The sequence below is a fragment of the Macaca thibetana genome, chromosome X (assembly GCF_024542745.1).
Source record: "Macaca thibetana thibetana isolate TM-01 chromosome X, ASM2454274v1, whole genome shotgun sequence".
Taxonomy (NCBI): Eukaryota; Metazoa; Chordata; class Mammalia; order Primates; family Cercopithecidae; genus Macaca; species Macaca thibetana.
Window position 1 is genome coordinate 101,809,474 of NC_065598.1, and position 72,089 is coordinate 101,881,562.

Sequence of the window (72,089 nt, forward strand, 5' to 3'; positions counted from 1 at the left end):
CAAGGGGAGGGAGAGCATTAGGACAAATACCTAATGCATGTGGGGCTTAAAACCTAGATGACAGGTTGATAGGTTCAGCAAACCACCATGGCACATGTATACCTATGTAACAAACCTACACGTTCTGCACATGTATCCCATAGGTTAAAATAAAACAAACAAACAAACAATAGCAAGATGGTCGGTTTTACCCAATCACATCAACAACCATATCTAATATAAACAGTCTAAACAACCCAAATGTAAGGTTGGGTAAAAAAGCAAGACTAAACTATAGGCTGATCGAAAGAAACCCACTACGGTCATTAAGACACACCAAAAAGTAAAAGTGAAAGGATGGAAACAATATACCATGATAACAGTAATCAAAAGGAAGCTGGAATGACTATATTGATATACAACAATATAGATTTTAGAGACATAATTAGTGTTTAAGTATCAGGACACTCAATTTTTAAGGTCTCAATTCCACTTAAATTGATCACTAGACTGACAACAATTCCAATCAATATCCCAGCAGTCTCTCTGTAGAAATTAACTAGGAGATTCTAAAATTCACATGAAAATGCAAAGAAAGTTGAACAGCCAAAACAACTTTGATAAGAAACAAAGTTGGAGAACATACTTTCTGATGTCTTGCAAAGGTATATTAATCAAAATAGTGTAGTGCTATCGTAAAAATAAACAGTAGAGCAATGAAATAGAAGAGAGTTCAGAAATACATTACACATACATGAACAATTGATATGATATTTTACAAAGATGCAAAGGCAATCCAGAGGAAGAAACATTCTTTTCAACAAGTGACACAGGAACAATTGAATATACACATAAAAATCTCACATTGTGTTCAAAAAATTAAAATAAATCATAGAACTAAATGTGAAATATAAAACCACAAAACATTGAAAACAAAAAGAAGAAAACCTTGATGGCTTTCAGTTAGGCAGAGACTTCTTATATATGACGGCATAGCATAATCCTTAAGGGAATAAAATAATAAATCAGACTTCATCAAAATTTAAAAGTTGTGCTCTTTGAAGAGCTATACAATGATGAAAAGACTTCATAAACTGCAAGAAAAATTTTTAAAATAATATATCTGATAAAGGACTTCTATACAGAATGTATACAGAACTCTCAAAATTAAATAACAAGAAAACAAATGACCAAATAAAAATAGGGAAAATATCTGAATTGACACTTCACTCAGTAAGATAAATGAATAGCAAATAAGAACATGAAAGTTGTTTAACATCATAATAAGGAAGCAACTGCACACTTAATAGACCAGTTAAAAATTGTGTATACCTAGTGTTGGTGAAAATGTGGAGAACTGAACTCTCATATATTTTTGATGGGAATGTAAAATGATGCAGTCACTTTGGAACAGCTTGGCAGTTTCTTAAAATGTTAAGCATACATCTACTATATGATCCAGTCATTCCACCATTAGGTATTTATGCAAAAGAAAAAATATGACTGCACAAAGGCTGTTACATGAATTTTGTAGCAGCTTTATTTGTAACAGCCCCAAACTGGAAACAACCAAAATGCCCATTAATAGGTGAGTCGCTAAAAAAACTGTTGCGTGCAAATTCAATGGACTACTAATCAGCAATAATAAGGAATAAACTATTGACACATATAACAAGAAGAATGAATCTCAAAATAATTATTCTGAGTAAAAGAAGTTGATAAAGAACGTGGCTCACTGCACAAGTGTGTGTATATAAAATTCTAGAAAAACAAATCTATAGTGACAGAAAGCAGATTAGTGGTTGACTAGGGATAGGGACTGAGTGGGGGGGTGATTAAAAAGAGGTGCAAGGAAAAGGCGTTATGCTAATTGTGGTGACAGTTTAACAATTTGTACATATGTCAAAACATATTAAATTATGTAATTTAAATACAGGTGGTTTATTTTAGGTCAATTATACATCAGTAAAGCAGTTTAAAGAAAAAGCAGGTTATTAAACAGTAAGTAAGATATCTTAGTCCTTTCCTGCTGCTATAGCAGAAACTCCTTAGACTGGGTAATTGATAAATAATATAAATATTTCCCACAGTTCTGGAGGCTAGGAAGCCCAAGATCAAGGTGCCAGCAGACTCACTGTCTGATGAGGGCTTGCACCTTCTTGCTGCATCTTCACATGGCAGAAGGGGCAAAAGGGAGAAACACTGTGTCCTCACATGGCAGAAGATGTGGAAGGGCCAGGCAGTTTACTGAAGCCTCTTCTTTAAGGGCATCAATCCCATTCACAAGGGCAGAGAACTTCTGACTTAATCTCTTCCCTAAATGCCCCACCTCTTAATACCATCACCTTAGGGTTTAGGTTCCAACATATGAATTCTGGAGGAACATACTTTCAAACCATAGTAGACAGCCTATCCACAAGATTTTACGATATGTTGTTTCTAAAAACTATGAAGTTGCTATATATGTAGTGATATAGAAATGTCGTGTTATGTTTTTAAAAAGGCAAAATGCAGAATGGAATGTATCATCATATGGCCCCATTTTCAAAGCAGAATACTTGTTTTTGAACAATGTGTAAAAGAAATCTAGAAAATATATGCCAATAATTAATAGAACATATCTGGATAAGCAGGCAGAGACCAGGGGTGATGGAGATACAGGATTATATCAACATCTATATTATAACATTCTCCTGGTTCGATTTTTCTTAAAAAATTTACATTAGTTTTGCTACCAGAAAAATGAGATATTTTAGAAATATAAAGAATGTCTTGTTCAAAATAATCTTTACATGATGAAAATAATACTTTTGATACAAAAATATTTAAATAAATCATTGAACTTAAAAACCATAGTATCAAATAATATTCACATATATGTGTGAAAATTTATTAAGGATAAAAACCACAAATATTAGCAGTGGGCATCTCTGGTGTGTTATACTGTCTTCCTCATATATCTTGTATTTTTGCATTTTTATATTTTCTATGAGCATATATAATTATTTTACAGAGAAATATTGACAATAAAGACATTATAATCCTATTGTATCTGATTCTCTCACTTCTTTTTCCGTTCTTCTGTATTATGTGATGGAAGCTCATAGACTACTTCGCCCAGACTCCCTTGCTACCTTGATATCTGTTAGATTATGTAAATGGGAGAAACTGGTAAGAGATTGAGAAGGTGGAAGAAGGAGAGAAGCCATTGTTCTTTTTTCTCTCTCTTTTTTTTTTTTGGCAATATAAGTTTCCTATAACTGCAGTAGTAGGAGTGGGGAGGTAGACTCCTCAGCAGGATTGTGGGTTCCCCAGTAGAAATGTAGTCTCCTGGGTTCCTGCTCAGGCAGAATGGTCCTGGCTGTGGTGTCACAGATGGTCTGGCAGCCTACGCAGCAGTGTGCTCCTAGCTCTGGCTCTGAAAAAGGCAGTGGGAGTTCTAGCAGGCTTGGAAGCACAGCACTTGTTAACTTTGATCCCTATAGCTTCATGGCACTCATGGGCTTTGGCTCTGATGACAAAAGTGGCAGGTGACTTTGAGCTTGTGGGCTTCTGTAACATCAGTGTTGCTGTGACACACGAGTACAAATATACTCACAACTTAAAATAAATGAACAATAATAAGAATATATTGGTCTTAGGGTGTTATGATAGTACTCTTATAGTTCTTTTTTAACATATATTCCATGTATGAGATCTCCTCTGTATGATCCCCACTCTTTTTATTCTCATATCTCTACTACATCTTTATTGACAAGATTCTTTTTCTGATATAAAACTTTTTTTTTCTGATTCTCCTTTTCTGTCTTGGACTTAATCCAGTATCTTCAAGTATTGCCCACTCAAAACAAGTGTTTAAACCTCTTTGGAGTTTTAGGAGGAAAAGATGAGGGTACCAAAGTTGATATCAGTAATCCTAAAACAAAGGAGCCATATTAAAAGCCTCATGTTAGTAGAGAACCAGGAATTTAAAACATGTCAATATCCCAAGGATTTTCCAAGGATATTAATAATTTATGATAGATTTCTACTGTATATTTATGTAAAGTCATGCACTGAATAACGATGGTTTGGTCGACGACAAACAACATATGCAACAGTGGTCCCATAGATTATAATGGAGCTAAAAAGTTCCCATGGCTGAGTGAAGTCCACAGTAGCTGTAGTAGCATTATTCATCTGCTTGTGGTGATGCTGGTGAAAACAAACCTACTGCACTGCCAGTTGTATAAAAGCACAATTTAACACATAAAATTATGTGCAGTACATAATATTTGATAATAATAATTATGACTATGCTATTCATTTATGCATTTACTATACATTTTATTGTTATTTTAGAGTGTATTTCTTCAACTTATTAAAAAAGTTAACTGTAAAACAGCCTCAGGCAGTTCCTACAGGAGGTATTCCAGAAGAAGGCTTGTTATCATAGGAGATGACAGCTCCATGCCTGTTATTGCCCTGAAGACCTTCCAGTGAAACAAGTTGTGGAGCTAGATGACAGTGAAATTGATGATCTTGACCCTGTATAGGCCTAGGCTAATGTGCGTGTGTTTTAGTTATTTTTAAAAGGTTTTAAAAGTAAAAAAAAAAAAAAAAAAAAAAAAAAAAAAAGTTGTAAAAATAGGAAAGAGCTTATAGAATCAGGATATAAAAGAAGAAAGTACTTTTATACAACTATACAATGTGTTTGTGTTTTAAGCTAAATGTTATTACAAAATAATCAGAAGTTAAAAAATTAAAAAGTTTATAAAGTAAAACAGTTACAGTAAGCTAAGTTTAATTTATTACTGAAGAAAAATAATTTTAGTTTAGTTTAAGTTTCCAGTGTTTATAAAATCTACAGTAGTGTACAGTAATGTCCTAGGCCTTCACAGTCACTCACCACTCACTCACTGACTCGCCAAGAGCAACTTCCAGTCCTGAAAGCACCATTCATGGTATATGCCCTATATAGGTATACCACATTTTGTCTTTTATACTTTATTTAAAAGTACTTTTTATATGTTTAGTTATGTTTACATACACAAATACTTACCATTGTGTTACAACTGCCTATAGGATACAGTAACATGTTGTACAGGTTTATAGCATAGGAGTATGTTAGGCTATACCATCTAGGTTTGTGTAAGTACACTTTATAATGTTCACACAACTAAGAAATTGCCTAATGATGCATTTCTCAGGATGTATTCCTGTCACTGAGCAATGCATGACTGTACATCAACAAACCATGTATATCTTCAGATGCTCCACGATTCATTTGAATTTCTTTTTCCCTTTCTCCCATTCTTGCTGTGTCTTCATTAGTTGCTTGCTCCATGCCTAGGTAGGGTTAGTAGTACTAAAGACTTTTAATTATTGTAATTTCGCTTATATGGCTTTATATATGGCAGTGCTAGTTTTCCCTACTTACACTTATTTTTCAAAAGTTTCCTGGAAATTCCAACATGTTTTTATTTCAGGTGAACTACAGTATTGTTTTGATTACTTCTATCAACGCTAGAGTTAGATATTAAAATTATTCACATTTTATAGATGAGGAAACTGAGGTGCACAGAAATTAAGAAACTTGAGATGACATGACAAGTGGTAGAGCTGGGAAATAAATTCATATCTATCAGACTGCCTGTAATATTGATAAATCAAAAATGTAACCATCTGGGTATACGCATCCCTGACAATTTATTAAAGCTAAACAGCTCAACTTGTGAACAGTCTCCAAATATCCTCACTAGAAAATGATAATGACCTTCACGCAGAGTAGATACAGGAATAATTCTGGTCCAGATGGCCCTTCTTTTATGGATCCCCTAGAGAATAAGATGACTCTTTCTTGCTTTAGAATCACCAAGATTGATCGCAGAAGGTCCTGCTCTTTGCTTGTCAATCCCAAGAAGAGTTGTGTCTCACTGAAGCTCTGTCTCTCTAACATGTGATCTCAGAGTGTGGCAAGAGCTAGGACTGTTTGTTTGTAATTATGTGTACACTGTGATGATGTAGTTGTCAGGTCTTCAGAAACCTTAGCAGTTTGTTTTAAAATCTTAGTATAATATTAACCTAAGCAGTCTAACTCATATTATTATTAGCCATTGGCAATGTGCAGGTTTTACATATTGACTCAGAAACACAAAAATTCCCAAATATGGCAAACTCAAACTTATATTCCTGTGGGTCATGTGTCAGCAGATTCTTTGTGGGAGCTCATCTCTCTTCACTGGGAGCTCATCTCTCTTCACTGGAGCACTGGAAGCACTTCTTCCCTCTCCACCCTATTCCCACACATTTTCCAGGAGATTTCTCAGGTTCCTTTGGCCCTAGCAGTCATTGACTAGTTTGCCTTTCTCAGTATCCAGAAGCTCAACTCCAGTACATTCTTTTCTTGCTCTTGTGCTTAAGGTGGCCAGACACTCAGCCAGTAGAATTTTTTTTTTTTTTTTTTTTTTTTTTTTGAGATGGAATCTCGCTCTGTCGCTCAGACTGGAGTGCAGTGGCGCCATCTCGGCCCACTGCAACCTCCCCTTCCCGGGTTCAAGCAATTCTTCTGCCTCAGCTTCCTGAGTAGCTGAGACTACAGGTGCGCACCACCACGCCTGGCTAATTTTTGTATTTTTAGTAGAGACCAGGTTTCGCCATATTGGCCAGGCTGGTCTTTAACTCCTGACCTCGTGATCCGCCCGCCTTGGCCTCCTAAAGTGCTGGGATTACAGGCGTGAGCTACCGCAGCCGGCTGGCATTCTTACATATTGTTTGTTCATAGCCAGTGTTAGATAGGTGAAAGTCTATGCCTTCGGAATTGTTATATACTTTGTATATCACCTGATACAAATTTGCTTTGGACAAATTTATTTCTACCATGTGTCAAATTTTGTTAATTTACCAGCAAGGGAACCAGCAAAACAACAGAAACATGTAAAAGAGAGCATGCCAGGTGAGAAAGGGCTTTGAAATCAAATGATTAAAAATTTGGAAACTAAGAATGCTTACATAAACAAGTAGGTTTTCATAATAATGAAGAAAGTGTCCTTTCATAAAGTCTTAAAAGACTTAATGTCCTTTCCAGTTGTTACAAAGGAAGCTTGTGGCAGTACAGTTCATGCTGACCATTAGTCAGAAAATAAAAAGCACCTTCAGTACGTGCTATCAGTCAGAAAACAAACAAAAAACATTTGTATTTAAGCAGCAAACGTTCAGAATTTATCTGCTTGAGATTAAAAGTTTTCATCCTCCAGCAACAGTGTAGAATAGGGACATCTAACAAGAAGGCATGAAACCAAGTCAATAGAAATAGGAAGCAGAGCACCAAAATGCAAGTTATTGCCAGTGATTTTCTTTCAATCTGAAAATAAATACGTAGAATATATAGTTTGCCCATTTCTTAGCTTGGCAATATTTTTTTTTCCTTTTGACTATCTATTTTTTTGGTATCCTCTCCCAAAAGACAATAATCATTCACATTTTAACATATTGCTTGATTAAATGTTTGTTATAATTTTTTAATATAGTGAAACTTAGACAGTCTTACTTTATACACTGTTGTTAGAACCATGATTATCAGCAAGGTTTGTACTTATTTATATTAATCATTTAACTCAGTTTCCAACATCTTGGAGCAATTTCCAAATTAAATAACCAAGTAAATCAATCTTAATGGTAACAAATTAATTTGTCAATTCACCTTGGCTTTTAGAGTATTTTATTTATATATCTTGATATATTTACATATCTTGATATATTTACATAAGTGCATTATGTGTTACTGAACATACCCACATCTCCTTGTTATATTGTTGCCAACCCTTTCATGGTGAGAAACTATGAAGCCCTGATAACTGTTTCTCTGAAGATTGTGAAAAAATCCAAAGCTCTATTTTAAAAAGTCCCAGTTACTCCAGAAATGTTCTTTACCAATTTTATGAACTTACTTTCTCCAAAGTTAGAGAATAAAGATCAAGAAATTTACCTTAAAGAGTGAGATATTTCTGGTATGCTGTGATGTGGAGAGTTAAAATATGAAAGGAAGAGGAGGAGGAGGAGAAAGAGAAGGAAAAGGAGAGGGAGAAAGAAAAAGAAAAGACTATGGCATAAAACCATCAGAATAGAGAATACCTATAAACACAGTATCTAAAACATCCCCATGAAAATAATCATAATTAGATTTTTCCCTCCTTTCATTCAGCCCTCCCCTAGTCTCATGCAACAAATTCTTGTTCCATTTGTTTTGGAATCATGGTCTACCTCCTGAAGTCCCCTGCTTCTGGGCTGACATACTCTGGGAAATTTTGAATTTTGGGTCCTTTGTACAGTGCATTTCATTGTGGCTCTAAGGCTAACTTTCTTAGACCTGTATTTCATAATACCCAATCTTTGACCTGTAGTTTGTGACACATGCCCTTGTGACTGTCACAATGAAAGATGCAAGACTGACAGGTTTGGGTTAATTTAGTAGAGTGATTGAATATATCAGATAGAAGAGCATGGATTTCCCTATATGGTATAATACATATATGGACCTAACCATGACCTTTTCTTGAGAACTTAGGTAATAATTATCATAAGTAAGTGTAAGTCAGTCGGTCTATGTTTTATGGACTGTGATTGACAAATCTATAGGGCTTTATAAATCTTCCTATAAAGTGTGGACCACAATTATCACTAAAAAGCAAAGAATAAGAACCTAGGAATGAAATCTTATAATGTACATCAATTTGTAAAATGTTATTGTGTCAGCATGTACACATGAATAAGAGCATGCTTATATCTATCTGAAAAAGATACAGTGAAACATTTATATCAATAGCCCTTTACCTATACAAAATTAATCTAGGAGAGGCTGATTTTCTTTTTTTTTGATTTGGCAGTTTTTCCAAAATGTGTGTGTAAAAAAAGATAGTAGCTCTTCTAACACTGTAAATCTACTTCTAAAATAGCATGCCAAATATACCTAAGTATATTTTCATTCCTTATTTTATTAGGTGAGGGAGTATGCCTTTTGTGTTATTTTCTAGCCATCTGAAAACTGCCAAAGATGATTTGGGTGTATAAGACAATGGGACAATTTAGGGTTAAAGACAATTTAGGGTTAGGCCAGGCATGGTGGCTCATGCCTCTAATCCCAGAACTTTGGGAGGCTGAGGAGGGAGGATTGCCTGAGGCCAGGAGTCTCAGACCAGCCTGGTTGACATAGTGAGACCCCGTCTCTACAAAAAATAAATTGATAATTGATTAATCAATTTAGGATAAAATTTGGGGGAAGAAAATAACTAAAGAGACTACTAGAGGAAATCAGCTGCTTAATTAAAATTAGAAAATAGACACCTAACAGCAAGAAACAGTTTTATCCATGGATACCTCATTAACTATAGTGACAATGCAATATTTAAAATAAACATAGCAGCAAGAAGCACGACGATAAATAAAAATTTAGCTCTTCCTGAAATTAAGAGTCTGTGAGCACAAGAGGTAGCACAAAAGGATACGAATAACCTTGTGTGGATTGAAAGTGTACATGAAGGTGAGGCATATTAAACCTTTCGCCATCATGATAGAATATGTGAAATATAAATAATAGGTTTATGCCGGGCATGGTGGCTCAAGTCTGTAATCCCAGCACTTTGGGAGGCCAAGGCAGGTGACTCACTAGAGGTTGGGAGTTAGAGACGAGCCTGGTCAACATGGCGAAACCCCGTCTCTACTGAAAATACAAAACACCGGGCATGATGGTGCATGCCTATAATCCCAGCTATTCGGGAGGCTGAGGACTTGAGCCAGGGAGGCGGAGGTTGCAGTGTGCTGAGAAAGCACCATTGCACTCCAGCCTGAGTGACAGAGGGAAACTCTGTCTCAATAAATAAATAAATAAAATGATAATAATAAGTTTATATAACCTCATTGTGAGGGCAGATTACATATTCTAAAATCATTATTCATTTTAGTTATTTAATCCTCTTTATTGTTCCTAAACTACTCTTATTTAAATTAATGTACCATCATATGTGTATATTTAAACACAGACCCAAATACACACACATGAATACATATCATAGAAAGGTGTAAATATGAGCTTTAAAATACAATTAACCTCTCAACATATTAGTAGAGGATACATATACAATATTGATTTTACTATTTTATTTTGAGCTTTATACGAATACTTTTATATGTAAGAATCTAAATAAAATTTGTTAATTGGAATTTGGTACGTTTGGTGCTTTGTGTTTATGAATTCTGATTTTCTTAGGAATTGTCCAGATATCCAAAAAAATTTATTCATTATTTTCAAGGTCTCAAAGTCAATTACAGAACTAAGAAATTAAATTTAGGTTGACATTAAAGAAAAATACAATCATTGTTGGTATTAGAATTTTGGTTTCATGCAAGCCAGGCTTAGTACCTATGTGATAGGTTGACAGGTGCAGCAAACCACCATGGCACATGTTTACCTATGTAACAAACCTGCACATCCTGCACATATACCCTTGAACTTAAAACAAAGAATTTTGGCTTTACAATATTACAGTGAAAACACTTACAGAGTCCAAATAGAATTACTGCATACCCACATATTTTGTGGCTTTACCTGAAGTTTGAGAGAACCAATAGTTTTGCAAAGACATGGCTTACTATAATTCAGTTTCTCATTATTACCTTAAACATTTAATGGGAGTAACGTTAGCTTACCTGAGCAGTGAAAACAGTACACAGAAAATTTAGCAAGTTCAGCTTAGTCTTTTTATGAGAAAACAATCCCAAACCATGCAAATGGCTTGGGAAAGGACAAGTGGGAAGCCTATGTGGGATGTGAGTGCCATAAAGCAGAGATGTCCACATATATTTTTATCACCACTGTAAAAAAAAAAATTGACATCTCCCAATTGTTCGACATTTTTATAAAATATATAATACATTACAGTATTTATCTGCATTTAACATATTTACAAGTAGAAGCTTATAAAATAAATCAAAATGAAAGAAATTGAATTTTAAACATTTACTTTCTATGTCCCACTGCATCATCTGGGTACCCATAGGTCTCTGTGGAGACCATTTCTCTATTACCAATTTAGATATTCCAGTCTGCTACTTAAAGCACTAAATGGTTCTCTCTTAACCTCTATAATGCTCAACTTTAGGCAAATCGTGCCAAAACAGTTCCCAAAATGTGAGTTCCAACTTACATTTCTGTAAAAAGTGTATGAACCTTCCAATTGCTCCTTATCCTTACCAATATTTGGTATTTTCACTATTTTATATTTTGGTATGTTTATGTTCTACAACCATTTTTTTAATTTATTTATTATTATTATACTTTAAGTTGTAGGGTACATGTGCATAACGTGCAGGTTTGTTACATATGTATACTTGTGCCATGTTGGTGTGCTGCACCCATCAACTCGTCATTTACATCAGGTATAACTCCCAATGCAATCCCTCCCCCCGCCCCAACCATTTTTTAGAGCACTTTTTAATACCAAAGAAAATAAAACTAATGTCAACAATAATAAAAAAGCAACTCTTTAGAGTAGAGTCTTTTCATTCTGAATAGCAATATTTCTCAAGGTCTTGTGACTTTATAGAACACAGTTTATCAGTTCTCTGTTCTTGATGTTGCTGTATTTCAATAAACAATTATTCTTAGTATTATGTCCTTGTTACACATTAGCGGAATTTGTCCCAAATTTTGCAGAATTTTTCATGAACAGAAGTGGTTTTTATAGAATTGCAATATTAAGAAGCTTTGGGCTTTGAAATTATATCAGAGCTCTTGAGATAACTTGCTATTAGAAATCACATGAATAAACAAGTGGGACTACATCAAACTAAAGTTTCTGCACAACAAAGAAAATAGTCAACAGAATGAAAAGGTAACTCATGGAATGGGAGAAAATATTTGCAAACCATGCATCCAATAAGGAGTCAATATCCACAATTAGAAACTTATAAAATTAATACCCACAACAAGAAACTTATAAAATGCAATGTCAAGAAAAAACTAGCAAGTAACCTGATTTTAAAAATGAGCAAAGGACCTGGGTAGTAATTTTTCCAAAGAAAACGTACAAACAGTCAAAAGGTACATGAAAAAACTGTAGTTAATAATACGTAATGTATATTTGAAATTTGCTAAGAAAGTAGATCTAAAGCGTTCTCATCTCACACGAAATGGTAACTATGTGAGGTGATGGATATGTTAATTGGCTTGATTGTGGTAATCATTTCACAGTGTACACATATGTCAAATCATCACATTACTCATCTTGAATATATATAATTTTTGTCAATTGTACAAAGAAATCATATGAGACATTTCAAGACCAAACTAGACAGACATTAATCTGGGAGAGATCAAAATACTTTGTAGGTAAAAGAGCCTCAGGAGGAGGCACTGACCACCAGTTCCTTTTACTTCTATAAGAGCTAATCAAAATTTTCTTACTTGCCCAAAAATGCATTTCTATCCATTTTTGCCTTATTATACATTTTGAGGTAATTTCATGGGTGCAAAAAGTTTACAATTGTCATATATTAAAAACAATGAAGAAAATGTGGTAAAAATAAGTTGAATAGCAGATGAAACCAAAATTGTCAGTTTTATTAAGAGGGGAAGATAAATTGCAGGACTTTGCTTGTGAGAGTGAAATGATGAAGACGCAGAGAGCCCTCAAATTATGCTGCTTTGAGCTTTCTTCACAGTGAAGTAAATATCAGGAGTAGGTAAGGACGTTGGGAATTCTCTGCTTGTATTCTTTGCCCCTTTCTCTACTTTGTTGTTCATTTCTTAATTATTGAAATGTAAGAACTAGCTTGGGTATATTTTTGTTTATGCAATCATATGGGCAATCAAAAGCACTTGAAAAGCACTCCTAAGTTTGCAACTGATTTTTTAATTTGGCCTATGGTGATTTTACTCTTAATACTTTTTTTTTTTTTTTTTTTTTTCCGATTTCAGTATAATCACATTTTGTTTGAGGATTTTTCTTTGGAAATGACCTAAGGAAAGAAGTATAAGAAACTTGAATAAAAGGAGAGATATATTATGTCCCAGGTTCAGATTCAAAATTGTAAAGAATTAATTCTACCTAAAATAAAGTATTAATTCACTGTAATCCAAATTAAAATACTTAGCGTATTTTTGTGTGTGTGTGTGTGTGTGTGTGTGTGTGTGTGTGTGTGTGAAGTTTGGCCAGTAGGTCTTAAATTTCCCAGAAATAAAGTACAAAAGAGGATCAGAAAAAAATACATGTAAGGAACATTTTAACCACAACTTTATTGTATGAAAAAAAGATTTGCTGCTGCTTCTTTTTTTTCCCCATGAAAACACCTATCCTAGGGGGTTGAATGGAAATTGAACAGACATAGGTTACCATTACACTTTAAAGTACTTTAAGAGAAACATTTCTTCCCTTTAACTGTATTTCGGTTTAAGTTGGTCATTTTTCTCCTAAATGAAGTAAGAACCTCGTGCTTTCCCCATCACGGAGAGGGGGCGGAGCATCCTCTAGCAGCTTGGAAGCAAGCTGCGCCCAGCCTGTCTTCGGGGAGGAGCTGCATTACACACAGGCTTCGGAGGCTTCCGTGGAGAAGCTTTGAGGTAATGGCTGTCGTAAATGCTAGTTATTTTCAGAGAGTTCTCGAAGATTTGGAATAAAGGTGAGAAAAGAAGAGAGTGCTGCTTAGGAATAACGGGAAAGGAGTGTCGTTTTGTGAGAGTCCCTGTTTCTGTGAGGGAATTAATATCTGTGTTTTGTGTTCCTTCAGATTATCTTAAAAGTCCACAGTCGGAGGGGTGGTAATCAACATTACACCTGCGGAAAAATATTCTTAAAGAGGTAGCAAAAGCTAACTTTTTAATAGAGCATTTTATGTTTCCATCAAAAGGCAGTGGTGGCTGAGATAAATGATGAAACAAAACTTGGGAGGTTAATTTTCCTTATTTTGAAAAAGGTTATAATAGTCTTAAATGGAAAATTAAATTGTTGGTTGGGTATGTTGGTTTTTTATATTACTTTGAATGTATTGATTGTGTTTCTAACAAATCTTACTGTTTTGGTGGAGTATGTTAGTAATTTAAAGTAATGAATAACTGTACAAATTCGAGTATCTCTGAGAATTAGTAGTTTGGTTATTAGTCAAGGTATACACAATAACTTAATATAATAGCTTTTTAAATAATGTGCAAAATATGATCTTTGTCTGTATTTCTACTTATCTGTCAAGAGAATTGTACATTCCTATTTGTACTGCAATAGAAAAAATCTAAAAGATCATAACAATAACAGACATACCTTAATATAATAAAACACAACAAACAATATACTTAGTAATAAAGGATGCCTGATAAAAAAGGATGTTAGGGGAAAAAGGAGGAAATTTTCCACTTCTTTCTTCCACATTTTACTTAGCATGTAGTTCCTATGTCAGCATAGAAACTGAGATGAGAACTTAAAATCATGGGGGAAAAGCTACTTTCCCCAAAATAGTGTAAACTCATATAAACAGGGAAAGGTGTTCAAATATGTGGCTAAATAAATGTCATTTCAAATAGTATATTCAAACATGTATGTGATGAGGAAAAAAATTAAAAGGATTAGACTCAAATGTACGCCATGAACAACTCAGTTTGAGTACTGATGATGTGTATTTTCATCTTTAGATTTTTATGTACTTTTAGATTCTTTTGGAAATGATAGTGGAGCTGAAAAGGGAATAATCACTTTTGTTACAGACACTTGAGCGAATAGCTACACACACATTCCATTGTCTTTAGCTGCAGTAGGATTTTTCTGTGGGTCTGAGAAGGCTCATTACCTGATTGCTTGTGCTTTTCTTGCAATTCAACTATTGAGGCTATAGTCCAGACTCTGATTCAAGCAGAACATATTTATCTTTATATTCCTGAGGAATAATTCATAAAATGTTTTAAACATATTGTGATATAGTCATATAGTATAGTATAGTATAGTATATCTATAATGTTGAATACTACGCAGCTGTAAAAGGAATGAGCTAACTCTAAATGCAATGATTAGAATAAATGTCCAAGGTGGTTTCTAAAAATAAGCAAATTGAAGAATGGCCTGTATCATGTACTCCTATTTGTTTACCAAAAACAAAATGTGCATGCATTAGTACAGCATATGCAATAAAAATCTGTAAATATACATACCACTTTATTAATTGGAGATATAAGTGTTCTTGTATCTCCACACATATCTCCAATTAATAGAATATTTTAACCTTCTATCTGTTACATTTCCCCATTTTAAAAATTTCATTTTGAAAATAGCAAGCCTGAATAATTTTCATCAAGAGAAAAACAAAATTTTAGAAATGTGGAAAGAATTTTGTAAAGCAATTCACAAAAAGATGATATGGAAAATAATTATTGATATGGAAAGATGTTCAAATATATTACTGGAGGAATAAAGGGTCTAGTTTCAAAAAGCTTCCACATTGATAAATATCTACAGAAAAAAATCTAGACATATACAGAGCAAACCGTTACATTTTGACCATTGTTGTGGAGATTTCCTTTCTTCTTTGGAAATCCAAAAGATGTAGAAATATATATACAATATGCATGAGATATATTATAAGGAAAAATATTAAAACGAGAACATTATGATCCCACTTTTGTATAACACATGCACAGAACTCTTCAACTGAGAATGAAAAATTCTAGAAGCCTGAGTGTCTGCAGTTCTAGTTCTGGTCACAAGATGGTGCTTGCCAGGTTTCCTAAGCTTTGTCCAGGCTAATATTTTTATGAAGTGGACAAAGCAGTGAAATGTGTTTTGTATTAGCCGACTATGAGACAGCATGTAGAGTGTGATTGAAATTCCATTCAAAATATTGTAAATATCTAGAAGAAAAATCCCCACCAATAACTGACATAAAGATTCACACAGAAATCATAAAAAATGCTGCTACATAGAGTCTGGCCCATAGTAGAAACAAGTCAATTGTTCTTTCCCTTCTCTCTTTTCTCCACCTCATAATTTTCCTGAAGGATATTATTTTAGCATGAATGAAATAACATAACTGACCCAGAGAGCATTTCATATTGTAATAACATGAAGGAAAACAGATGGCATCTACATTGCAGATGAGATTTCGCCTCATTCCTGTGTTTTGGAATGACATGCTTGTTAGAGTTTAGGTAGGGAAATTTATTTACACCTTTTCCATTTCGTTGGTTTGATTCCCTGCCAGCCGAGCCCCAGAAGGACAGTTCAACCACAGAAGTGCTGAGCCAGGTAAAGACCCTGCTGGACAAGCAGTTGGAGTGAGACTCAAGACAGCTGGACCACAGGACCAGAACCACCAGGATCCACGTGACAGTGGGTAAGACTCTTCCCATTTCACAAAACATTTCACGGTATAAACATGTTGAGAACTTGGAGAACAATGTATTTTGCTTCCTGCTCTACAGCCATCATAGCATTTTAAATTAAAAGCCACATTTCATGTAAGGATCATGATACGTTGAGAATTTGGGGTATACTTCATTTTGTTTCCTGTTCTACAGCTATCATGTTTGTAATTAAAAGTCATAACTTCTAGTTTTCGGAAAGAATCTTATATATTATACCACTATGAAGAAATCATGCAAGAGGCTATTCAGGTGTCTCCCTGAGGACTGACTCTGTAGTCCTTGACAACTATGTTAGTTGTCATACCATAAACTAGATAACATAGTTTTAAAGGTTTCTTAGAACCTGCTTAAGGTCTCACGACCTTCTTGAATCACCTGTACAGTCATGCATGGCTTAATGACAGGGACATATTCTGAGAAATGCTTCAACAGGCGATTTTATCTGAGAACATTACAGAGTGTACTTGCATGAACCTAGATGGTATAGCCTACTACACACTTAGGCTATATGGTATAGCCTATTGTTTCTATACCACAACCCTGTGTACCATGTTACTGTACTGAATACTGTAGGCAGTTGCAACACAATAGTATTTGTATATCCAAACGTATCTAAATATAGAAAAGTTACAGTAAAAATATGACATAAAAGACAAAAAACAGCATACCTGTTTAGAGGAATTACCATGAATGGAGCTTGCAGGACTGGAAGTTACTTTGGGTGAGTCAGTGAGTGAGTGGTGAGTGAAAGTGAAGGCCTAGAACATTATGTACACTACTGTAGACTTGAACACTTAGGCTACAGTAAATTTATTAAAACAAATTTTCTTTCTTTAATGATAAATTAACCTTAGCTTATGGTAACATTTTACTTTATAAATGCTTAAATTTTTAAATCTTTTAACACTTTTGTAATAATACCTTAAAACACTAACACATTGTACAGCAGTAAAAAAATAAAATAAAATAACTTATTTCTTTATATCTTTGTTCTATAAGCTTATTTTCTATTTTTGAAAATTTTTTATTTTTTTTTTTGTTTTCAAACTTTTTTTTGTTAAACACCAACACACACATTAGCCTAGGCCTACGCAGGGTCAAGATCATCAACAACACTGTCTTCCATTTACACATCTCGTCCCACTGGAAGGTCTTCAGGGACAGTAACACTCATGGTGATGTTGTCTCCTAGAATAACAATGCCCTTTTCTGGAATACCCCCTGAAAGACCTGCTCTTTGGCTATTTGATAGTTAACACTTTTTTTTCTAAGTAGAAGGAATATACTAAAATAAGATTAAAAAGTATAGTATAGGAAGTACATAAACCAATAGCAGTCATTTATTATCATTATCAAGTATTAGGTACATCATATAATTGTATGTGCTATACTTTTATGCCACTATCAGTGTAGTAGGTTGTTTACACCAGCATCACCACAAACAGGTGAGTCATGAGTTGTGCTTCAGTGTTACGATGGCTGTGACCGACATCACTAGGCAACGGGAATTTTGCAGCTTTAGTATAATCTTACAGGAACATCGTCATATATGCAGTTTGTCATTGACTGAAATGTCACTATGCACCACATGACTATATTCTCTTAATATTTTGTAGTGGTTTGACAAACTTAATTCTTTCCCAGCAACCGTCACAAATCTGTGCCTTGTAACGTTGTGCTCTCAGTGAGATTGTTGATGCTGAGCCTCATTGTGTCCGTGAGCTCTCCTTTGGTTACCTTGGATAGACAGGGCAGTAGTGGCAGCTTAGAAAAGATTAGAACCCAGCATTCACTTATGATAACTCAGAGGGTTACAAAAGGTCAAATTATCCAAGAACAAAAACAATGTCCCTGATACCGCCAAAGCTCTTCCCACACAATTCCCTTTTTATTACACAACAGAGAAAATAACGATGGGATATTGCGTTTGTGTTATACTTCTCTTTTTTGTACCCCCCCAAATATATTCCACATATCTAAAACCACCTATCTGATACCCATTATTCATTCTTCTGACTTGTATCTTGTCTATATTCTGATCGTCTACCTTCGTCCTACTTACGAAAGTAAATTTTTTATGTGATCTCTTTTCTTCTTTGCCATGTTTTAATGCAATGCAATTATCACCCATTGAAAATACTTTATTCAAGCTACTTTGTGAAGGTTCAGGGGGATAAAAGAGGCTACAACAGACCAGAAATGTTTACTATCCCCAGAGCAATAGAATGAGCCTTCTTAAAAAACAAAAACAGAAACAAAAACAAACAAAAAACGGCTTTTCTAGACAAGTAGGTAGCTAAAACTCTTTTTATTATTATATTTTTAAATATATTAATGGCTTAATATTTAATATTTGGACAATCTAGGTTAATATAGAGATACAGGTGACCCATGCATCCTTGCTGACTATGCTATCTAGGATATGGGAGATGACAACCTAGCATTGTTGTCAAGGATTGGAAAGTTTTCTCTCCACTGAGCTAATAAAGGTTTCAAACCCGCACTGTCTGATTTTTTGGCTGGCTGTCTGAAAACTTAAGAAACATAACCCTGTCATAATGCCTTGGTGATAAACTCTTAAAAGCTAAACACTGGGTCCTGCCAACAGAAATCCGTATCTGACCAAAGAACTCCGTGTCATTTTAAATTTGGTTACCAGGAAAATTTTGACCCAGGCTGACCCTTCTGTTATGAGTCTCTGAAAGAATGATGGCTTCTTTCTTTAGAGTCCCCAACGCAGACAGTTTTCTTTTTTTCCATTTCATCATTACAGGAAGAGATGTGTCAAATGCAGCTCTGTGTCTCTAACCTAAATAGCGAGAATGTGGCAGGAGATGTGTTTACCCACTCACTGTGATAATAAATGGGGCTATGAGGGCCTCACCAACTTTACCTAGTTTTATGATTTTTTATAACATTATCTTAAGAGACCTAAACCTCAGAATCATTATCCATTAGCAATGTGTAGGTTTTAATGCTTCCTGGGAAATAACACCTGAACGTTAAAGGCAATAAAAGTCTAAATTTAAAGCTTAATTTTGTGAGTATGTTGCGAATAAAAAAGCCCAGCAAAAGAGGATAAAAATGCAACTTTCCCATACTGAATTGGCAGCTGCAAACCGCAAAGCACAGGAGCAAGGAATTGCCAATTGTTAATGAGGGTAGAATGAAAATGGCACTTCTCTGTATAACAAATGATTTTCAACCCCTATCCAGGAATCACCGTATCTGAAAGGGAAGTTGCTGCCAGGCCCTATAACACATAAGATACTTCTCATAACTGATCTAAGGCCAAGTGAATGCTATCATGCAGATACGGTCAGTGCAAAAGCATAGTGCAGGCCGGGAGTGGTGGCTCACACCTTGTAATCCTAGCATTTTGGGAGGCTGAGGCAGACAGATCACCTGAAGTCAAGAGTTTGAGACTGGCCTGGCCAACATGGCAAAACCCCATCTCTACTAAAAGTACAAAAATTAGCTGGATGTGGTGGCACATGCCTGTAATCTCAGCTACTCAGGAGGCTGAGGCAGGATACTCACTTGAACCCAGGAGGCAGAGTGAGCCGAGATTGTGCCACTGCACCACAGCCTGACTGAAAGAGCAAGACTGTCAAAAAAAAAAAAAAAAAAAAAAAAAAAGAAAGAAAGAAAGAAAAGAAAAGAAAAGAAAAAAAGCATAGTACATGAAAATACATTTTAATTTGTGTGGGAATGTAGATGGATGTAAGAGATAGAAAGAGGTCAAGGATAGTAAGTATGGTAGTTGCCGAAGATGGTTGTAGTTCACCAATATGTTCACAGAGACGTGAGACTAAGCAATACTCACGCTGGGGTTATTTCTTTTATTAATTTATTAATTTATTTATTTATTTGAGACAGAGTCTCGCTCTGTCACCCAGGCTGGAGTGCAGTGGCGCGACCTTGGCTCACTGCAAACTCGGCCTCCCGGGTTCATGCCATTCTCCTGCCTCAGCCTCCTGAGTAGCTGGGACTACAGGCACCCTCCACCGCGCCTGGCTAATTTTTTGTATTTTTAGTAGAGACGGGGTTTCATCGTGGTCTCGGTCTCCAAACCTCGTGATCTGCCCCGTCGGCCTCCCAAAGTGCTGGGGTTACAGGCGTGAGCCCCCGCACCCGACCACGCTGGAGTTATATTCACCAATTTCCTCACAGTTCGAAAGTGAGTGACATCATCTTTGGTTCTACCAAAGAGACAGGATTCCAAGCCCAGGAGGGAGTGAATAATGGTGGAGAGAGGGCATACCTCCTGTTTTGGAGTTAGACTTTGGCTCTGATTTTGTCTCACCCTCTTCCTAGTTTTGTGACCATGGTCATTAGCAAGAGTGCCCATTTCCTTGTTTTCTGGATCTCTATTAGTTGTATCATTTATTTGCTTCTTTGTCAGTCAATTTAGGTAGAAAAATGCCATCTTATTGCTGTTTTCTATTTGCATCTCTTTGATTATTAGGGAAGGTGAATATCTTTTATGTATTAGTTTTCATCTTTATTTTGAATATTTGGGTTTTGAGGAGTCCCGATATATAGCACCTCCCTTTCTCCACTGAACAAATTGGATAGACAGATATAAAACAAACGGAGTTGCAGATGGAAGCCAAAATGTCAACATTAGTACAAGGGGAAGAGGAAGTTGCAGGGTATTGATTATTGTGAGAATCAAATGGGCTTATTTATTAATTATTACTTTATTTTATTTTATTTTATTTGAGATGGAGTCTCATTCTGTTGCACAGGCTATAGTGCAGTGGCACGATCTCAGCTCACTGCAACCTCCGCCTCCTGGGTTCAAGTCTTTCTCCCACCTCAGCCCTCTGATTAGCTGGGATTACAGGCACCCACCACCATGCCTGGCTAATTTTTGTATTTTTAGTAGAGTTGGGGTTTCACCATGTTGGCCAGGCTGGTCTCGAACTGCTGGCCTTAAATAATCTGCCACCTAGGTCTTCCAAAGTGCTGGGATTACAGGCATGATAACAGAACTCCAAATTTAAGCAAACCTACCCAAATAACCTAGAGGTTTGTAGCTGTACAGGAAAGGACAGAGATTCCTGTGGTGGCACCATATGAGCTTGCTCTCAAGGAAGTAAATATTAGGAGTGGGGAAAAATTATTATCTCAGAACATTGTGAATGGTCTATTTATGTCTTTTGCCCATTTTTACTCTAATTTATTTCTTATTAATATGTAAGAGCTACTTTAGCAATATTTTTGCATTGAAAACAGTTTTTTTCAAGTTTGTTCTATATTTTCAAATTTGGCTTATTGTGTTTTTACCAATAAGAATTTTTTTGTCTCCAATTTCAGGATATTCAGATACATACATATCTCTTTAAGGATCTTTGTTGATGTTTTATATTTAGAAATGACTTTAGCTGAAAAAACGATGAAACTTTCTGAAAGATGAATGAGAAGACCTGAATAAAAAGGGAGACATACATCATGAGCCAGGGCCAGGAGAATTAAAATTTCAGGGAATTGTTTATCCCCAAAATAATGTATTAATTCATTGCAGTACAAATAAGAATGTAGAGGGGTTTTTTAATAGAGCTTGACCAGTTGGATCTTGAAATCGTTTTTAGAAATAAGTTGCCAAAATAGGCAAGAAAAATATGTAAAAGATGTTCTTTACTGAGTCTTTATGATAAAGGCATTTCTACCTTTTTTTTACCGCAGAAAATCACCCACTCTTGTAGTTTGAATGTAAATTACACAGACACATGTTGCCATTCCGCTTTCAATTGCTTTAAAAATGATAATCTTTTCGCTTTAAGGGAATTTCAGTTTAACTTGGTGATTCTCCACCCTTTGAGGGAAAGGCCCCCTGCTATTCCCATCACTGGGAGGGGGCGGAGCCTCGTCGGAGCCGCTCCGAAGGGAGCTGTACCCGGCCGGTATTGGGGGAGGGGCAGCATTTCAAGAGGCTGCAGCTGACAAGAAGCTTCAAGGTAATGGCTGTCTCAAAGCCAGTTATTTTCTGGGAATTTCTTCGGGCCTTGGTGTTAAAGTAAAAGAAAGAAGAAAAAAAAAGAAATAGAGATTGTTGCCTGACAGAGGTGGGAATGGAATATGGTTTTGTTTGAACTGCTGTTATTGGAACGGAATTAATCCTCTGGAATTTTTGTTTCGCCCGATATTTTTAAAGTCCTCCGTGTGGGAGTGGGCGATCAGATTACAGCTTCTAAATTAAGACTTCGGTAAGACGTGCTGTTCCTGTTAATTTTTTACGTGGCATTACATATTTCTACCTTTGTTACAGATTTTATTATATTTTGACTTGAACGCATTATTCTACGCAAAAAAAAATGATAGAAAAATGTAAACACACAAAGAGAATGACATATAGGGACACAAATATAAATGTACGTGAACATGGAAAGGGATTCAGATATGCCGTCGAGTGATAACACTTGTAAAGATGTGTATTAGTTTTCCTTAGGAAGGGAACTAAACTCCCGAGTTAAAGTCAGCATCTCTGAGTGTTCATCTCTGAGTGTTCAGATTATGGAAGTTTTTTTAAAATCTATTTTTCACTAGTTTCAGCATTTTTAGAGTTGTTTTTATTCGTGCTCATTTTTATAATAAGAGCAAAATAAAGCCAAAAGAGTTTACCCATTTTGTTTCAAATGCGTGGACACACATAGACACCGCAGACACGCTCCCATACTCCCTTGTCTTTTGCCAATAGTGGAATTTTTCCTGGACCTGATCAAGTGGGTAGCCTGGTTGCTGTGTCAACTACAGCCCTGCATGTGTCCTCCCTGCAGCCCGTCCTTTCAGTCCACAGGTACAGCCATGGTCAGCAAGAGCCACTTTTCTATATCATCTAAGTTTAAGAGTAAGAAACGGATAGGATTTGGTTTATTTCTATGAACAGTTTTAAAAGTATTATGTACTATGGTGCATCCATACAATGGCATGTTATATAGCTGACAAATGAAAGTATGAACTTGTAGTGACTTGAAAAGATGTCTGAGAAGTAAAAAGAGCAAACTGCAGAATGGTAAGCACCATATTATGTCATTTAAACATAAAAGACTACATTAATATATGTGTAACCAAATCAGAAAAAATATAAACCAACCTGCTAATGGAATTATTTGTTCAGTTGAAGAGATAGGGCAGGCTTTACTATCACTATTTAAAAAAAAATTCTTAATACATATTTAGTCTTTTTTTAAAAACAAAATCGGAAAAAAGATTGAGGTAAAATGTTGCAAAGTTGGGGGAAAATTGCATTTGAAGTGATTCACTAAAAAAATCACATTGAAAATACTTATTAGTATGCAAAAATGTTTAAACCATGAGCTTAAGCAGGACAAAAAGCTGATTTGAAATCATATGCATTCATGTTTATGTAAAGAAAAAATATGGAAAGATATACAGGAAATAATATCTTTCCAGAATTATACTTTCTTTTTATATATCTTACTCATATTTTCCATTTTCAGTAACCATGCAATTATATTTCTACAATCCGACCATTGTAGGTGAAGAGATTCGGATTCCGTTTTTTACGTAATGCATAACAAAACTAAATTTGAGCATGGTATATTCTAGAAGCCTGAGAAAGCTGCTTGCTGGCAGGATGTAGTTCCCACCGTTCTCCCACAAGGATGTTGTAGTAACAGTTCTGTTTCTCATCACAAGATGGCGCTTGCAAGATATCCTAAATTTTCTCCAGACAACTATCTTTATGAAGTGAGCAAACAAAACAATGAAATGTATTTTATTATCAGACTGTGAGACAGCACGTAGAGTGTGATTCAAATTCCACTCAAAAAATTGTATATGTCTAGAAGAAAAGCCTCACTCAAGAACTGATGTGAGGACTTAAACAGAAATCTTAAAAAATGCTGCTACATAATCTGCCCCATAGTAGAAACAAGTCAATTGTCCTTTCCCTTCTCTCCTTTTTCCACCTTGTAATTTTCCTGAATGATATTATCTTAGCATGAGCCAAATAACATAACTGACAAAGAGAGCATTTCATATTATAAGAACATGAAGTAAAAATAGATGGCATCTACATCACAGATGAGATTTCACCTCATTCCTGTGTTTTGGAATGACATACCTGTTAAAGTTTAGGCAGGGAAATTTATTTACACCTTTTCCATTCCATTGGTTTGATTCTCTGCCTGCCTTTATCAGATATGCACTTGTCATGGGAAATCTGCGTGTGATGCCAGGTGAGCCTCAGAAAAACAATGGAACCACAAAAGTGCGAAGCAGGGTAAGGGCCCTGTCAGACAAGCAGTTGGAGTAAGAATTAAGATAGCTGAATCTCAGTGCCAGACACACTACTATCTATGTGACAGTGGGTAAGGCTCTTCCAATTTCACAAAGCATTTCATGGTAAAAACATTCTAAGTTGAGAATGTGGGATACAACTGATTTCACTCTGGCTCAGTAGCCATAACATTTTAAATTAAAAACTACAGATTCTAATGTTGGGAAAGAATTATATATGCTAAACTCCTGTAGGAAAAGTATGCAACCAGTCATAATGATGTCTAATTATGGAAGACTTGGATGTCCCAGCCATCTGCCTGACTCTCAAGAAATCCTTAAAAACAATCCTTTCCAATGGGTGGCCATGGCAACCATTCTGAGTCTCTGACTTCTAAGCTTATTCTCTTAATAAGGTCGTTGTTGTCTGGATTAGTCCAGGGGGCGCAGACCCCCAGTATCTGTGTCTGGCTGCATTGGGTATACAGGGCAGCACTGTTAGCTTAGAAGAGTCGAAAGAGGATTCCTCTAGAGTAAGCCTTAAGAGTCTCCAAAGTACAAAAATATTCATTAATAGGAATAGTGTCCCCAACATATTCCCCAGCTTTCCCTGGACATCTCCCACCACCCTCTCATACACACATACATCCATTCCTTAGATGTAATAACTATAATAAGGGCTACAAGCTGGGGCATTATAGAACTACTCTTCTTTTCTTAGATTTTTAAATATTTTCCCCCAACCGCAATATGTTTATTTGTCTTGTGCCCAGTATTTATTCATCTTTTGTCTTCTCCATTTCCATTGTCCATCTTCCTACTCCTTTGAGAGAAGAAATCCATTTGCTTATTCTTTTTTCTTTGCCTTTCCTTTAAATGTATACCCTCTAGTATTGCCTATTTGAAATTACTTATTCAAGCTTCCTTGTCAGTTTTCAGGGAGGCATGAACAAGCCACAGAAGAAGAAAACTATTTAGTAGCCCTAAGGCAATAGAGGCCTCTAAAACCACTGCTTTTCTGGTTAAACCAGACAAACACAGACTAGTGACGTAAGAATTTTTGTTAGATGATTGAAAGTTCACTGATTGATTTCTAACCTGTATCCAGATAATAATTCAGATCTATGGTTTATTTGAAACTTTTTTCTTGTCCCCTTTTTTTATATGTCCATATCTACCTCTTGCTTCACACTTAAATTGTCATTGAACTTTAAAAAATTATTCTAAAATATTTTGATATTTGGTAGCACTAGTTGTCCCTCCAGTCTGCTAGTAAAGTCAGAACTCGGTCCTAAACCCATGTCTCTATATCTGTTTGTGAATTTGTAATACGTAAGAACTTTGCCATAATACTTGCCTGAGGAACTCTGAGGTTTAGACACTGAATCTTTAACAGTGTCTCATATCTCCTTACTAAAGAACTGATAAGTACCTTTATTTAGAGTGGTGGTGTGTCCAGAGTTGGTTCCTTCTGATGGGTTCTTGGTCTCACTGACTTCAAGAATGAAGCTGTGGACCTTCCTGGTGAGTGTTACAGCTCTTAAAGGTGGCATGGACCCAAAGAGTGAGCAGCAGCGATTTATTGTGAAGAATGAAAGAACAAAGCTTCCACAGCATGGAAGGGGACCTGAGCAGGTTGCCGCTGCTGGCTGGGGTGGCCAGCTTTTATTCCCTTATTTGTCCCCGCCCATGTCCTGCTGATTGGTCCATTTTACAGAGTGCTGATTGGTGTGTTTATAATCCTTTAACTAGACACAGAGTGCTGATTGGTGCATTTTTACAGAGTGCTGATTGGTGCATTTACAATCCTTTAGCTAGACACAGAGCGCTGATTGGTGCATTTTTATAGAGTGCTGATTGGTGCATTTACAATCCTCTAGCTAGACACAGAGCATTGATTGGTGCGTTTACAGTGCTCTAGCTAGACAGAAAAGTTATCCAAGTCCCCACTTGAACCAGGAAGTCCAGCTGGCTTCATCTCTCAGTGGCAGGAATAATTTTTGTCCTGTCCTGGCTCTTTTTCTATGGGTATCTCAGAAAATGGTGGAGTTAAGAGAGGACTCCTTTTTACTTTAAATTCCCCAGGGCAAACCCCAGATGGATTTTCCTTCTTGCTTGTTTATGCCAGGAAGAACACTGCAGTTTAGTCTGTTTACTGGAATATGCAGCGTGCAGTAGAGCTTTGTTTGTCTATGCACTGTAATGATGGGATTGTGAGGCCCTCATCAAACTTGTTTCCATTTTATTCCTTTAAAAAATGTTTCCCTTTCCATCATCCTGTCTTGACTCCTAATAGTTTTATTTATTGGCATGTGTAAGTTTTGCCTGGGAATATCTACACATTACCTGGGAAGTATAAAATCTCCAGTGTGGCAGGTTTATCCCTTTATCCCTCTAAGTCACTAGCTGGTAATTTTTCTTTTTATTCATATACATTTTACCAGGGATTATGGAGTCTCTTTCACCCTGGCAGTGAATCACTATATCTGGCTTACCATTTTCTAAACTTGGGATGCTCATTATTACTAAGGTTTTCCTGATGTTCTTCCTCTTCAGGTGGGCTGATATTCAGCCAGTTGACATTAATAAGATTGAACTCTTTTTTTACAGTGAGATTCAGTTGTTACTTGTCTGTGCTTCTGCCTTGGGGAGGTCATTGAATATTTTGATTATCTATGAAATGTCTAAGATTCCTTGCTTTACCAATGTCCGTGGCCTCCTCATTGTCTTTGGGAGTGTTCTAACTGGACTGTTTATGCTTGTTGTATGGGCCTTATGCACTAAAATAATGACTTTTATTTATTCTATAACCACTCTGTTTCCCTGTCATATGTTACTCAGCTTCTGCTTTTAACTGGGTACATATTCTTAACTAGATCATTATCTCCAGATTGTAGCATTTTGTTTTCTACTTCTTTCTTCCTCCCTATTTCCTTCCTTCCTTCCTTCCTCTCTTTCCACTCATATGGTTTAGTGGCATGTGAGAACTTCAGTGTGGTTAGAGGCTCTGCCAGTGGGGATAAATTTCATGTACTGTATAATGCTGATGTCATCTGGTTTCTTGACATATGTCCTGTGCTAACTAACTCTCAATGAAAGAGATAATTAGTGAAGACATGTATTTTTAAAAAGTTATATAACTGCATCAAAAGTCACATGTTGTAGATGCCCCCCATGCTTTAAAGCAATTCAGAAATAGAAGTTAATAAAAATTAATAAAATAGATCAAAATAATTTACATTTTTAACATATTATTTCTGCACTACAGAGGGTATTTTTACACATATCTTGTGGAACCCACAGTCTTCTTTGGCAATCATTGATTCAAAGTACAAATCAAAATCCCTGTATGTATCCAGATTACTCTCACAGAAAAATACAAATGTCTTATATTGTCATATTCTGATTGGATGACTTTTTAAGACTCGAGTTTAAAGAGGTATAGTTTACATAGAGTTAAAGTCACTCTTTTAGATGTACGGTTTGATGAGCTTTGAGAAACATATACCATCATGTAACTACCAATACAGACAATCTGTATAACCTTTCCTTTACTCCAAAATGTTCCCTCCTGCCCCATTGTAGTCAATCCCTATCTCTGTCAGTTCCTGACAACCACTGATTTGATTTCTGTCCCTATAGTTTTTAGTTTTCCAGAATGTCATACAAACGGAACCATAAAGTATATAGCCTTTTACATCTGGCTTCTTTGACTTAGCATATTTTTAAAATATTCACCAATGTTGTTGCATATATCAGTAGTTTATTTCTTAATGTAGCCGAGAGGTATTCTATCATATGGATGTTCTGCAATTTGAGTATCCACTCACCAGTAGATTTGTAGTTTTTGGCAATTATGATTAAAGTTGTTAAACATTCTACAATAGGTCTTTGTGTACACAAGTTTTCATGTCTCTTGAGTAAATACTTAGGAGTGGGATTTCTTGTTTTTATTATAGGTGTGTGCTTAACTACATTAGAAATTGTCAAATTGTTTTCTAAAGTAACTGTGACATTTTACATTTCCACCAGCAGTGTATGAGAGTTCCAGTTGCTACACATCATTGCTAGAAGTCCATACTGTCAGGATTTTATTTTATTTTTAATATTAGCTATTCTTATAAAGGTGTTAGTGGTGTCTCATTGTGGTTTTACTTGCATATCCTCAATTACTAATGGTGTTGAGCATATATTCATGTGTTCACTTGCCATTCATGTGTCTTTTCTGATGACGTGTCTATTTAAATTGTCTATTTTTATTTGGTTATTCAATAATAATCTTATTTTTGAATTTTCAGAGTTCTTTATATATTCTGGATAAAAGTCTTTCATTACATAGGTGTTTTGCAAGTATTGCCTCCCATTCTGCGTTTCCTTTTCATTTTATTTTTTGAAAAGAAGTTGTTTTCAAGTTCAATTTATTAATTTTTTATGGTCCATGCTTTTTAAATCCTGATAAATCTTTGCCTAGACCAAAATGTCAAAGATTTTCTACTTTTTTTACAAGTTATAATTTTTGATTTTATATTCAGGTCACTAACCCATTTTGAGTAATTTTGTATATCTTCTTAGCTGAAGGGAAAAGAAGAATATTTTGGCATATGATGTCCAGTTGTTCCAGTACCATTTGTTGAAAAGTCTACCATTTCTTCATTTAATTACCTTTGTCCAAAATCTGTTGGTCATATTTGATGGCCTGTTTGGATTCTATTGATCTATAGGTCAGTCCTATGTCAATAACAAACTCTCTTAATTACCATAGTCTTGAAATCAGGTAGTATGAATCTTCTAACTTTTGTATTTTTTTCTCAAAATTTGTCTGGCTGTTGTGGTTCCTTTGCTTTTTCCACATACATTTTGGAGTTCACTTCTCAATTTCTATGAAAAACCTACTGGGATTTTTATTGAGATTGCAATAATTCTACAGGAATGTTGGGGAGATACAACATCCTAAAAATCAGTATTTCAATTATTCTGTCAAAGAACGTGGTATATTTTTCTATTTATTTAGCTCTTATTTATGTCATCAGTGTGTTGAAGTCTTCAGCATACAAATCTTGTACATAGTTATCCTCCCTTAGTATTTCCCAGTGTTTGATGATATTACAAATGGTACTTTTTAAAACTTGAAATTCCAAATTGTATTGTATAGAAATAAAATAAATTATTTTATATTGACTTTATGTCTGGCATTATTGCTAAACTTATTTATTAGGTTTCATAGTTTCGTAGCTTTTTTTTTGGTATATCTATTGGGATTTTCTACATAGATCATCTTGTCTGTAAATGCAATTTTACTTCTTCCCTTCCAATCCATATGCAATTTATTTATTTTTCAGGCCTTATTGTATTGGCTAGGATCACCAATGTAATGCTGAATAAAAGCAGTGGAAGCAAACATCCTTGCTTTGTTTCTGATTTTAGGGAAAAAGCATTCTGTGTTTCACTATATGTTAATCATAGGTTTTTTATTTTATTTATTTATTTTTTTGTAGATGCCTTTAATCAGGTTGAGGAAGATCCATTAAACTCTTACTATGCTAAATGTCTTTTATCATTATTTGTAGAATGTTGTTCATGCTTTTTCTGTAAAAATTGAGATTTTTTTTCTCCATTTGAATCTGTTGATATGGTGAATAATATTGATTGATTGATTTGCAAATGTTGAACCATCCATACGTTCCCAGGATAAACTCCATTTGGTCATAATGTATTATTCTTTTTCTTTATCATCAGCTTTGATTAATAGAATTTCGTTAAGGACTTCTGTGTCTATGTTTATGAGAGATATTGATCTGAAGTTTTCTTTATTTGTTATTTTCTAGTTTGGGTATCAGGTTAATGCTGGTATTGTAAAATATGTTGGAGAGTTTTTCCTCCTTTCCTCACTCAATTGTCATCTGGCTTGCATAACTTATATTATTTGTGCTTCAGTTGGAGCCTGGAGTGCTACAGGATTTTTTTCAATGATTCTCCACTCTAAATTTTCAGTAGTCTCTTCATACTTGTGCCACCAGCGGAGGGTCTCTCTTCTTACTCTTATTCACATGACAGCAGCTCACTGCCGTTATTATCAGGTGCTAGGCTCATGGTAAGGTAGAACTACTGTCTGTTGTCCTGTCTAGCTACAGTCTTAGCGGGGCTCTATGAACATGGACCTTTAGGGTAAGCCTTTCTCAGCATTCTTTCCTCTCCCCATGGCAGCTAACCTCTGATTTGTATATGTGGTTGGTCTTTGGTCAGATATATCTTCTTGCCTCTTTCTCAGCAATAGGTGAACACTGCTTTTCATTCATGTAAGAACTGGGTTACAGAGGGTTTCCTCCAGGGCAGGGGTTTTTCCCTTCTACTTCTCCCGGAGCAGCAATGGATCTCTGCCTTTGTCCTGGAAATTAGGGGGTTTCCTATCTCTCCCTCCCAGGCAAGTAAGTTTTGCTTCTACCCCTCCACCAGAAGCAAGAGATTTTTGCCTGGGTTCAGGAGAGGGTTTGCTGCTTCTCCTCTAGTGTCTTTGCTTCTCATGACAGAAGGGTTTTGTGGGGTTGTATGTCTGTCCCCCAGCAACAGCTGATTACCTTCTGCATACCAGAACCAGTGACGTGGACTCTTTTAGGTCTCCTCCTTTGTCCCGAGTAATTTTTCTGAGCTTCTGGTTAAAGACTGTGAAAAAGAACTTGGTAGTAAGTGTGTAAGTGTCTGGGGTTCCAGATATTCCAAACTGACAAAGCTAACCATTGCTTTACTTTTAAAAGTTCATTAAAATTTCAGCTTGTATGACAGTCACTTCTGTCTCCATGCTTGGACAAAGGTTCATATGTTTTGTCTTTCTTTAAAGGGGCTGGTCACCCTTTGGAATTCACTTTAACTCAGTTCCCTGATAGGCTCAAGGAAAGTTATGATTTTGTAGGTTGTCTAGACATTTATCATTATTAAGTTATGAATGACTTTCTCTTACATCTTTTTATATCCTAAGTGGAAGTGCAATTGGTGCTTTTGAAAAAAATATGTGTATGGGTGTTATTTGGGGATTTTTTGTTATTAAGTATGCTTTAGGAAGAAGCAGATGCTTTCTAAGGCATACTTGCAAAGACTTGCTTTTTATATAATGGTTATTACTACAGTTTTTCATTTAAATTTTTATTATTTGAATTGCTATACATTAAAATTATACTTTAAAGTATGATACACTATACTTGACCATTTTTTGTATACAGTTCTCTGGATTTTAACATTTATAAAGATTCATATAACCACCACCACAGTCAAAAAAGTTTCATCACCCTCACAACTTCCTTGGCCTGTCCTTTTATAGCCACACCCTTCCCCACCTGTAACACCTGGCAACACCGATCTTTTCACCACAGCTATACTTTTGTCTTTTTGAAAATGTCATATAAATGAAATCATAAGGTATTATAAACACACCCTAGGTGACCCACCCCTTATATATTCCCCACGGTAAGAAAACACTTTTGGCTTTTATCATTGTTGTCATTATTAATAATAATACTAATGTTGTTATACAGAGTGAGTTCGTTATGGCCCTCTCTTCAAGGAAATAACCATCTAATTATTAAATAAGATCATATATCGAGTGCTTGAGAACATTGCCTGGCATATAGAAAACTTGTATAGGTATTAGATATCATTATATCTGTAATGATATCTATCTTTATCATAAAAATATTAATAGTACAATATTAGCATTTGCTATTATTGGTTATCATTTTTCTCCACCTCCTTCTACAAATTGGTGAAATAGAAAATATTATTCATGGAATTAATCTTTTCCTTTGCATTTCATTTTGAAAATGGTGCCATAGTATAGCATTTCCTGAATTATGTGCAATCTAGAAAATATACAAAATAAAGCAAAAAAAATTTTTAACATAATTATCATACTCTGTATGCAGTTGTTTTTTTCCAAACATGTGAAATGAAGACAGAATGAAAAATATTACATTATAAAATATATAGTAAAATAAATTTCATCATTTAAATAAAGCCATATATATATTGACCTGATAATCCTCTTTAGATTATATATTAATACCTCAAAAGCATTGAAAGAATTAATTGTATAATAAGAATTATATTATTTTCATTGTATTTTTTTTTTTTTTTGAGACAGAGTCTCGCTCTGTCGCCCATGCTGGAGTGCAGTGGCCTGATCTCGGCTCACTGCAAGCTCCACCTCCCAGGTTCACGCCATTCTCCTGCCTCAGCCTCCCGAGTAGCTGGGACTACAGGCGCCCGCCACCACGCTCGACTAATTTTTTTTTTTTTTTTTTTTTTTGTATTTTTAGTAGAGATGGAGTTTCACCGTCTTAGCCAGAATGGTCTCCATCTCCTGACCTCGTGATCCGCCCGTCTCAGCCTCCCAGAGTGCTGGGATTACAGGCATGAGCCACCGTGCCCAGCCTTTTCATTGTAATTTTTGTAAGATCAACTATTTTGTTCTCGTACTAGAAAAAAAGACTGGAAAACAGAGAGACTTTGGTAAGATAGAAGTTTAATGTTCCACTAACTTAAAGAGATTGGAATGAGGTGATCCCATTATTGAGTGGTTTAGGGTCACACGTCCCTAGTGAGTTGCATCCTTTTCTGAAGTCACTTTGTGGTCTAGAAAGGCTGCCTGAACTCTCTCTATCATGATCAAATTCTGGGAAGCAAGAGAAAGGGGGGAAGTGGAAAAAAAAATGCCCAAGCTGGCTATTTATCCCCCTTTAGAGATGCCGTCTCTAGAATCTTCACAGCAAATTTCTGCTTGCGTTCTTTGGCAAGAAATTCCATCACATGACCATGGCTTGCAGTGAGGGAGTCTGGAAAAGACAATATTTTAGGAGATTAAACTGCCACCTTCAATACAACTAGTGTTCTGCTAATGAGGAAGAATGCAAAGAGTGGATCCTGGGTGAGCAACTAGAAGCTTCTGTCTCATTCATTACAAATATGATATACAATTGAAAAAAAAAAAAAAAGCATTAAACCAGTAACAGAAGTCTATAAAAGATTGGAAGGGAAAATTTCCTATGGCAGAGAGAACACTACATGTTTGTCAACCTCTGTCTCATTTTTCTCCTGGAGTCACCGGGAGATTACATTCCCCAGCCTCTATGCCTGTTAGGGCTCCATGCGTAAATTCTGGTTAGTGGACTGTTAACTAGCAGTGATGTTTGCCAGACCTGACCACTAAAACCTTCCATATGGCTCTCCATCTTCCCTCTTGTTTAGGCTGTTAGCTAGATGTAAAGAATGCAATGAAGGTCTTTAGGACCCAAGTAGATGGTAGAGCCACAGGATGGAAGAAGACTGGATCTCTTAATGACTGCTTAGAACAGAGAAACTTGCCCCTATTTGGCCCCGTGATGCCTTGAACCTTGACATCAGCAAAATAAACTTTTGGGGGATTGAACCTCTGAGATTTAAGGGTTGTTTATAGCACAAAGCATTGTATACTCTTAATTATTAGAGTCCCCAGTAATACACCAGCCTAGAGATAGCTTTCATTGATTTATTGATATTTTTATTTTAATATTAATGCTTATATAAAGGTAAATGTTAAAATTGTAATTATATATATATGAGTAATACTACATATTATATGATACAGAGGCCAAATAAAATGCTTTATTCCCCAAATTATCACTAGTGATAATTAAAATTGACTTTCTGAGTTAAATCAGAAATCTATACTTAAATTTAACATAGAATTTTGATGAACAGAATGTGCAAAATATATTTCAGACCTGTAAATAAAAACGTAAATCTAAAAAAATTAATTCCCCTCACATTGAATCACCCAAGTAAAAACAACAAAACTTAAGAAACAGAATTGTCGATTATTGATGAGGACATATGAAATGAGTGCTTTCCTGGTAAGCCAATGATTTTAACATCTAGCAAGAAATAATCACATATGTGAAGAGATCTCTGAAACTTTCCTGAAGAGTTTAAGAGAAGAACTGAATAGAAGTAGAGACATACCATGTCCTGGAAACAGAAAGATAAAAAAAAGAATTATAAAGAGATAAAGTCTCCCTCAAATAATGTACAGTTTTTGTGTAATCCAAATCAATATCCTTAGCGGTCCATTTTAATGGAGCTTGACCGGCTGGATTTAAAATTCACCTATGAGGTTAAGATGCCAGAGATGGCAAGAAAAAAATATGTAAGGAATATTAGTACCTGGGTTTTGATTATATGATAAAGTGATTTGCTGCCTCTTTTCTTCAAGAAATCACACACCCTAAGGGTTTGAATAGAAATTAAGCAAACTTGTTGACATTTCACTCAAAAGTTTTTTAAAAAGGAACATTCCTGCAGTTCAACACTTCAGCGGTTTCTCTTGGCAATTCCCCCTCCCCTGATTCAGGGAGGGGCTTTCTGTTCTTCATAGAGCCAGGGGGCGGACCCTTCTCTGAGCCTCTAGGAAAGGAGCTGTGCCTGGACAGTCTTGGGGGAGGAGCTGCATTTCACCAGGCTGCAGCTGACAAGAAGCTTCAAGGTAATGGCTGTCTTAAAGCTATTTATTTTCTAGTGACTTCTCAGGATCTTAGAGTAAAGATGAGAAAAATAGGAGTGGCAGTCTTGCAGTGGTGGGAAAGGTGTGTGGTTTTGAGAAGTGCTGGCATTTTCAAGGAGTTAATCCTCTGGAATTTTTGTATCTTCCAATGCTTTACAAGTCCACAGTGGGAGAAGGGGTGATCAGATTACAGCCTCTAAATTAAGGCTTCAGTGCAGCATGACTTTTCCTGCTAATTTATTGAGTTGGCATTCCCTGTTTATATTGTTAGACACTCCGTTATTGTTTGAATGTTTAGGCATTTATTAATTTGCACAGAAAAATAACTTAGAAGTATTTGACAACATGGGGGGAAATACACCTATAAGTTGATTGATACATAAAAAGACTGTATGTGTCACATGTTCATGAGCATGGAAAAGGGATCAAATATGTAGTTGAGTGAAGATACTTTCACATAATATATGCATGTATATATGTGATTTTTAAAATCTGGAAGAAAATAATCTCTCATGTTAACAGCATTTCTGTGTGACCAGGTCACCATTGCAATATTATTTTTTAACCTATTTCAGCATCTTTAGAGTAGATTACTCAGTGATTATTTTTATAATCATGAAAGAAAAATGAAGCTGAAGCAGCATACCCATTTTGTTTCAAGTACATAAACACACATAGACACACAAAGACATGCTCCCATATCCCCCCATCTTCTGCCAATAGTGGAAATTTTCCAGGACCTGATCAAGTGGGTAGTGTAGTTGCCGTGTCAACTACAGTCCTGCATGTGTCCTCCCTGCAGTTTATTCTTTCAGATCACAGATACCAGCGTGGTCAGGAAGAGCCATTTTTCTGTATCATCTAAGTTTAAGAGTGAGAAACAGAGGATTTGGTTTATTTCTATACACAGTTTTCAAAATATGTGGCATGGTACATCTATACAATGAAATACTATGCATTTGGCAAATGTCTGAGAAACAGTATAAGGTGAAAAAAATTATATAATAGCACATACTATATGTTCTCACTTAAGAAAAAATATGTATGTTAGTATACCTATGTATGTTACTACAACCAAATCAGGAAAAACATATCTATGAAAGTTTTAACAGGATTACTTGTATAGTTGTAGAGACAGGGATGGCTTTACCATTTTCTACTCTTTAAAATTATTTATATATATTTATTTGGGGTTTGTTAAATCTTCAGGGAAATATTGAGATAAAATGCTACAGGCTTGGGGGAAAACCTCATTTAAAGTAATTTATATCAAAATATGTGGAAAATCTTGAGGTGAAAGATGTTCAAGCTATGCTCTTGAGTGGGATCTGAGGCTGGTTTCAAATTTTCAAATGAGATACATTTATCTTTATATGTAAAAATGTTCTAGAAATACATATAGAAAATATTCCTAGCAGTTATTTGTCTAGGGTTGTACTTTATTTTGCATATATCTTTCTGCATCTTCTCAATTTTTAATAAGCTTCTGGATGTTTTCATAATCAGAAACACTGTAGTTGAAGACATTATGATCTGGTTAGAATCCCACACAACAAAACCTTAAATTTAACATAGAAAATTCTAGAAGCCTGAGAAGACTCCTGGCTAACTGGATGTAGTCCTTATGGAATAAGGATGGAAACTACATCTGATAGTGAGTGAAGTTCCCTTCAACTCATGAGTAATTCTGGTTGTCATCATAAGAGGGCACTTGACAGATTTTCTAAATTTTCTCCAGCCAACCATTGTTATGAAGTAGACAAACAAAGCAATGAATCTATTTTGTATTAGTAAACTATGAGACAGCATGTAATTGCAATTCCACTGAAAAAAAACTGTATGTGTAAAGAAGAAAACTTCCACATGATAACTGATGTGAGTATTCAAACAAAATCTACATGCTGACTCATACCACTCCACCATACTTTTCTTCAGAGATGATTTCAACATAAACTAAATAGCATAAATTTATCCCAGAGAGCATTTCAAATTATAAAAATCAGAAGGAAAATAAACATGGCATCTACATCACAGATGAAATTTTGCCTCATTCCTATGTTTTAGAATTACATACCTGTTAGAGTTTAGGTAGGGAAAATTCTTGACACCTTTCCCATTTCGTTGGTTTTATTCCCTGCCTTCCTTTTGAACAGCATAGGTTAATATCAGAGATGCACATGACCTGGGCAATCTGCATGTGATACCAGCCAAGCCCCAGGAAGACAGTACAGCCACAGAAGTGCTGAGTCTGGTGAAGGCCCTTCTGGACAAGCAGTTGGAGTGAGAATCAAGACAACTGGACCACAGGACCAGACCCACCAGGATCCACGTGACAGTGGGTAAGACTCTTCCAATGTCACAAAACATTTCACGGTAGAAACATGTTGAGAACTTGGAGAATAATGTATTTTGCCTCCTGCTCTACAGCCATCCTAGCATTTTAAATTAAAAGTCATATTTCCTGTTAGAATCATGTTAGGTTGATAATTTGGGGTACAATTCATTTTGCTCCCTGTTCTGCATCCATGACACTTTATAATTAAAAGTCGTAACTTCTAGTTTGGAGAAGAATCTCACTTTTTAAACCTTTATGAAGAAATCACCCAAGAGGCTATTCAGGTGTCTTCCTGAGGTTCAGGCCAATGGCCTGACTCTCCAATCCTTTGTAATGATCCTATCCAACAAGTTGTCATAGCAGTAATTCTGACTCTCTGCCTTCTAAAATTATGCTTTTAGAAGAGTCATTGTATTTTTGTCTGGGTCCAGGAGATACAGACCCTGTTGTCTTTGTCTGCCTGCTCTGGGTGAACAGTGGAGCACTTGCAGCTTAAAAAACATAAAGCTGTGTTTTCAACTAGAACACTGCTCCTCAAAGAGTTATTTTTAAACATGTAGCATTAGAAGCACTTAAGAACTTTTTAGAAATACAAACTTTTGAGCACAAGCCAAACCTTCTGAATAAAACTCTCACGATGGGGCCTAGAAATATAAGTCCTCCAGATGATTCTGACACATGTTAAGTTTGGAGACCCACTGCTATAGGTATGACATTAGGGACACAAAAGTACCAAAGTATGTACTTACATAAATAGAGTTCCTGACATCCCATCACAAGCTCTCCCACCTCTCCTTCCATGTACATGCATTCCCTTCTTAGTAAGCATGTTCAATAATGAGGGCAAATTCTTGAATTTGAGGTATTATAAAACAACTTTTCTGGTTTTTGCCCACCCCCGCCCCTGCAATCTTATATTATGCTGCCTCCTCTGTCTCATGCCCCACTGAGCATTGTTTTTTTATCTACTCTCCACTTGTAATTACTCACCTCCTGTTTTGGCAAAATAATTGTATTTGCTGATACTTTTCTTCTTTTCCTTTTCCCTATTTCAGTATCTTCCGGTATTGTCCCATTCAAACAACGTTTTCAAGCTTCCTTGGAAAATTGAGGTGGAGAACAGGCCACACAAACTGTAAACCCTTTGTAGTCATAAGACGAAAGAGGCTTTGTTAAGAGTATTGTTTTGGGTAGAACTTGCATTAGCAGTTACAAAGACAGCCACCTCAACTTTGGTAATAACCCTTGGCACACAAATATAAAACATAATGGAGTCTGAGTATGTCCTATGCCACTGGAAAGACCAGTTATGGCCAGCAAAAGTTTTGTCCAGATCTGAAACTTCATCAAACAGTAAGAGGAAAATGGGATTTTCTCTAGAAGTTCAAATACTCTCACTAGATGAAAAAATTAAAATGGACAGCACAGAAACAGAAATCCTAAATAAATCTCAAATTGAAGCCATTGCTGCCTCATTAGGACTACAGTCAGAGGACAGTGCTCTGCCTAAAGAGGAAACTGCCTATGGAAGATCACTAAAAGTGGCACTGGATATTCTGAATGAGAGAACAAATTTGAGTCAAGCAAGCACTTCAGATGAAGAGGAGATCACTATGCTGTCTCAAAATGTACCACAAAAACAGTCTGATTCGCCCCCTCATAAAAAATACCGGAAGGATGAAGCCGACTTACCAGAGTGTCTTCAGGAAAGTGAAAACTCAGCATGCTTATTAGCATCTTCAGAGAGTGATGATTCCCTGTATGATGATAAATCACAAGTGCACACAATGGCCAATACTATTCCAAGTGAAGTGGAAACAAAGTCATTACAAAATTCTAGCTGGTGCGAGACTTTCCATTCACTTTCAGAAGATAATGATGAAAAAGAGAACAAGAATAAGATTGATATCTCAGCAGTTATGTCTGTGCATTCTGCAGTAAAAGAGGAAAGTGCATATGTTAAAGATGAAAAGTTTGCTCCACCCTTGTCATCAGATATCCTCACTATGCCCAAAACTTTGAAAGAAGAGAGCCAGGATACATGCCCAGAGACCCTGGCTGTTCCTTCTGAATGCTCTGCTTTCTCAGAGAATATTGAAGATCCTGGAGAGGGTCCCTCAAATCCATGCTTAGATACCAGTCAGAATCAACCTTCTGTGGAATCAGAGATGGGGGCTGCAGCATGCCCTGGGAGTTGTTCAAGGGAATGCCAGGTTTCATTTAGTGCCTCTAACCCTGTCTGGGATTATTCACGTCTTATGAATAGTGAAAGAAATTTTCAGAGAGTGGATTTTGAAGAACTTGAGGAAGACGGTCAAGCCTCTGACAAGTCATTGCTTCCAAGTCGCATTAATCTTTCTCTATTAGATGATGATGAGGAAGACGAAGAACTTCCACGCTTCATTTTACATTATGAGACACGTCCATTTGAAGCAGGAATGATAGTCTGGTTTAAATATCAGAAATACCCATTTTGGCCAGCAGTGATTAAAAGTATCAGACGAAAAGAGAGGAAAGCAAGTGTGCTTTTTATTGAGGCAAACATGAATTCTGAAAAGAAGGGCATTAGAGTAAATTTTAGAAGATTAAAGAAATTTGATTGTAAAGAGAAACAAATGCTAGTGGACAAAGCCAGGGAGGATTATAGTGAGAGTATTGACTGGTGCATCTCACTAATTTGTGACTACAGAGTTAGAATAGGCTGTGGTTCTTTCACAGGCTCTTTGCTTGAATATTATGCTGCTGATATTAGTTACCCAGTTAGGAAAGAAATAAAACAGGATACTTTCAGGAACAAATTTCCAAAGCTGCATAATGAAGATGCCAGGGAACCGATGGCTGTGACTTCCCAGACCAAGAAAATGTCCTTCCAAAAAATTCTCCCTGACCGGATGAAGGCTGCTCGGGACCGAGCCAACAAGAACCTGGTGGACTTCATTGTGAATGCGAAGGGAGCAGAGAACCATCTTCTGGCCATTGTAAATGGCACTAAAGGATCCAGATGGCTGAAATCATTTTTGAATGCAAATAGGTTCACACCCTGTATTGAAACATACTTTGAGGATGAAGATCAGTTGGATGAAGTGGTGAAATATTTACAAGAAGTCTACAATCAAATAGATAAAATAATGCCAACTTGGATAAAAGATGACAAAATTAAATTTATCCTAGAAGTTCTTCTGCCAGAAGCAATTATTTGTTCAATTTCTGCTGTTGATGGGTTAGATTATGAGGCAGCTGAAGCAAAGTATCTAAAAGGACCATGTCTAGGCTACAGGGAAAGAGAATTATTTGATGCAAAAATAATATATGAAAAGAGACGAAAACCACCAACAAATGAAGCTCACTAAATGTGCTGAAAGTTGAAACCATGACAGGGAGCTCTCATAGATACTAGTTGAAAAAAATCTCTGAACAATTCTCTCTTAATACATATTTTCTGCAAATGGGAGAATGGATAATGTGTTCACTTCTTTTTTGAGATATCTAGGATCTGTGGTTATAATTACATCTTTATTTCCTTTTCTTGCGCTTCTTCAAAGTTAATTTTGTCAACATATTTCAGCAGTTCTACTTTCCCATACATTTTTAGAAAGCATAATTCCTAAATGATTTAGAAGGGAAAGTACCATTTTGTTTTATGACACTTTAGAATCTATGCTGTATTGTTAAATATATTGTGCACAATTATTTTAATGTTAAAATTGCACTGGTGTTAGATATTAACCAAGATGATTGGAAAAAAGTCTAAAAGATACATCATTTCTATATTCCTCGCTTAATTTTTATAAAATATTGGGTTTTCCCTCACATAGTTGAATTATTTTTCTTGCCATGCCTATTTATTTTTGCAAAAAAATTATCTGATATATAGAACCAAAGATAGATTTGCTTTGCTATATATTATAACTACACTTGCTTTTGCAATAAAACAACTTGTAATTCAAAAATGAAGATTATCTGCATGTAGTATTTATGTGTGTGAATAACATCTTGGCATGCAGAAAATAATTTTGGCTGCTTTTAACAGAATTGTTCATTCTACACTTCCCTGAAATTCCATTTTTGGGAGTGTCTGTCCTTCAATGGCTGAATAGTTCCTTAAATCAGTCAAGCTCCTGGCTATCTTCATAACTAACAGTGAGTGGGTCTTCTTAATATAGGTGTCTGACCACATGTGGAAGGCAGCTAGACTTATTGTATTTACAGCCTGGCCACTCTAGACATATGAATCCAGGCTGACTGCTTAAGTGCCCATCTCGTTTGATATAAACTGTAGAAAAGGCAAGCACTTTGTTCTGAGTCTTTTATCTCCAAATACATAGTTGTCTCAAACCAAGCAAGCTTTATCAAAATGGCTTATTTGTAGAATAGTTTCAATGATACAAATGCCAACTGGCAAGTCATTCCAAACTGCTTGAAGGAGTAGATGGACCAGAATCTGAGAATTTGGAAATAGGTCACAGAAAAAGCCTCCATTTGGCTCCCCCCCCCCCCCCCCCCCCCCCCCCCCCCCCCCCCCCCCCCCCCCCCCCCCCCCCCCCCCCCCCCCCCCCCCCCCCCCCCCCCCCCCCCCCCCCCCCAAATATGACAATGTCTGAGTATGGTTAAACATACACAATTAAAAGTCTGAAGCCAACGAGTTGTTTATTCTAACTTGAAATATATTTTTGTGAGAAAAAATGTTAGAAAAGTTAGTTTATTTAAAAAACTTGCTGTGAAAGGAAATTCTAAGGGCTTAACATGAAGCTGTCTGCATTTTTACCTGTTAGACAATGGTCGCCCTTGGGGTCTTGTTATACATTCACATGGCTACGCGTTTATGTAAAGTTTGCAAAAATTTGGTGTTTTGATTTACAATAAAACTATTATATTATTCACCTTGGATTTTTACATCATCCTACTTGAAACTGTGCAGCTACATAAGTGGTGTTTCTCCAAATTTAACACACACACACACACACAAAATGTATATATATGATTTGTTTGGAATTTTTGGTTCTTGTAGTTGCCATCATCTTAACACTTGCTATAAGTTGTCATTCTAAATAAGTATTCCCTTTCATGTTGATTTTGTATTACTTTAATAGAAAGCCTACTGAATTTTATAAGCCGCATGTCCCACAAAACCTCTCTGGACCCTGACTAAAAAAGACCAAGACTTCTTAGACATACAGCCTCTATCAATCCACATACCTTCCTCATTGCCCTAAGAAGTGATTTACAACAAACCATCATCACACTGTATGTGGATTTTATACCCTGGAAAAAACACACTTATTTGCTCTATAATTGTATTAGTCCATTTTCACACTGCTGATAAAGATACACCAGAGACTGGGCATTTTACAAAAGAAAGAGGTTTAATGGACTTATAGTTGCACATGGCTGGGTGGGGGCCTCACAATCATGGCAGAAAGCAAGGAGGAGTAAATCACATCTTACATGGATGGCAGCAGGCAAAGAGAGAGAGAATTCATGCAGGGGAGTTCCTCTTTATAAAACAATCAGAATTCATGAGACTTATTCACTATCATAAGAACAGCATGGGAAAGACATCCCCCCATGATTGAATTATTTACCATTGGGTCCCTCCCATAAAACATGGGAATTCAAGATGAGATTTGTGTTGGGACAAAGCCAATCCATATCATTCCACCCCTGGCCCATCCCAAATCTCATGTCCTCACATTGCAAAACCAGTCATGCCTTCCCAACAGTCCCCCAAAGTCTTAACTCATTTCAGCATTAACTCAGAAGTCCACAGTCCAATGTCTCATCTGAGACAAAGCAAGTTCCTTCTGTGTACGAGCCTGTAAAATCAAAAGCAAGTTAGTTACTTCCTAGATACAATATGGGTATAGGCATTGAGTAAATACAGCCATCCCAAATGGGAGAATTTGGCCAAAACAAAGGGGCTATGAGCCCCATGCAAGTCTGAAATCCAGCAGGGCAGTCAAATCCTAAGTCTCCAAAATGATCTCCTCTGACTCCATGCCTCATACCCAGGTCATGCTGATGCAAGAGGTTTGTTCCCATGGTCTTGGGCAGCTTCACTCTTGCAGCTTTGCAGGGTATAACCTCCCTCCTGGCTGTTTTTATGGGCTGGCATTGAGTGTCTGCGGCTTTTCGAGGTGCACGGTGCAAGCTGTTGGTGGATCTACCATTCTGGGGTCTGGAGTATGGTGGCCCTCTTCTCACAGCTCTATTAGTTGGTGCCCCAGTAGGGACTCTGTGTTGGGGCTTCAACCCCACATTTCCCTTCTGCACTGTCATTGCAGAAGTTCTCCATGAGAGCCCCACACCTGCAGCAAACTTCTGCCTGGGCATCCAGGCATTTCCATACATCCTCTGAAACCTAGGCAATGGGTCCCAAACCCCAATTCTTGACTTCTGTGCACTGGCAGGCCCAACACCACATGGAAGCTGCCAAGGCTTGAGGTTTGCACCCTCTGAAGCCATGGCCCGAGTGCTACATTGACCCCTTTCAGCAATAGCTGGAGTGGCTGGCACACAGGGCACCAGCACTGCACACTGCACAGGGATCCTGGGCTGCACACAGCATGGAGATCCTGAGCCTGGCCCCTGAAACCACTTTTTTCTCCTAAGCCTTTGAGCCTGTGATGGGAAGGGCTGCTGTGAAGACCTCTGACATGTCCTGGAGACATTGTCCCCATTGTCTTGGGGATTAACATTCTGCTCCTCATTACTTATGCAAATTTCTGCAGCTGGCTTGGATTTCTCCTCAGAAAATGGAGGGGTTTTTTTCTATCACATTGTCTGGCTGCAAATTTTATGAACTTTTATGCTCTGCTTCCCTTATAAAACTGAATGCCTTCAATAGCACCCAAGTCACCTCTTGAATGCTTTGCTGGTTAGAAATTTCTTCCACCAGATACCCTAAATCATCCCTCTTAAGTTCAAGGTTCCACAAATCTCTGGGCCTGGAGCAAATTGCCACCAGTCTCTTTGCTAAAACATAACAAGAGTCACCTTTGCTCCATTTCCAAACAAGTTTCTTATCTCCATCTGAGACCACAGCCTGAATTTCATTGTTCATATCATTATCATCATTTTGGTCAAAACCACTCAACAAGTCTAGGGAGTTTCAAATTTTTCCACATTTTCCTGTCTTCTTATGAGCCCTCCAAACTGTTCCAACATCTGCGTGTTACCCAGTTCCAAAGTTGCTTCCACATTTTCAGGTATCTACAGCACACCCCACTCTACTGGTGCCAATTTACTGTATTAGTCTGTTTTCACAATGCTGATAAAGACATCCCAGAGACTGGGCAATTTACAAAAGAAAGAGATTTAATGGACTTCCCATTCCACATGGCTGTGGGGGACCTCACAATCATGGCAGAAGGCAAAGAGGAGCAAGTCACATCTTACATGGATGGCATCAGGCAAAGAGAGAACTCGTGTGGGGGAGTTCCTCTTTATAAAATGAGCAGATCTCATGAGACTTCACTATCACAAGAACAACATGGAAAAGACTTCCCCCCATGATTCAGTTATCTCCCACTGGGTCCCTCCCACAACACATGGGAATTAAAAATGAGATTTGGGTGGGGACACAGCCAAACCATATCAATAATGTTGTGTCCCTCTGATTTCAATATAATACCCACCTTTAGTTCTCTCAGTGGAGCTATCTCTGTCTCCTGGTTCTAATATTTGTGTTATTACCTCATTCATTCATTCATAGCATTGTGAGTCAAGAGAGCAAGTGATATGTGACTAAAGCTCCACTTCAAGGGTAGATTTCAGGTGCCATAGAAAGGAAATATTACTTCTGTGACCCAGATGAAAATCTAATTTCTAAGATGAGTAGGATGCACTACATCATCATAGTGAGAAATTTTGATTAACTTTGTGCACAGACTGCCTGTACTTGAAAACCAGAGCCCAAGTTTCCTCATATCTGTGAGTTCCCAAGTGTCTGTTTTGTTTGTGGTAAAGATTGGACACCTGATCCCTCTTAAGATGTCATTTATTTTGGGGCATATTGAAGTTAAGGGAGGAATGCCTCAAACATGCATCCATTCTCCTCTTTGAATGAATCACTGAATGGCATTTGAGATGTGAAAATGGATGAATTTGGCTTCCAACACACTGTGGACTCAGATCCCTTCCAGCCTGAGTAGCTGTTAAGGCAACTCTAAGATTGCCCTAAGCTGGATCTCTAATGTAGGTTTGTGTGTCTGATTGGAGAGCCTGACTTCTTATCCACCCTAACCCACTGGGTTAAGGAAACCCTCATCTTTTCTAGTCATAAGGCAGACTGCTGAATATCAGGCCCAGCTTCTAATCTGGCCCAGGTCTACAGAGCTGCAAGAACACCACATACATAATGCTTACAGATTTAGATAGATCGATCGATATATAGATGATAGATAGATAGATAGATAGATAGATAGATACATAGATTGATAGATAGATACATAGATACATAGATACATAGAAATAGAGATATCCTGATAAGGAAAGAATAAAACCATGAATCTGGTAATAGCCGAGTGTAAGAATCAATCCCCTCAACCCACAGCCTAGCAGAAGCAGCCCCCTTAAACCCATGCTATTGGAGAGCAGCCTCCCTGTTCCTGGACACAAGCCAATAACTTCATCTAAGACACCTACCTCAAAAGAAATAGCTTGTGTTAATATCCAGCACTGATATTTTTAATTGCTTCCAACCCATGACAAAAGTAACATGTTACACAGCACAAGGAGCAAAATATAATCTCTAAACAGGTGGAAAACACCTTATATTTAGAAGGAAATACAGGAACTGGCTAATATGCATTAGCATCAACTAGGATAATATATGTTAGAACGGATTTTGAGATTGTAAAACTAGCAAGGAAAGGGAGCAGAATATGCAATCATAGGGGAGAACTTATTGGCATGGGATCACACACCTGTGATTCAGAGTTCACTGACTTGGAGCTGGCCTAATACACTGCTAGGGTGTCATCTTTAAGCCTTAACCATGACAGCCCACCCAAACTTTCTTGCCAGAGTACTGAGGAATTGGTGAGAAGGTGAAATGAAGTGGCAGTATTAGAAGTGACTTATTTAGTGAGACAAGAGGACCTATCTCTGAACTACTTTCCCTAAGAGGGCAGAGAAGATATTCCGATAAGGAATGTGTTGATGAGGAGGAATACTGACATTTTTTAGAAGCTTGATGTTGGCTCTCCTCTGCAAACCATGGTTGGAAGTAAACTATGCTGCAATGGAGATTATAAGATTCTAAAATGGATGGTAGGGCTCAGGTGACAGCATAAAACCTCAGGGGCATGGTAGGTATCATTACCATAATGGAAAGCAAGGTCAGAGTGGAGTCTGGCTAACTTGACTGACAGAAATGTCAGAAGCTGTGACAATGCCTTATAGATAGTAGTATTCCAGGGCTAGATGTACAGACAGCTGGCTGTACAACTTCTTTCATACAAAAATAAAAGATGTGACTTTAGGAGGCTGAGGCGGGCGATCATAAGGTCAGGAGATCGAGACCATCTCAATTGTCCTGCTACTTAAGCCATATGACTCAGCACAACTGATAATGCTTAAGGTATCTATGGTGGTTAAGGATGAAGTATCTAGCCATTATACAGGTGCTATAACACAGAATTCTGAGGTTCTGAAGAAAACCCATATCTCCTGTAACGACTTGCCATTTAAAAACATACCCTCATATGCTATTAAGGCATAATAGAAATAGAGTGCCTAATCAAGAGATAGCAAGTGACATGAGCGGCCCATCATAAGTTGTACATTTAGATTCACCAAGTGATAAGGTCTGACAGGGTAAACAGCAATCCACCCCATGATGGAAATGCCATATATGAGATCCAGCATGAGAAGGTATCAATAAATCAGCAGATTACACAAAACCGCCATGACATTGACCATTGTTGCAACAATGCCCCCCTCAAAACACTTCTATGATCATGGGTTAGGAGGTTATCTATGACCAACTGACGGAAGAGGAAAATGTCAAGCTGAATGCACAGATGTCAGCACTACAGATAGCTGTAAATGTACTACTCCTACACTTTAGCCTCAGTTGGAGTAGCCCTAAAGATTAGTGTCGAAGGAGAAACTCTTAGTTGGCAAAGCTGTGAACAGTACACCTGCTACTTCACTTTACAAAGGGACTAGTGGCTTGAAGTTGTTTCCTGGACTGTGGAGAACAACGTGGCTGCTGTGTCTGAGTCTTGGAATGAGAAGGGCTGGAAACTGAAAAAAAAAAAAAAAAGAAAATCTGGATTAAAGGCACATAGATGGAATTACGGGAATGAAAACAAATCATATGTATCTCTGTGACTCAATATTAATGGCCATGCAAGAGAACTGACTGTAGAGAAGGCACTCAACAACCAAGTGGATCTAATGACTCATGCCATGAATGTCAAACAACTTCTTTCCTCAGTTATCTTATTTCTGGCACATAAATCCATGAATTGTCTTGGTGGCAGGGATTAAGCCTAAGCATGAGCTCAACAGCATTGGTTCGCTCTTGTCAAAGGTGATCAAGCTACTGCCACTGCTCAATGTATATCTTTGCAAGAGCAACATCTGACGCTGTGCCCTCAATTCTATACCTTCCTTCAAAGACACCATCCAGCTATTTGGATCCATGTTGAATGCACTGCACCCATAGTAGTTATTCATCCTAATAAAAGTGGATACCAACTTCTATCCCATAAGATCGAGCATGACCGGCCTGTAGTGATGTCTAAATTAATAGCACATCCTTGTTTGAATTTTCTTCTTTCCTTATTTCGCCACTAATTTTTCTCACTCTGACTTACTAAAACCACTTGCCAAATAAACTATTTGCATGCAAACTCTTGTATCAGGCTCTGTTTTATGGACACTTAGGCAATGATGAAAAACAATAATGATGTGTATATTTTAGAAAATATAAATAGGTACCACTGTATAGTAACATAATAAACATTTTAAACATTCAAAATGAAAGCTATTAAAAGTTAATAAGTTTTCCACTTCTGGATAAGACGAAGTATACACATTTCCACCCCATTCCTGCTACTAAAATCAATAACCTAACTTTTCACCTTAGGAATCTAGAGAAAGTAGAGTAGATTAAATCTAAAATAAGCAGAAGAAGGAAAATAATTATTAGAGCAGAAATCCACAAAACTAAAAACAGGAAAAAATAGAATATATTAGTAAAACCTAACGGTGTTTCTTTGAAAAGATTAATATATTTGATAAGACATTAGCCAGTGTAACCAAAAAAAGGGGAAGAGAAAGAAAAGTCACAAATTATCAATAACAGAAATAAAACAGGAGACATCACTACTAACCCTATGGTTGTTAAGAATAATAAAATATTATCAACACCATTATCCACACAAATTTAATAATTTAAATGAAATGGACCAAGTCCTCAAATATTTTTAAAGAAAATATCATTTTATTTTATAATATTTCATTGAAATACACTTGATATTTTAATATGGAATTCACGTTTTTTACATGAAAAGCACTGATGTCAGATATTAAGCAACAATAATTAAAAATTTCAATGCATTTTTTCAGAAATATTAATTGAATTTTTTACCTCATTGATATAAACTGTTAGATTTTATTTTTAAGAAAATTTCTGAAAATTTAAAACAATGGCAGAGAAACTTTCTCATATATTATCCCTAATTTCAACAGTTTTTGCAAGAAAACAACCTGCAATTAAAAGATATAGTTGATGCATTATCTGTATGCAGTCTATATGTGTGTGAATAAAATCTCAGCATGCAATAAATCATTTGGGCAGCCGTCAGCAAGATCGTTCATCCACATTTTCCTGAAATTCCATTTTTGGGAGTATCCATTATTCAACAATTGAATTGTTTCTTAAAACAGACAGCCTTTTTTGGCTGTCTTCCTCACTGACACTGAGGGAGATTCTCTTAATACAGCCATCTACTCCTATGTGGAAGGCAGCTAGCATCATTGTATTCATGAACTGGCTGCTCTTGACCTATGACTCCATGCTGACTTAAGAGTTCCTGTATTCTAATATAAACTGTAGAAAAAGCAAGCACTTTATTTTGAGTCTTTTAGCTCCAAATAGTCATTTGTCTCAAACCAAGCAAGGTTTATCATCTTGCTTAATTGTAGAATAGTTTGAATTGGTTCCAATAATACAAATGTTGACTAGTAAGTCATTCCAAACTGCTAGAAGGAGTATATGGACCAGAATCTAGAATTTTGAAAATAGCTCACAGAAAAAGCCTTCATTTGGGGAAATATGACAATTAATATAGTTAAATACACACAATTAAAAAGTTAAAATCTGAAATGAATTGTTTTTCCTAACTTGAAATAAGATTTTTGTGAGAATAAATGTTAGAAAGTCCAATTTATTTAAAAAGCTGAATGTGAAAACAAATGCTAAGGTCTTAACCCAGACCTACCTGCATTTTTACTTCGTAGAGTAAGTCAACTGCACCTTATTTGTGATGACATTGACACATATTCTTTTTTTCACAGTAATGACTATTATAGTTGAAGTCTATCCTCCTGGATTTATGGGGGAAATGAGACCTCTTTCATAATTTCCCTTTCACTTTGCAGAAACTCCCTTAATAAAAATTATATTGCATTTCCTGTTTGATGGGACATTACCCACTTACCTGTCACTTAGTAAGTTAATGTTTTAATAGAGAGACAGACATTCATTCAAGATAATTACAAATAAAAATTGTAATACATTATAAACATTTACAATGTTGATTTCAATATGTGATGTAGAAGTTTAAAAATTATTTAATGGAGGCTGGGCACAGTGGGTTACGCCTGTAATCCCAGCACTTTGGGAGGCCGAGGGAGGCAGATCATGAGGTCAGGAGTTCAAGACCAACCTGACCAATACAGTGAAACCTCGTCTCTACTAAAAATACAAAAATTAGTCAGGCGTAGTGGTGCACACTTGTAGTCCCAGCTACTCGGGAGGCAGGAGAATCGCTTGAACCCGGGAGGCAGAGGTTGCAGTGAGCCGAGATCACACCACTGCATTCCAACCTGGGTGACAGAGTGAGACTCCGTCAAAAAAAAAAAAAAAAAAATTATTGGAATCACTGAAATTGTGGAGTAGGGAACTCCAAAGATCTATCAACCCACAGGGGCAATACAAATGCTAGCAAAAACTGTCAGAATCAACATTTTTTGGAACTTTAGAATTGAATCTCACACTGAATTGATTAGGTTTTATCATCAAAACAACTTGGCAATAATGAAGCCAATATTTTGCCCATGTACCCCCCTTTCATCATATATCATTCAATTGCTGCTACGGTCTTTGGCAACAACCATGTACTATGTTCTGGGAACATAATTTGGCATAGGATAATTGTCTTAAACTCTGGAAGTTGCTTCTTCTTTTTTACTCATACCCACGAAGAGCTTTCTAGAATACCAGCTTCAGGACTATAGAGATTTTTACTTTTGTTCTGTTCCATCTATAGTGCCTTGAACAGTGCCCGGCACATAAGAGGTACCCAGTAAGTATTTGTTGAAAGAATTGAATGAATGAGTAGTATAGTAGTATAGATGTCAAATCTCTTGAATGCTGCTCTTTCTTGCATGTGGAAAAAAGGTAAAATTCCTGTGATTTCTGAGACCTTAAAAGCACTATCCAATTCCAATAGAACACATCTCAGAATGTAGCTGCTAAAGCAAGCTCAGCACCATCCAAGCATCAGGAAAACTTTTGGCCAAAAGTAAATAGAAAAAAAGATACGGTGCAATACTTTAAGATTTTTTTGGGTTTTAACTTAATTTCACACAAAAGCAGAATAATTTTATTAATTTTTGGAATTTATTTATTGGAAATTCATAAGGAAAAAGAGCTTTTTTTTCCAAATTTGGAGCATCTCCATATTGTTGCCATTTTATTATTGGTCTATCTAAATGTGATCTTATAATCTTAGAACCTCTAACGTACCACACTGAGAAGCATAGCTGGACATAGGATGGGAAGTAGAACAGGGAGTAAACTTACAGCAAGACATTGAGACTACAGAGACAGCAAGACTATGCTTGTAAATGGATAGTCTGCTGCTAGAGATGTGGGAAATCTTGCTTCTGAGAGTGTGGAGAAGTGGCTAGATGAAGTTCACAGTCAATTCAGGACTGTAGTGCCAGAAACACAAGGCTCAACAGACAAGTAGGAAAGTTTAAATATGCTGGATAGGAAGAAAAGTTACCTCTAATTAGATCTGGTGACAGGAGGTTGCAGCTACACACTTGGTTTACCAAAAACTTAATTAATGGTTAAGATATGTGTTAAAATAGCAAAAACCTGGTGGAACATTGGAATGAGAGTGGGATGAAGATCCTCCATGTTCCTTACTGCTTGTTTCACTGTTGAAGGAAACTGATTTCAGAGCAACACTCCTAATCTCTCTCCCAACTTTCCTTCCTTAGGAAGAATGATTGAAGTGCTTGGTGAACTTTAGGAGAAAAAATTAAATATGACTGGATTAGACCCTTCTTTTGTTTTTGGCTGTCTGCAAGGAGGATTCATGCTGGTTTTCTCTATGCCATAATTTAAAATGGACCTGTCCTGTGCATCTGAAAGATGGTGAAAGCAGTGATTTTCTAGCAGTGCCAGAGACTGGATAAGTAAATCTGTTTAGTTCAGGGAGCAAGTATTTGCAAGCATTTTGGGTATAGATTATTAGCAATAAAGCCAAAATTTTTATGTCTATCTCTCTGTCACTCAAGTTTTATTTTTTAGTCAATTCTGACCTAGGGAACACAGAAGTATTTAGCAAATCTCTGTTGTATTAATCTCAGAAAGAAAAAAAAAAAGGTAGTTTAAATTTCATGAGTTTTCCAGAAGGGCTTAATATAAATATAAATAATAAGCATGAAGAGAAATGTGAGAAATATAATTTTGTGGATTATTACTTTTTAGAAACTTTGGGGGATATTTCAGACAAAGTTTGAAATATAAAAATCACTCTACCGGACATGAGAGCATATTCCTCTTTCTGTGGGATTTCCCTTGAGAGGCTTTTGTCAGTTCTATTCTTTAATGAGCAAGATGAAACAATTAGTCTGAGATACTTCTAATCCCAAAGTGTACTTCAAAAGCAATTATCTTCAGATGTATTTACATATCATTTAATATAAATCTGCCGTTGTATTAAAAGGGAACATTCAATTTTATTTGGGATTTTAGGATACAAAGAAGTATTAAATGAGAAGTTTAAAAAAATCTTTCTCTAAATTTGGAAAGTTTGTAGTGAGTTATTGGCACAGACTGACATAAAATAATAAAAACATTTTGCTTCTGGATTGAGAGTCCAGCTGAAAAATATGTGGTTGAACTACTTAGTATAATAAAATGTGAGGATTTTGTTTTTAATGCAAGGGAGAGTTTTATGTGGCACATTTGTGATAAACAGAATTCTTCCATTGTATTACTGGGACTGTTCATTGAACAATGGAGAGTATTTTACATATCTTTACTTGCCAGGGTTTCTGTCATCTAATGCCAGCCTTGGTTACCGGCTTCTGGGTATGCGCAACACTGATATTTCATTCTCTTTGGAAAGAAGGCATTGGTTTGTTGGTTGTGTGTGTGTTTGTGAGATAAAAGTAGTGGTAGAAATGTTTTGAAATTAGAATATCAGTTCTGATTCCAGGTAATATAAAATAAAGACACTTCATTCATCTCTGCCGCTGACTACAACATAAAACTTGAATAGAATGCATGGAGCAGTTATGTAAGGACTCTGAAATGTAAATAGCAGAAGGCAATTTGGGAAAGAACGCCCACATTCAAAGTATCCTGAACTGGCAGCGAGTTTAATGTTTTCTTGTTTTGGCATCCTCCAACTCAAATGTAATGTACTCGGAAACCGAGAAGTGAGCCTTGTGGCACAGAAAATGAGAACTCCAGAGAACGCCATCTAGTTCTGGCTCAAGGAATTGCAAATGCCTAATATTCGAAGAGAGCGCAGATAATCTCCCTTTTTCTTTCCTTCTTTGATACATACCTCACACCATATATGAAAAATTTTGACAAAATGCATCACCAAATTAAATGTAAAACCTGAGACTGCACAACATCTAAAAGAAAAGATAGGCCAAAGTTTTCTTAGGTGTAACACTAAAAGCAAGATTCAAAACAGAAAAAATAAACAAACTGGACATGATAAAAATTAAAGCTATCTTCCTCAAGAGATATGGTTAAGAGCATGTAAAGACAAGCTGCAGAGAGAAAATACTTTTCAATCATGTATCAGATAAAGGACGTATATCCAGAATATATTTTAAAAACCTCAGAACTCAATATGAAGATCAAAACCCTAGCATAAAATAATATCTAAAAATTCAATAATAAGATAAACAACACAACATAAAATGAGAAAATTTTCAACAATCATTTTGTTAAAGAAGATATACACAATAAGTTAGCACATCAAAAGATGCCTAACATCATTAATTACTAAGGAAATGCAAATTAAAACCAAACTAGTTCAACGATTATGGAAGACAGTGTGGCGATTCCTCAAGGATCCAGAACTAGAAATACCATTTGACCCAGTGATCCCATTACTGGGTATATACCCAAAGAATTATAAATCATGCTACTATAAAGACACATGCACACATATGTTTATTGTGGCACTATTCACAATAGCAAAGACTTGGAACCAACCCAAATGTCCATCAATGATAGACTGGATTAAGAAAATGTGGCACATATACACCATAGAATACTATGCAGCCATAAAAAAGGATGAGTTCATGTCCTTTGTAGGGACATGGATGAAGCTGGAAACCAACATTCTGAGCAAACTATCGCAAGGACAGAAAACCAAATACCACATGTTGTCACTCATAGGTGGGAATTTAACAATGAGACCACTTGGACACAGGAAGGAGAACATCACACACCGGGGCCTGTCATGGGGTGTGGGGGGAGGAGGGAGGGATAGCATTAGAAGATATACTTAATGTAAATGACAAGTTAATGGGTGCAGCACACCAACATGGCACATGTATATGTATGTAACAAACCTGCACATTGTGCACATGTACCCTAGAACTTAAAGTATAATAAAAAAGAAAAAGAAAAAGAAATAAAATAAAATTAAAAAATAAAACCACAATGAATTAACACAGTGCACTTATCAAAATGAGTAAAATTAAAGGATTGACAATGCCAAGTTCTGGTGAGGATATGGAAAAACTAGAACTCTCATACACTGCTGGTGGGAAAAATTTGTGCACAAACGTGCGTAGCAACTTCACTTAAATTAGCCAAATACTGTAAATTGGGAAGAACCCAAATGTCTATTAAGAAGTAGATGAATAAAATACAAACTTTGATATAGCTACATGTATCCAGTTAGCTAACTATCATCCATCAATATATCTGATTAATTCAAATGAATTGTTGGTGTATATTACAACATAGGTGAATCTCGAAATAATTATTATGAGTGAAAGAAGCCACACAAAATAAAGTAGCTACTATATGATTATATTAATATGACATCACAGTAAATGCAAAATGTGTAGGTATCTGGGGAAGAAGACAGGAGTTTCAGGGTCTAGAAATAGTAAGACAATACAAAGACGGATGAGGAAACTTCTGGGAATGATTGAAATATTCACTATTTTGAGTGTGCTGATAGTTTCATGGGTTTATACCTGTGTCAAAAACTACATTATGTAATTTAAATACATACAGTTTATTGTATGTCAGTTATATCCACTTAAAGCCATTTAATAAAGTAATGAAAAATACATACCATGCAAATACTCAGCAAAAGAATGCTAGAGTGAATATATTAACATCTGAAAACTTAGATTTCAGAACAAAAAAACATTAACAAGTATAAAGACAGACATAACAATAGTAAAGGATAAATTGATCAAGAAGATCTAAAAATCCTAAGTGGATATGTGCCTAACAACTAAGCTTTAAAATATATTTAGCAAAAAGCAAAAATTAAATGAGAAATGGAAAATATACAGTTATAGTTGGAGATTTTATTAAGATTATCTTAATTAATAGAATAAAGAGTTTAAGCTTGAAGCAGATCTAGACAAAACTATTAACTAACTGATCTGATTAATACTTATAGAGCACTCCACCCAACAACTTGCATAATAAACATTTTTTCAAGTGCACATGGGTCATTTACCAAGATAGACCCTATTTGGACCACTAAACAAACATCAACAAAATTAAAATAATTAAAATTGTACAAAGTACCTACTGTGACCAAAACAGAATCAAACTAGAAATACATTATAGAAATATATTTCACAATCCTCATCATTTCAGAACTAAGCGGTACTCATAAATAACTCAATATGTCAAAGGGGAAGACATAAGAGAATTAGAAAATGTATTAAAGGAAAAAAAATGAAACATAACAATTCTTGTTTTTTGAGATGCTTCTAAAGCAATATTTAGAGGGAAATATATAGCATTACATTTTCAGAATAACAAAGAATAAAGATTTCAAATCAATGATCTAAGCTTCCACATTAAGAAACTAGAAAAAGAAGAGCAAATTGTACCTACAGAAAAAAGAGGGATGAAATAGTAAAAGTAAGAGCAGAAGTAAAAGTAAGAACCAAAAAGCAGAGAATCAATAAAGAAAATGAATGAATTCACAAGCTTACTGTTTTAAAAGGTACAAAAAAAAAACTATAAGGAAAAAACAAATTACCAATTATAAAATTAAGGGTGTAACATCACTACAGGTACTACAGGCATTAAAAATATAATAAGGGAATATTATTTAAAAGTTTATGCTAACAAATTTAACAACATTAATGATATGAACTAATTCCTTTAAAGAAACTACCAAAGATCATTCGAAAAGGAATTTATAGCCTTCATAGTTCTATACTTACTAAAGAAATTATATTCATAGTAAATATCTTTCCAACAATAAAAACTACAGATCCCGATATCTTCACTGGGGAATTCTATGAAATATTTATGGTATAAATATTACTAATTCTATAGAAATATTTCTGTAAAACAGAAAAGAAAGTATTAGTTTACATCTTATTTTATGAGAACAGAATTTCATTGAAGACATACAGACAACATTAAAATAAATGAAAACTACAGACCAATAACTCTTACTAATGTAGATGCAAATATCCTTAAGAATATATCAAGTGCAATTATTTAAAGGACATATAAAATGATAATATATTATCAAAGATAAGAACTACCCAAGAATCCAAACTTGCTCAAACATTTAAAAATCAATTAATACAATTTACTATACCCATACATATACAAGGGAATATCAACCAATACATAAGAAGCATTTCACAAAATTCAACATCCATTTGTGATAAAATCTTCCAATCTCTTGAAATAAAAAGGGACTTCCTCCAACTTGTAATGGTTAGTGATATAAAATGATAGAAGACTGAGTGCTTTTCTCCTAAGTTTGGGAGCTACACAAGGATGTCTGCTCTCACCAAATATATTTAACATAATACTGGTGTTCCCAGATATTGCAATAAGGAAAACAAAAAAAGATTAAAAAACAAAGATTTGAACGGAAGAAATAAAACTCTCTTTATTTTCTATGTCATGACTCCTTATGCAGACAATGCCAAAGAGCTTATTAAACAGCTATTCTGTCTAATAAATTGAGTTTAGCAAGATTTCAGGATATAAGGAAAATATACAAAAATCAATGATATTTTTATATACCAGCAATAAAAATTGGACATTGAAATGAACAATAAGTAATTTAACAAGTGCATCAAAAGATGAAATACTTAGGCATAAATCTAACAAATTATTTGCAAGACTTCTATGCCAAAAAGTACAAAATCTTGCAGAAGGAAGTCAAAGACCCGAATAAAAAAGAATTATAATGTGTTCACAGATTATAACTCCATGAGAGGAGTTATCATTGGAATTCTAAAAATTTCTAAAATGTCCCAGACTGGATCCATTGATACTTAGATCAAAATTGTTATCAAACACCTGTTGTTATCAAATACCCATTGTTAATCAAAATTCCAAAAGGCTTTTTCTCTAGAAATGGGAGTACTGATTCTAGAAGGTTTATCAATTCCATAATTTGAATGTTTGTGCCCTCAAACCTCATGTTGAATTTGATCCCCAATGTTGACAGAGGGGGGCCTAATGGGAAGTGTTCTGGTCATCAGGATAGATCCCTCATTAATAGATTAATACTCTCCCTGGGAGAGGGGGTAAGTGAATTATCACTCCTATTAGTTTCTGAGAGAGATGGTTGTTAAAAAGAGCCTGGCACCTCCTTCCCCTCTCTCTTGCGTCCTATCTCACTATGTGCCTTCCATTATGAGTGGAAACAGCCTGAGGTCCTTACCAGATGCAAATGCTCAAACATTAACTTTTCCAGACATCAGAATCATGAGCCAAATAAACCCTTTTCTTTATAAATTACCCAGCCTCAGGTATTCCTTTATAGTAACAGTAAACAAACTAAGAAAATGGAAAAGCAAAGAACATAGAATAGCCGAAACAATTTTGAAAGTGAACAAACTTGGAGGACTCACTGTATCTGTGATTATATAAAGCTACAATAATCAAGACAATGTGCTATTGGCAAAAATATAGGCACGTAGAACAATGGAACAAAAGAGCGCATCCGGAAATATAACTGTACACATAATGTCAGTCGTTGTTCATCAAAGATACCAAGACAATTCAAGAAAGAAAAGATAGTCGTTTCAATAAATGGTGCTTGAACATCTTATGTGTGGAAAAGAAGTGACCCTTGACCTATACCTACCTTACATAAAAAATTAACTTGAATTTATGAGTGCAGGGACTTTATGGGAAATCTCTACACTTTCCATTCAATTTTACTTTAAATCTAAAACTGCTCAAAAAAAGTGTGTATATATACATTTATAAAACTTTAAATATTTTAAATTAACTTCAAAGGGATCATAGACCTAAGTATAACAGGAAAACTATAACGTTGCTAGGGGAAGACAAAGGTGTATATCATAGCGAACTTTGTTTAGGTAAAGATTTTAAAAATGGGACACAAAAATCAGGAATGATAAAAAGAAACAAAGTAAATTATATTTCATCAAAGCCAATTATTTTAAGTTTATTTTTTCAATAGACACAACTGAGAAAATGAAAAAGCAGGACACAAACTGGGATAAACTTTGGCAAAGCATATGTCCACACACACACACACACACACACACACTCACACACACATAACTCAATTACAAGAAGACAACATCCCAATAGTAGCTTTAGAAAAGATTTGAGTAGACACTTCACCGAAGAAGATATAAAAATTGCAAAAAAACACATGTTATGGCAGCATAAATGACTTACCACTTCAGTCCTATTAGAATAGTTAAAAATCAAAGAAACTAACAATGGCAAATGATGATGAGGATTCAGAGCAACAGAAACTCTCATTTATTGCTGGTGGCAGTGTGAAATCGTACATCCAAAGTCACTTTGGAAAGCAGTTTGGCAGTTCTTTAAAGAATAATCATAAACTAAATACTTCTTTGTTTTTAATGTGGTATGTGTGAGTTTTCTAGCACTTCTTAAATCCACTGCTTGATGCCTTTTATCCTTTGTGGAAAGTTCTTGAACACATATCCTACAAATAATGCATTTTCCAAATTCTCTCTCCCCTCTCCGTTTCACACTCTAATTACATATCTCTTAATTTTTTGTCCTGTAAATCACTCATTAACTCTTCCACATTTTCCAACTTTGTTGTCACTCCATGTTGCTGTTCGGATTATAGCTTACCTCTCTTTCAAATTGCTTTTATACCACTTACTGTGTCTAAGCTGCTATTGAATAAAATCCTTGGGTACATTATTTAAAAAATCATTTTAGGTATTTCATTTCAAAAAATTTTCTTCTGGGATAAAGAACTTTCTTTTGGATCAGTTTTAATTTTTTTAGTTCTATCAGACTTTGCTCTCCAAATTTAAAGCTATGTGTTTGATACATAAATTTTCATATCTAAAAATTCTTTGAACCAATATGAGATAGCCCTCAAAGAACTTTCGAGAATGGTTGGTCTTAAATTGCATTTGGTCGGGTATAATTTATTACTGCTGTGGTGTGTCTATTCACTTATGTTCAATATATCATTTTATATCCCCTAAGAGACTTTATAAAGTAAATTTTTAGGTGCCTATGTAAACACAAAGGAATTTTCCATGTAAAATCTTACAATATGATGTGAACAATAATTTTTACTGTCATCATCTATGTCACCTGCTATCCTACATACATAAAAAGATTTACCATAAGAAATTGACTCACACCATTATGCATTATGGAGACTGAGAATTCCAAGATCTGCAGTAGGCAAGCTGGAGACCCAGAAAAATCAATGGTATAGTTCTTTTTTTTTTTTTTTTTTTTGGTGAATTTACTTCGTGGGTATTTTCTTTTCTTTTTTTTTCTTTTTTTTTTATTATACTTTAAGTTCTAGGGTACCTGTGCATAACGTGCAGGTTTGTTACATATGTATACTTGTGCCATGTTGCTGTGCTGCACCCATCAACTCGTCAGCACCCATCAACTCGTCATTTACACATCAGGTATAACTCCCAATGCAATCCCTCCCCCCCGCCCCCCTCCCCGTGATAGGCCCCGGTGTGTGATGTTCCCCTTCCCGAGTCCAAGTGATCTCATTGTTCAGTTCCCACCTATGAGTGAGAACATGCAGTGTTTGGTTTTCTGTTCTTGCGATAGTTTGCTGAGAATGATGGTTTCCAGCTGCATCCATGTCCCTACAAAGGACACGAACTCATCCTTTTAGGGATGCCCTCTCTCACCACTCATATTCAACATAGTGTTGGAAGTTCTGGCTAGGGCAATCAGGCAAAAGAAAGAAATCAAGGGTATTCAGTTAGGAAAAGAAGAAGTCAAATTGTCCCTGTTTGCAGATGACATGATTGTATATTTAGAAAACCCCATTGTCTCAGACCAAAATCTCCTTTAGCTGATAAGCAACTTCAGCAAAGTCTCAGGATACAAAATTAATGTGCAAAAATCACAAGCATTCTTATACACCAGTAACAGACAAACAGAGAGCCAAATCATGAATGAACTTCCATTCACAATTGCTTCAAAGAGAATAAAATACCTAGGAATCCAACTTACAAGGGATGTAAAGGACCTCTTCAAGGAGAACTACAAACCACTGCTCAGTGAAATAAAAGAGGACACAAACAAATGGAAGAACATACCTTGCTCATGGATAGGAAAATCAATATTGTGAAAATGGCCATACTGCCCAAGGTAATTTATAGATTCAATGCCATCCCCATCAAGCTACCAATGAGTTTCTTCACAGAATTGGAAAAAACTGCTTTAAAGTTCATATGGAACCAAAAAAGAGCCCGCATCTCCAAGACAGTCCTAAGTCAAAAGAACAAAGCTGGAGGCATCACGCTACCTGACTTCAAATTATACTACAAGGCTACAGTAACCAAAACAGCATGGTACTGGTACCAAAACAGAGATATAGACCAATGGAACAGAACAGAGTCCTCAGAAATAATACCACACATCTACTGCCATCTGATCTTTTACAAACCTGAGAGAAACAAGAAATGGGGAAAGGATTCCCTATTTAATAAATGGTGCTGGGAAAATTGGCTAGCCATAAGTAGAAAGCTGAAACTGGATCCTTTCCTTACTCCTTATACGAAAATTAATTCAAGATGGATTAGAGACTTAAATGTTAGACCTAATACCATAAAAACCCTAGAAGAAAACCTAGGTAATACCATTCAGGACATAGGCATGGGCAAGGACTTCATGTCTAAAACACCAAAAGCAACGGCAGCAAAAGCCAAAATTGACAAATGGGATCTCATTAAACTAAACAACTTCTGCACAGCAAAAGAAACTACCATCAGAGTGAACAGGCAACCTACAGAATGGGAGAAAATTTTTGCAATCTACTCATCTGACAAAGGGCTAATATCCAGAACCTACAAAGAACTCAAACAAATTTATGAGAAAAAACCGAACAACCCCATCAAAAAGTGGGCAAAGGATATGAATAGACATTTCTCAAAAGAGGACATTCATACAGCCAACAGACACATGAAAAAATGCTCATCATCACTGGCCATCAGAGAAATGCAAATCAAAACCACAATGAGATACCATCTCACACCAGTTAGAGTGGCAATCATTAAAAAGTCAGGAAACAATAGGTGCTGGAGAGGATGTGGAGAAATAGGAACACTTTTACACTGTTGGTGGGATTGTAAACTAGTTCAACCATTATGGAAAACAGTACGGCAATTCCTCCAGGATCTAGAACTAGAAGTACCATATGACCCAGCCATCCCATTACTGGGTATATACCCAAAGGATTATAAATCATGCTGCTATAAAGACACATGCACACGTATGTTGATTGCGGCACTATTCACAATAGCAAAGACTTGGGATCAACCCAAATGTCCATCAGTGACAGACTGGATTAAGAAAATGTGGCACACATACACAATGGTATAGTTCTAAACTCCCAGTCCCAAGGCTTGAGAACCAGGATAACCAATGGTGTAATTTCCAGCCCCAAGTCCAAGTCTGCAGGCAGAAGACGAGCTTCCTAGCTTGAACACTGTCAAGCAAAGAGAAATAATTTTTATTTACTTAGTCTTTTTTTCTAGTCAGTCCTTAATGGATTGGATGAGGACCACCCACATTGGGGAGTGTAATCTGCTTTCCTCAGTCCACAAATTTAAATGTTAATCTCATCCAGAAACACCCTCACAGAAACATTCAGAAATAATGTTTAACAAACTATCTAGGGGACCTGTGGCCCAGTCAAGTTGACACATAAAATTAACAAGCACAGGTTCAACCATTTTTCATCTTGGCACCCATATACATCTCCTTAAACCATACTTAATCTCCAAATAAAGACAACAATTAGGTCATAATTCTCCCTAACAGGATGTACCTATCCTGTGTACAACCAAAAACACACTAACCCCTTCCCCAGAAAAGGAGGTAAAGCCCTTGAGTGATGTTTACTCCTCTCCTTGATACCCTGTAACTTAAATACTATAAAGTAAATTTAACAATACTTAAATACTGTTATGTACTGTCAACATATCTTATGTTACACAATAAGGGAATAAGAGAGTTACAAAAATAGATATATACATGCACATATTCATGAAATAAGGAGGAATACTCATATCGATTGCAGTCATTATTTCTGTAACTTGTCACATGGTCATGGCTGGTATTTATAACCCCCTTCTTCTGCTACCCCTTCTGTATTCCCTTTGCCTTTAGCAAGCAGTTCAGCTGGTTGTGGCTCTTTATCTGGTGGGGTGACGAAAACCTGCATTTCTGAAGGGTCTGGGTTCATTAGTAGCCCTGTCTGGATTCAGTTGTTATAGTTTTCTATTCACTTAAATCACAAGGCTTGGTAATACTAAGAGACACCCTAAGGGAGGGGTCCCCAATCCCTGGGCTGTGGACTGGTTCAAAACTGGAAACAGTTCGTGACCTGTTAGGAACCAGGCTGCACAGCAGGTGAGTGGCACACGAGTGAGCATTAGCACCTGAGCTCCGCCTCCTGTCAGATAAGCCTTGGCATTAGATTCTCATGGAAGTGCGCAAACCCTATTGTGAACTGCTCATGCAAGAGATCTAGGTTGCATGCTCCTTATGAGAATCTAATGCCTGATAATCTGAGGTGGAACAGTTTCATCCTGAAACCATCCACCCCCATCGCCACCACCCCCAGTCTGCGGAAAAATTGTCTTTCATGAAACTGGTCCCTGGTGCCAAAAAAATGGGGGACTTCTGCCCTGAGGGACTTCGTGTATTCCAGACATAGTCTTCCATACCTCTATTGTGAAGTAGAAGTCTAATTTCCTTTTAGTGGTCAGGATCAATCACCCCAGCCAGCACAATAGCTCACTTCTTTGTGTTTTGATTTGGAGACCGGAAGAGTTAGAAGTGGTCAGGTGGCAGTTGTTTTTTCCCGGTTGTATTCAGATATAATTGACAAGTAAACACTATATATATTTAAGGTGGAGAGCATGACATATTGATGTATGTATACATTGTGAAGTAATTATGACAATCAAGCTAATTAACATATTCGTCACCTCGCATAGTTATCTTTCTTGTGGTGATAATAATGAAGATCACTCTAAGCAAACTTCAAGTATGCACTATGTTATTATTAATAAGATAGTGATTTCATTTTCTTTGGATATGTATACAGAAGTGGGATTACTGGATTATATGGTAGGTTTATTTTTAATTTTTTAAGGAACCCTCATTCTGGTTTTCATATACTACCTCTATAATTTACACTCTAATATTTTACTCTTTTTTGATGCTGTTGTAAATGGGATTGTTTCCTTAATTTCCTTTTTAAATACTTTATTCTTAATGTATAGAAATACAATTCATTTTTGACTGTTGATTTTACATCCTACAACATCACTTAATTTGTTTATTCTAAATTTTTTGGGTGGAGTCTTCAGGGTTTTCTACAAGTATATATATGGTCATGTCATCTGCAGACAGGAACAATTTTACTTATTCCTTTCTAAGTTGAATGCCTTTTTTATTTCTTTTCCTTGCCTAATTGCTCTTGCTGGGGCTTTTAGTGCTACAGTGAATAAAAGTGGCAACAGTGGGCATAACATTGGTCCTGGAATTTTCTTTGGTGGGAGATTTTTAGTTATTGATATAATCTCCTTATTCATATAGGTCTGTCGAGATTTTCTGTTTCTTCATGATTCAGTCTTGGTTAAGTTGTGTGTTTACAGCAATTTATTCATCTCCTTTTGGTTATCCAATTTGTTAGCATGTAATTGTTTATAGTAGTATCCTTTGTATTTTTGTGGTATCAGTTGTGAAGTCTCTTCTTTTATTTCTGATTTTATTTATATGAATCTTCTGTCTTTTTTCTTAGTCTAGCTAAATTTTTGTCAATTTTTTATTAAAAAGAAAAGGAGCTCTTTTTTTTTTTTTTTTTTTTTTTTTTTTTTTTTTTTTTTTTTTTTGAGACGGAGTCTTGCTCTGTCACCCAGGCTGGAGTGCAGTGGCACAAACTCACCTCACTGCAACCTCTGCCTGCTAGGTTCAAGTGATTCTCCTGCCTCAGCCTCCTGAGTAGCTGGGAATACAGGTGCGTGCCACCATGCCCAGTTAATTTTTGTACTTTTAGTAGAGACAGGGTTTTCGCCATGTTGGTCAGGCTGGTCTCGAACTCCTGATCTTGTGATCTGCCTGCCTCGGCCTCCCAAAATGCTAGGATTACAGGCATAAACTACTGCGCCTGGCATTTTTTTTTTCTGTAAATCCTGGCTATGGGAACAACTGTGAATTTTATTGATCTTTTCTATTGTCTTCCTAATATTTATTTTGTAGATTTCTTCTTTGATCTTTGATATTTCCTTTCTTCCACTAACTTTGGGCTTAATACATCCTTCTTTTTCTATTTCCTTGAGGTATAAAGTCAGTTGTTTATCTGAGATTTTTAATTTTTTTGCTTACTTCTTTCTTAGAACTGCCCTTGCTACATCCTATAAGTTTGGTATGTTGTGTTACCACTTTAATTAGTCTCAAGATATTTTCTAATGTGCTTTTTTATTGCTTCCTTCTCCATTGGTTGTTCAGGAGTGTGTTGTTTAATTTCCAGATATTTTTGAATTTCCCAGTCTTCCTCCTGTTGCTGATTTGTAGTTTCATACTATTGTGGTCAAAAAAGATGCTTGATATGATTTCATTCTTCTTAAATTTGTTAAGAAATGTTTTGTTGTTAACATATGATCTCTCCTGGAGAATGTTGCATGTGCACTTGAGAAGAATGTGTATTCTGCCACAGTTGGAGGGAATGTTCTGTATATATCTGTGTTAGGTCTATTTGTTCTAAAGTGTGGTTTAAGTCCAATGTTTCCTTATTGTTTTTCCGTCTGGATTCTCTGTTCATTGTTGAAAGTCACACATTACAGTAGCCTGTAATCCCAGCTACTCAAGAGGCTGAGGCAGGAGAATTGTTTGAACCCGGGAGGCAGAGGTTGCAGTGAGTCTAGATTGCTCCACTGCACTCCAGCCTAGGCGACAGAGACTGCGAAGGAAAAAGAAAAAAAAAAAAAAAAAGATGTTGGCATGGATGTGGTGAAAAGAGAACACTTTAACACTGTTGGTGAGAATATAAACTATTACAACCACCATGGAAAAGAATGTGGAGATTCCTTAAAGATCTAAAAGTAGATCTACCATTTATCCAGCAATCTCACTACTAGGCATTTACCCAGAGGGAAAGAAGTCATTACATGAAAAACATGATAGCAGATGCATGTTTACAGCAGCACAATTTGCAATTGCAAAAATATGGAACCAGCCCAGACACCCATCAATCAACCAGTATATAAAGAAAATGTTCCCATGGAACACTAGTCAGCCATAAAAAGGAACGATATAATGGCATTTGCAGCAACCTGGATGGAATTGGAAACTATTATTCTAAGTGAAATAACTCAGGAATAGAAAATCAAACATCATATATTCTCATTCATATGTGAGAGCTAAGCTATGAGGACACAAAGGCATAAGAATGATACATTAGATTTTGGGAAGTGAGGGGAATGGGTGAGAGGTGGTGAGGGATAAAAGACTACACATTAGGTATAGGGTACACAGCTCAGGTTGTGGGTCATGTAATGAAACACCACCCGTTTCCCAAAAACCTATTGAAATAAAAAAAAAAAGATTCACCTGAGGCTTTTGCTTCAGAACTCTATTTTTCAACAATTAGCCCTCTATTGAATAGGGTAGTGTGATTACATTTAAGAGAGAGACACAAAGAACAGTGTGATTAAGTCTTTCTGAAAATTCCTTAATGGAAGTGGGGGTCACAATGAAGAAAAAGAAATGAAGTCAGGATAAAGGTAACTTTCTTTTAAACTTCAGGACACTTTGGTACACAATAATACATTACTCATGGGGACGTGTCAGAAGACCTTGATGAAACTGGGGCATTGAGCCCTAAATAAAGCTTGTCCAATCCATGGCCCATGGACCACATGTGGCCCAGTATGGCTTTGAATGTGACCCAACACAAATTCATAAACTTTCTTAAAACATTATGAGATTTTTTTTGCGAGTTTTTGTTATCTGCTATCATTTGTGTTAGTATATTTTATGTGTGGCCCAAGATAATTCTTCTGTAATAATATAATTATCTGTATCTGCAGATTCTAAGTCTGCAGATTTAACCAATTGCAGATCAAAAATATTAGAATAAAAGCAATACAACAATAAAAGTAATATAAATAAATAACACAGTATAACCACTATTTACATAGAATTTGCACTGTAGCATTGTATTAGCTATTATAAGTAATCTAGAGATGATTTGAAGTATGCAAGAAGATGTGCATATGTTATATAAAAACACTATGCCATTTTATATAAGAGAGTTGAGCAATTGTGAATTTTGGTATCTGAGGGTGTTCCTGGAACCAATCCTCCATGGATGACTGGTTATATAATTGATCTTCATATATAGTCAATTGTATATGCGTGCGTGTGTGTGTGTGTGTATATATATATATATATAATTATATATGTTATGTATATAAGCTGACTATAAGGAATAGGCTTATCTGCAGCATGCAAGCTGGAGACCTAGGAAAGTCAACCATATAGTGCTAGTTCTAATCCTAATGCATGAGAATCAGAAGACCTGATAGTGTAAGTTCTATTTCAAGTCCAAAGACAGGAGACCAGTGTCCCAGCCTGAGGTAGTAAGGCAGAAAGAGAGATAATTCTTTCATACTCAGACTATTATTCCATTTAGTTCTTCAATTGATTAGAAGAAGCCCACCCACATCAGGGAGGGCAATCTGCTTTATTCAGTCTATCAATTCAAATGTTGATCTTATCCACAAACACACCTAGAAATAACGTTTAACCAAATATATGACACCTCATGGCCCAGTCAAGTTGAAAAATAAATTTAAGCATCAAAATATTTAAGATTATCTTCTTTAAATTTACATTTTGGAGGCTCTGCCACCCTTGTCCTTTTAATGCTGAACACAACTCTTAAATTAATAACAATTTTGGGAGTATTTTCCCTTAATGTAAGGAAATAGGAGTTGGAAAATGACATAACCTATCAACACCACTGGGATACAGCAAACGTGGTGCTAAGAGGAAAGTTCATAGTCCTAAATGCCTACGTCAGAAAGACTGAAAGAGTACAAACTGACATTCTAAGGTCACACCTCTAGGAACCAGAGAAACAAGAACAAACCAAACCCAAACCCATCAGAAGACAGGAAATAACCAAGAGCAGAGCAGAACTAAATACAATTGAAACAAACAAACAAACAAAAAAAAAATACAAAAGATAAATGAAACAAAAATCTGGTTATTCAAAAAGATAAATAAAATCTTTATAATTAAAATCCAAATAATCTCAGTAAGAAACAAAGCGGGAGATATTGCAACTGACACCACAGAAATACAAAAGATCATTCAGGGCCACTATGAACACCTTTACACACATAAACTAGAAAACATAGAAGAAATGGATAAATTTCTGGAAAAATACCACCCTCCTAGCTTAAATCAGGAAGAATTAGATACCCTGAACAGACCAATAACAAGCAGCGAGACTGAAATGGTAATTAAAAATGACCAATAACAACAAAAAAATCCAGGACCAGACAGATTCACAGCACAATTCTACCAGACATTCAAAGAATAATTGGTACCAATCCTACTGACACTATTCCACAAGATAGAGAAAGAGGGAACACTCCCTAATTCATTCCATGAAGCCAGTATCACCCTCATACCAAAACCAGAAAGGGACATAATCAAAAAAGAAAACTACAGACCCATAACCCTGATGAATATAAATGCTAAAATTCTTAACAAAATACCAGCTAACCAAATTCAACAACATATGAAAAAGGTAATCCACCATGATCAAGTGGGTTTCATACCAGGGATGCAGGGATGGTTTAACATATGCAAGTCAATAAATGTGATACACCACATAAACAGAATTAAAAACAAAAATCACATGATCATCTCAATAGATGCAGAAAAAGCATTTGACAAAATCCAGCATCCCTTTATGACTAAAATTCTCAGCAAAATCGGCATACAAAGGACACGCTTCTGTTGTGGGAAGTCAGGGACCCCGAATGGAGGGACCGGAACATAAATTGTGAAGATTTCATGGACATTTATCACTTCCCTAATAATATTCTTATAATTTCTTACACCTGTCTTACTTTAATCCCTTAATCCTGTTATCGTTGTAAGCTGAGGATGTATGTCACCTCAGGACCCTGTGATGATTGTGTTAACTGTACAAATTGATTGTAAAACATGTGTGTTTGAACAATATGAAATCAGTACACCTTGAAAATGAACAGAATAATAGCAATTTTAGGGAAAAAGGGAAGACAATCATAAGGTCTGACTGACTGTGGAGTTGGGCAAAAAGAGCCATATTTTTCTTCTTGCAGAGAGCCTATAAATGGATGTGCAAGTAGGAGAGATATTACTAAATTCTTTTCCTAGCAAGGAATATAATATTAAGACCCTAGGAAAAGAATTGCATTCCGGGGGGAGTTCTATAAACAGTCGCTCTGGGAGTGCCTGTCCTATGCAGTTGAGTTAAGTACTGAGATATGCCCTGGTCTCCTGCAGTACCCTCAGGCTTACTGGGATTAGGAAACCCAAGCCCTGGTAAACTTGAGGTCAGACCGGTTCTCTGCTCTCAAACACTATTTCCTGTTAAGATGTTTATCAAGACAATACGTGTACTGCTGAACATAGACCCTTATCAGGAGTTTCTGATTTTGCCCTGGTCCTGTTTCCTCAGAAACATGTGATCTTTGCTCTGCCTTTTGCCCCTTGAAGCAAGTGACCTACTCCCTGTTTGTACACCCCCTCCCCTTTTGAAATCCTTAATAAAAACTTGCTGGTTTTGCAAATCAGGTGGACATCATGGACCTACTGATATGTAATGTTACCCTTGGCAGCCCAGCTATAAAATTCCTCTTTGTGCTCTTTCTCTTTGTTTCTCAGACCAGCCGACACTTAGGGAAAATAGAAAGAACTTACATTGAAATATTGGGGGTGGGTTCCCCCGATACGCTTCAATGTAATAAAAGCTATCTATGGCAAACTCACAGCCAACATAATGCTGAATGGGGGAGAAATTAAAAGCATTACCTCTGAGAACTGGAGCAAGACAAGGATGCCCACTCTCACCACTCCTCTTCAACAAAGTACTGGAAGTCCTAGCCAGAGCAATCAGAGAAGAGAAATAAATAAAAGGCATCCAAATTGATAAAGAGGAAGTCAAACTGTCACTATTTGCTGACGATATGATAGGTTACCTCAAAAACCCTAAGACTCCTCCAGAAAGCTCCTAGAACTGATAAAACAATTCCACAAAGTTTCTGGATACAAGAATAATGTACACAAATCAATAGCTCTTCTATGCACTAACAATGACCAAGCAGAGAATCAAATCAAGAACTCAACCCCTTTTAAAACAACTTCAAAAAAATTAAAATACTTAGGAATATACCTAACTAAGGAGGTGAAAGACCTCTACAAGGAAAACTACAGAACACTGCTGAAAGAAATCATAGATGACACAAACAAATGGAAACACATCCCATGCTCATGAATGGGTGGAATCAATATTGTGAAAATGACCATAAGCCAAAGCCAATCTACAAATTCAACGCAATCCCCATCAAAATACCATCATCATTCTTCACAGAATTAGAAAAAACAATTCTAAAGTTCATATGGAACCAAAAAAAAAAAAGCCCGTAGAGCTAAAGCAAAACTAAGCAAAAAGAACAAATCTAGAGGCATCACACTACCTGATTTCAAACTATACTATAAGCCCACAGTAACCAAAACAGTCTGGTACTGGTATAAAAATAGGCACAGAGACCAATGGAACAGAATAGAGGACCCAGAAATAAACCCAAATACTTACTTTGACAAAACAACTGATCTCTGACAAAGCAAACAAAAACATAAAGAAGGGAAAGGACATTCTTTTCAACAAATGGTGCTGGGATAATTGGCTAGCCACATGTAGGAGAATGAAACTAGATCCTCATCTTTCACCTTACAGAAAAATTAACTCAAGATGGATTAAGGACTTAAATCTAAGAGCTGAAACTATAAAAATTCTAGAAGATAACATTGGAAAAACCCTTCTAGACATTGGCTTAGGCAAGGATTTAATGACCAATAACTCAAAAGCAATTGCAATAAAAACAAAGATAAATAGCTGAGACTTAATTAAGGTAAAGAGCTTTTGCATGGCAAAAGGAACGGACAGCAGAGTAAACAGTCAACCCACCGAGTGGGACAGAATCTTCATAATCTGTATATATGACAAAGGACTAATATTCTGAATCTACAATGAACTCAAACAAATCAGCAAGAAAAAAAAAAAAATCTCATCCAAAAGTGGACTAAGGACAGGAATAGACAATCCTGTAAAGAAGATATACAAATGGCCAACAAATATAGGAAAAAATGCTGAACATCACTAATGATCAGAGAAATGCAAATCAAAACCACAATGTGATACCACCTTACTTCTGCAAGAATGGCCATAACCAAAAAATCAAAAAGCGGTAGATGTTGGCATGGACGCAGTGATCAGGGAACACTTCTACACTGCTGGTGGGAATTCAAACTAGTACAGCTACTATAGAAAGCAGTGTGGAGGTTCCTTAAAGAACTAAAAGTTGAACTACCACTTGATCCAGCAATCCCACTAGTGATTATCTACTCAAAGGAAAAGAAATCATTATACAAAAAGATACTTGCACACACACGTTTATAGCAGCAAAATTCACAATTGCAAAATTGTGGAACCAACCCAAATGCCCATCAATTAGTGAGTGGATAAAGAAACTGTGGTGCATATATACAATGGAATACTACTCAGCCATAAAAAAGAATGAACTAATGGCATTTGTGGTGACCTGGATGATGTTGGAGACTATTATTCTAAGTGAAGCAACTCAGGAATGGAAAACCAAACATCGTATGCTCTCCTGGATATGTGGGAGCTAAGCTATGAGATTGCAAAATCATAAGAATGATACAGAGGACTCTGGGGACTTAGAGGGAAGGGTGGGAGAGGGGTGAGGGATAAAAGACTACAAATAGGGTGCAGTGTATACTGCTCATGTGATGAGTGCACCAAAATCCAACAAATAACCACTAAAGAACTTACTCATGTAACCAAGCCTATGGAAAAATAAAATAACCAACTACTTATAACCCAATAACCTATGGAAAAGTAAAAAATAAAAAAGCCAAAAACTAATGGATGCCTATGAGGTTGTGGAGGAAAGGGAACACATATACATTGTTGGTGGGAGTGTAAATTTGTTCAACCATTATGCAAAGCAGTATGGCAATTCTTTAAAGAGCTAAAAATAGAACTACCATTTGACCAAGAAATCCCATTACTGGGTATATACCCAGAGGAATATAAATCATTCTACCATAAAGACACATGTATGTAAATGTT

General features: G+C 36.1%; 1 protein-coding gene across 7 annotated transcripts; it reads left to right on the forward strand.

Moving 5' to 3' along the window:
• Positions 1–13,504: 13,504 nt before the first annotated feature.
• Positions 13,505–42,021, forward strand: PWWP3B (PWWP domain containing 3B). Of its 7 annotated transcripts, none has more exons than XM_050775927.1 (5): positions 13,505–13,632; positions 13,741–13,811; positions 16,195–16,326; positions 37,283–37,468; positions 38,520–42,021. In XM_050775927.1, exon 5 carries the CDS (start codon positions 38,733–38,735, stop codon positions 40,812–40,814), a length of 2,082 nt encoding a protein of 693 aa, XP_050631884.1. In that variant the 5' UTR covers positions 13,505–13,632; positions 13,741–13,811; positions 16,195–16,326; positions 37,283–37,468; positions 38,520–38,732; the 3' UTR covers positions 40,815–42,021. The 7 variants fall into 7 exon arrangements, with proteins under 7 accessions (XP_050631884.1, XP_050631888.1, XP_050631889.1 ...); XM_050775931.1 differs by having other exon boundaries at positions 37,288–37,468; XM_050775930.1 differs by having other exon boundaries at positions 13,509–13,573.
• Positions 42,022–72,089: the final 30,068 nt, after the last annotated feature.

Excerpts from the sequence above, each read along its gene's own strand:
- PWWP3B (XM_050775927.1), top strand. The coding sequence starts at position 38,733 with ATGGAGTCTGAGTATGTCCTATGCCACTGGAAAGACCAGTTATGGCCA.